This window comes from Arachis stenosperma, chromosome 1 (genome assembly GCF_014773155.1).
Source record: "Arachis stenosperma cultivar V10309 chromosome 1, arast.V10309.gnm1.PFL2, whole genome shotgun sequence".
Taxonomy (NCBI): domain Eukaryota; kingdom Viridiplantae; phylum Streptophyta; class Magnoliopsida; order Fabales; family Fabaceae; genus Arachis; species Arachis stenosperma.
The window spans coordinates 30,867,911-30,939,999 of NC_080377.1; the positions used below are offsets into that span (position 1 = coordinate 30,867,911).

Sequence of the window (72,089 nt, forward strand, 5' to 3'; positions counted from 1 at the left end):
AGATTTATATGTTATTGGTTGCATGTTCATATATTCAGTGTCAGCTGAATATTCAGGCGAAATAGTTGCTGACACTCTAGATGGAGCAGACACTGATTCAGAAGACGATTTAGATGCTATCTCCTCTGGTGGATATGACATCTCCAGGGATGTTGAGCTCAATAAGGTTCCAGAAGACAATGAAACTTTAAACACCCAACATAGAGAAGATGTTGTACGTGCTGCAAAAGGGGTTTCAATCTGAACAAGTTGCCATGGTTTGGAGATGACTTATCATATCCGTTATCACGTCACTGCAGCGGATTTCTGACAGAGTATTTCTGGCCACGTCAATTCGATGTTGATGAGAAATTTTGACTCAAAACTTGTTTGTCTACTTTAGTAATTCTGATTTTTATGCTCCATTGAACTTTGTTTTGAGTTTATGAATTCGGACGTTCACTTGATTCTTATGTTATCATTTATAGTTGAATACAAACTCAAAATAGCTGATAGTACAAGAGAAAACCTGGTTCGTTAATTTATTTTTACTTATTCATTTATAAATATTTTTTAATTAATGAATTATTTTTATGTAACACAAAAATGAAAATTTATTTAATGCATTAAGTTACAGTATTTGAAACATATTTTTTCAGTAAAAAAAATAGCGAGGACTAGAATAGTTTTAAGAAGGCAATAATGTTTATACAAAAAAAAATTCAAGTTAAAAATAATTTTGCAGCGGTTAGAAAAAACCGCTGCAAAATGAGTATCAATGTATTCAACAACTGTACATTTTGCGGCGATTATAGAAAAACCGCTGCAAAATGAGATTATTTGATAGCGTCCCTTAAAACCGCCACAAGAACCGCTGCAAAACGGGTACATTTCGCTATCTGCTGGTTTTCTTGTAGTGATAATAGATTATGTTTCGTTCACTCAGTACTATACAATTGTATTGTCTTCGGTTCACCATGAGTATTGTATTCGGTTCACCATGAGTACTGTGTTCAGTTCATTCTACACTATTCAAAATCCTTTTTCCTCACCTTCTACTGCTTCTTCAATCAGAGAGAGAATGAGGAAAAGACAAAAAAAATACAGCAGCAACAACAACAAAAGAACGACAATAGGGTTTCAGGGTTTAGGGTTTAGGGTTTATGGGTTCAGGGTTCAATGTACAGGGGTTCAGTGTGTTTCAAACTTTCGGTTCACCTCGTGTATTTATTTTGGTTCATTGTTGAGGGTTTAGGGTTTAGGGATCTAAGGTTTAGGGTTCAGGGTTCAGGATTTTAGGGGTTTAGGATTTACGGTAGGGTTCAGGGTTTAAGGTTTAGCATTCAGGGTTTAGAGTTCAGTGTTCAGGGTTCGGGTTCAGGGTTTAGGGTTTAGGGTTTAGGATTTAGCATTCAGGGTTCAGAGTTCAGAGTTCAGGGTTTGGGTTAAGGGTTTAGAGTTTAGGGTTTAGGTTTTAGGGTGTAGGGTTTAGGGTTTAGGTTTTAAGGTTTTAGGGATTTAGGGTTTATGGATTCAGGGTTCAGTGTTCAGTGTTCAGGGTTCTGGTTTTATTGTTTAGGGTTTAGGGTTTAGGGTTCAGTTTTTAGGGGTTCGGTGTTTTGAATTGAATTGAATTGATAATATGTAAATTGTAGGCAGAGTTATTTGAATTTGATTTTATATAATGGATTATGTTTCGTTCACTCAATAATATACAATTGTTTCACCATGAGTATTGTGTTCGGTTCACCATGAGTACTATGTTCGGTTCATTCTGCAGAAAACTGTTTGAATTTGATTTTATATAATGAATTATGTTTCGTTCACTCAGTACTATACAATTGTATTGTGTTCGGTTCACCATGAGTACTGTGTTCGGTTCATTCTACACTATTCAAAACTCTTCTTCCTTACCTTCTACTGCTTCTTCACCAGAGAGAAAAGGAGGAAAAGACAAAAAAATACAGCAGCAACAACAACAAAAGAATGACGATAAGGAGAAAACACGTGAAGAAGAAGGAACGCAAAAAAGGAGGAGAAGGAGGAACGCGAAGAAGAAGACGAAGAAGAAGAAGACGCTCCGTGCGTAAACGAGCGTGAAAAGAAGAAGAAGAAGAAGAAGAAGAAGAAGAAGAAGCGTGGGAGAGAAGAAGTGTTGAGTAAGAGCAATTTTGTGTGTGTTGGGCGCATGTATTTCACGTTTTATTTAATGGTATTGGATTTTTTTTGTGTTGGACCAACTTGATTACATGGTTACATAGATGTGTACCATCCCGTTAATTAATTGCTACTTCATACGGATCTGCTTTTGGTTTATGAATTATATCAAATGAAAATGGTACAAGTAGTAACAAATCTAAGTCATGATGAATATTGTTTAATATGTTAGATTTTACCAATTACCATGAGAGAGAAGAAGCAACTTTAATTTATGTAATATATATGTGTGACTAGGTATCGCAATACCTTTTTCTTTTATCTATCACTCTGTTTGTCTTTGAATATATAATACGATACCGCTATATACGTACGAGTAAAAGAGTTATCAAATCCAACCAAATTAGTTTAATTGTTTATCGGTCCAATAAAAATTGTCCATACAAAACGCACGTGAATTAGTGAATTACAATTATTTTTTGAGAAAATTTTATTTTTTTCTTTTGAGAGATGATTAAATAATATTTTTTTCTTTGTAAAATATAAATTTTTTTCTTTTAAAATTAAAAAAAATAATTTATTTTAAATTTTTTGTGTTAATTAATGTTAATTTTATCTATTTTTTTAAAAGAAAATATTCTTTAACAAAAATTTTATTCTTTTGTCATTAAATTTTATTTACTAAAATATTTTTTAATAAATTATTTTTTATTGATTAAATTGTATTTTCATCAAAATATTTTTTAAAAAAATTTAATAATTAAATTATTTTTTTAAGATACTTTTTAATAATTTTTTAATTATTAAAATTTCATTTTACCAAAATTTTTGTTAATAATTATTTTTTAATATCAATATGTATTATTTTAAAATTAAATAAAAAATTTTATCACTGTTAATATGTATAATAATTAATACATATTAATATCAAAAAATAATCATACTAAGATTTTTTTTAATGTTAAAAATTAATAATAAAATATAACTATAATTGTTAATGCAAAATTTGTTAAAATCACAATATAATAATTAAATAATTATTGAAGAGTAGTTTAGAAAAAATTTAATTATTAATTTTTTAAAATAATATTTTGATAAAAATTTAATTTAATTAATAAAAAAATAATTTATTAAAGAATATTTTAGTAAGCAAAATTTAATGACAAAAAAATAAATTTTTGTTAAAAGATACTTTTATAAAAAATAATTTATTTTTCTTAAAAAATGGATAAAGTTAACATTAATTAACACAAAAAATTTAAAATGAATTAAAGAAAAAGATTTTTAGAAATTATAAGAAAAGAGAAGGTACATTTTACAAATAAAAGAGAAGAAAATATCATTTTAGCATTTCTCAAAAAAACAGTGAAATTTTATCTTATTTTTTTCTTTTGATGTTTTTGCTACTATTTTTTTTTTACTTTTGACTTTTTAATATTTTCAATCTTTTTTCTTTCCTTATATCTTTTTCTGTAGCTTTTTCTTTTTCTTCTTCTTTATTATTTCATTTTTTTATTATTTTTTCTTAATTTTTATTTTTTTAAGAAGAAAAAACAAAAAAAAATAAGAAAAGAAAAAAATATTTTCTATGTCATTATTCATAAAGTAATATATTTTTATTCAAAAGTTTATGTATTTATTGACAAAAACGAAAAATAAAAAGTTGCAGAATATCATTAAAAATGAAAAACACAAAAATTCATGAAGGTGGACACAAAAGTTTATAAAATTGAATATAAAATAAACTACATAGACATATACATAAGAAAATAAAACAAAAAAAAAACAAAAAGTTGTACAATTTTGTTAAAGATGTAAAATACAAAAATTTATAAGGTTGGACACTAGAATTTCTGAGGTTGAATATAAAATAATTGTATAAACAAAAAAAAAGAAAAAAAAGAAGTGAAAGAGGAAAGGGAGAAGCAGAAAAAAACAGTAATCTTTTTTATGTTATCTTTTAGGGTTATGTGTTTATTATCAAAGAGAAGAAAAAAAAATGAAACAAAAGATTGCAAAATTCTATAATAAATGAATAATACGAAAATTTTAAACTACGAAATGTAGAAATTAATTTCTTATTTTATTGTTGAATTTTTTTTAGTTTTTTTTTTGTTCCTCTTGCCTTTTGTTTTTTCTATTTTGTGTTTTTGGTTTTTTCTGGTTATGCTCTTTTGTTTTGAGAGAGAGAAACACAAAAAATAGAAACATAACGCAAAAATGGAAGGAGAAAAAGAAATTACAAAAAAAAAAGAAGACGACGATGATGACACAAACAAAAAGGAAGAAGACACATAAAAAAGACACGTAAAAAAAAGAATAATATATACGTATAAGGACTTAATTGGTATGATTTGATTAAAAAATAATTGGACATCTAATATTTTTATATATAATAATGTAAAGTTAGTAAGAAAATTTAAAATCAAAAGTAATATAAAAATAAATTAAATTGAGTTGGTTCAGTAATTTGTTTATTTATTTGTTTAAATAAGTGTTGGTGATTTAAATCTCATCTTATAAATACAGCAATCTATTAATATATAACAAATTGTTAATAGAACTCTGATTCGTTATGATTTATTCTTTAACCTATCAAATTAAAAAATATTGTAAAAAAAAAGAATAGTATAAAATAATATTATATACATATAATTAATTACATATCATTACATGAGTACAAAGAACTATTTTCAAACGCATTATTTAAAAAGTATATAAACGGAACACGAGTTTGTGGAGTAATAGTAATAATAATATTTTAATCTGCAAAAGTTCGGAAGTTGACATGTCTAATCGTTTTGTTCATGAAAAACAAGGCAGTATCTGAATTTATCTTACACTTTAGACAATTCCACTTTGGTAGGTGTTTCGTTTTATAGGGTAATGATGAGTAATGACCAAAACCTTAAAACCGTGTTAGTCAATAATAATAACCATAACATGATTGATGAGGACATCATCCATAAGGATAAATGCTAGAGCAAATTATTGTTCCTCGTAATGTAAAAGAAAAAAAATGATAAACTTTTCATTTGTTTCTAGTTATATAGTAAATTATCCAAAGTACAAAAAAATTGACACAGATACTGACCAAAAATAACTTTAAAAATTATAAATAATAAAAGAATAGGTTCAAAATATTTAAGATTCAACAAAAGTAATTAATTATCACATAATAACTTTATAAAAGGAGATGTTGTGCTTGAGAGATAGAGCAAGCAGCGATCTTAAAAAAAAGCGCGTAGAGCGCGATAAGATTGATTTTTAGAGGGGGCATATGGCGCAATAAAAGTGGTCTTCAGAGGACACGTAGAGCACAATAAGAGAGGGTGTGTAGAGCGCGGTTAGAAAAGAGGGCGCGTAGAGTGCGATAAAGAAAGAGAGCGCGTAGAGCGCGATAAGAGTGCAGATGGAATTGCTAAAATAGAGTGTTGATTGAACTGCTGAAATAGAATGCAGACATAACGGTTAAACACAGAATGCAGATGGAACTGCCAGAAGAAGGCACAGATGGAATTGTTGGAAGAAGGCCACAACAGGCCATAGTGACTATTCCATAAATGATAGTTGTTTCCTTGTTAGAACAGGGGTAACCAAGACTGATGTTAGATTTTTACTTGGATGGATGTAACAGAGATTGGTTGGATTTTGAGCTAAATTTAAAGATTGATTATTCATTGTGGAAGGAGGTTGAAAAAAAAAATAGAATGATTTCTCACTAGAAAGATAATAGCTTATGTATCCTTTTTAAGGAGGATACCAAAACTCTGATACCATAATAAAACTATGAAAGAATGAGATCAGAAAAGATGAAGAATATTGTACTTTGTATTTCTTGATTGATTGAATTGAATTGAATTGTAAATTATGAAGGTATATATATATATATATATATATATATATATATATATATATATATATATATATATATATATATATATATATATATATAACATTGGCTTATGAAAGATAAAAGCAAATAAAGATAAGATAAGAACAAATAAATATAAGATAAAGATAAGATATAATAAAATAATAAAGACTAAAATTGTAACTGAATTTATATATTCTGTTAGACTAAATTTGTGGGTCACGAGACTTCTTTATTTTTGTCATGAGTTAAGGTAAAAGAGTAGTTTAATATGGTATCAGAGCTTCCGGAAATTTTCAAGGCGATTATCGCTTCATTGAAAGGATTTGACATAACTTTTGTGATGCAGAGGAAGTTAACAAAGACAGACTTGGAGCCTAATAACAATCAGTTAGCGATGCCAGAGAAGCAAATAAACGAACAGTGCAAATTCTTGAGGATTCTTGAGGCTCGGGATGGGAAGGGGCAGCTGATTGGGATGGAAGTAGGGATCATAGAACCATCGAGTAAAGTGTGCCATGATCAGGTTCTGAAGAAGTAGAATATGATCTCTGCATCAACTTATAATCTAGTGAGTTCTTCTTGGTGCGACATTGCTAGGAGGAATCATCTTAAGAAAGATAATCTTCTCAACATTTGGTGCTTCAATGATGTCGCCAATAAGTTTTATTTTCTTCTCTATCAAGTAGGCTCTGAACCTTTCGAGCCTTGCAATGAAATCAAGACTTAACGGTTAGTTTTCGGGTTTAAAAAGGAAGGGTAATATAAGTATTTTAATGAAATTAGGGATAAAAAAGGTAAATAGAGCTTGGGTAAATACTATAGTATAAGGATTGTTAGGCTATTTCGTTCTTTCATTAGGATCTTAATGGCAATGCTTAGAGGCTAACCTAGATTTAGGTTTCAAAAGCATTGTATACAAATGATCTTTGTAAGAAGTCAAGAACTTTCAACGATCTACATTGAACTTTTTATAAAATTAAATGCTAAAAAAAACAACTATGAAAGAATGAGATAAGAAAAGATGAAGAATATTGTACTTTTATTTTTTGATTGATTGAATTGAATTGAATTGTAAATTATGAAGGTAAAACTAAATTTATACAGAGCATTGGACTATGAAAGATAAAAATAAATAAAGAAAAGATAAGAACAAATAAATATAAGATAAATATCAGATAAGATAAAATAATAAAGACTAAAATTGTAACTGAAGTTATGTATTCTGTTGGACTGAATTTGTAGGTCACGAGACTTTTTTATTGTTGTCATGGATTAAGGTGAGAAAGTAGTTTAATACCCCCAATTCACATTGATAACTATATTTTTTGGACCTATATATCCAATTTCTTTTTCTTATTTTGCATGAGCTTTTATTTCTTTTTTTTTGTAATTTGACTAACTTCTTAGCTTGGATTTTCCTTTTCAGAGCTTTTTTCTCATAATATTTTTTTGACTTGTTCATACGATTAAAACTAAAACTATTAAACAAAGAAGAAGCCCATCACTAAAAACTAACTGATAGAAATATTTTTTTAACAAAACATACTAAAACATAAAAGAAGGTTTAAATTGAAATGGCCCCATGACTAAAAAATAGGACGTAAGGCCCAAAATAAAGTAGTACGTTTTTAATACCAAAAAAAGAAATTTACGTAGAAGATCCGAGAAATAAAAAAGCGTACTAAGGGCCCATTTAATACCCAAAAAAAGCCTATTAACACATTAAGAAAAATCTTTAAAGATTAAAAAGAGTTGTTAGCAATCTTCTGAAAATCGGACTAAACCAGTTAATCGGATTGGTCAAATTAAAAATCGGTCACTAATCGATTCGGTCCATAAAAAAATTAGCAGAGTGATGAACTGAAAATTGATGGTATAGAATTTCACAAATGAAATCTTGTTGCAAGTATAGTTTCTAAACCAACAATAATCCTTTCATACAAAATTTGTTTGTCACAAGTAACAAACCCCTAAAATTATAAACCGAAATATTCAAACCTCGGGTCATTTTCTCTAGGAATTGCAATAAAGTGTTCTTGTTATTGGTTATGAGTTATGTTTGGGGTTTTGATAAGAGACATGAAATATAAATGGAAAGGAAGTAAACTAATAGCTAAAAAGGTCTTGGCAAGGTTTGGTGGTTAAGGATCTCTATCCCTATCACTAACCATAGCATGAGAATTTGCAAGGATCAATCACATTAAATCATCCTGTAACTAGTAAAGGAAAGTCAAATGAACTATATCAATCCAAGTCCATAATTCCTAGCTATCCACTAAATCAATTAGTGATGGCTAGAGTCAACGGTTCCCAATTATCAATTACTTGGACATTAGTGACTCAAGAGTTCCTAAATTACCTTTCCAAACCAAGAGCACTAAAATCTACTCTAACATCCTTCCAAACATTTTATCAAACACTTGGAAGGCATAAAAGGAAAGCATAATAAGATTGCAATAAAATTAAATCTACACTACTCAATTGAAAGGAAATTAACAACAACAATTCAATTAAGCAATAAAGGAAATCAAGACATGAATTGCATTAGAAAGAAAATAGGAGAAACAAAAGTGCATCAACATAAAAGTAGAGAATTGCAAGAATTAAATGCTAAACTAGAGAGAGGAGATGTAGAAGAACAAGAATTACAAAAGGAAAAGTGAATCAAAGCATGAAATTAACCTAGATCTAAGAAATCCTAATCTAGATCTAACCTAATCCTAATTCTAGAGAGAAGAGAGAGCTTCTCTCTCTAGAAACTAACTTTCCCTCCAAAACTCAACTAAAACTAAACTAATGTGTGAAGTGATTCTAATGTGTTGACTCCCCCTTGAATTCTGCCTTAAATAACCTCAGAAGTGAGTTGGATCTGGGCCTGGGAAGCCCAGAATTCGCCCCTAGCATTTTGTCGTTAAGTGAGTCAGGTGCGAGCATCGACGCGTATGCGCCATGTACACGTCGCCATGCGACTCCACAATCCACGCGTGCGCGTCTGCTGCGCTTGCGCGTCGATCTCAGCATCCCAAATCCTTGTTTCACTTGCATGCTTTTCCTCTTCATCCCTTTGATCCATTCCTAGCCTTTTCAATCTGAATTTACTTGCAAACACATCAAGGCATCTAGTGGAATCAAAGGTGAATTAAATTTAGCTAATTAAAGCCTAAAAAGCATGTTTTCACACTTAAGCACAAATTAGGAGACAATCATAAAACCATGCTATTCCTTTGGATGAATGTGAGTAAAAGGTGATAAAACCACCTAAAATAAGCACAAGATAAATCACCAAATTGGAGTTTATCACAGAGTCAAAAATCGACGTGGAATCGAAAAACTTGCTGAAAACCAATCAATTTAAATGCGGGGGACAGGCTTGATGGCAGCAGGGCGCTATGACTCCCTCTCTCTCTCTTCTTCTTTCTCTTTTTCTCTCTTTTCTCTTAACTGTGTGGGTATTCTATGTGTGGTAGCTACTGTAAAACCCGGTTAATTAACGGCTAATTAACCCATAAATGAGAATTTATTCTAGAAAGCCTAAAATGTGATTTTTATGGCTAAATGTGATAGAGGAGACTGAGACGAGAATTTTGGTACCAATTTTATAGAATTCGGACCAAGATTGGACCGAACGGGCCAAACCGGGCCAACCGGACCCAAAGTGGGCTCTTGGCCCAACATAACTTAACCAAAACCCTAGTTTTCAGCACTCTCTCTCCTCATTTTATTACACATTCACGCTGAAATGGTGGAGAGGAAGGGAAGAACATTCTCTCAACTTCTCTCTCTCACTTGATCTTCAAACCACCATAACTTTTGATCTAGAGCTCCGATTGCCGCTCCGTTTGCGGCCACGCGTTCACTGCGGAGAGCTCTACAAAACCCATACAACTAATCTTGAGGTAAGCCACGTGTTTTTGTTCGAAATTCCAGCCCTTATTTTCGAGTTTCATGGGCAAAATGTTGAGATTTTGGGTTCTTTGATGTTATAGGACCCAACTCTCTTGAAGGAGAAGGTTAATCTTGTCTCCTTGGACCTTGGGTGTGGTGTGCACGGGCGCGCCGATGGTGCTGCACCCAATGCCCAGCCATTTTCCAGAGAGTTATGCCAGAATTGTGCCAGTGTTGTGCCTGGGGCACGAGAACACCCGCGCGTACGCGTGGTTGACGCGTGCGCGTCGATTGGCAAATTTGTAATCCACGCGTTAGCGTGCATGACGCTTGCGCGTCGATGAGTTTTTGAGGCCATCAACGCGTGCGCGTGGAGTGCGCGTACGCGTGGCCCTGTTTTCATCCCAAAGTTGATTTTTGAGTTTTAAAAGCCAAATCTCATACTTCTAAGCCTCCGATCTCACCATTTATGTCTTAAATCATTATGACATGCCTAGCTATTAAAAGGGGGCTAGTGAATGAGGTAACTTGCGAGTGAAGCAAGGGAAAAATGAATGATCAATGAGGATCAAGATGACTTTGTGAGATGCGGAGGATGGTGGTGGAAGTGCTTGTTATGCCATGGGCCGAAAGGCTGTAATTGTTAATGAAATGGCTGGTTATGGATTTAACCGTGAGCCGGAATAGCTGTGTATGCTATGAATATTGGCTGGTTATGGATTTAACCGTGAGCCGGAATAGCTGTGTATGCTATGAATATTGGCTGGTTATAGATTTAACCGTGAGCCGGAATAGCTGTGTATGCTATGAACATTGGCTGGTTCTGGACTGAACCGTGAGCCGGATGGCTGATATGGATGTTGATCCATGGATGAGAATTCATGCATGTTGATGCTGAATTATTGATAATTGTGAATTGCACTTCCACTATCAGAGATACGAGTTTCCCTGGGTAGTAGCAGTGGCTAGCCACCACGTGCTCCAGGTGGAGGCTCGAGACTCTGTTGACCCTATGTCGTAAGTGTGGCCGGGCACTGTGAAAGACCCGGATGAGCTCGCCCCCAAAATATTCACCAGTGAGGGTGATGGATATGGATCATGTTTATGATCAAGTTTATGACGAGTATAACTCGAGTTGGGGATGCGCGACAGAGGGACAGTCCAATGGTTAGCGACCAGGACTTGTCGGGTTGGCTCTATAACCGACAAGATGATATCATCGGCCACTAGGGACAGGCATTCATCATATGCATACTATGTGAATTGTTTGAGATTGCCTATTTGACTGCATATTACTTGCTAGTTGTCTAAATGTCTTAATTGCTTCTATTTGTATATTCTTTGTCTGGTATAACTGTGTTTGCTACATTATACTCCTGCTGGTGGTTGGGAGGTTTGAAGGAATTGGAAAGGGTAGTATTAGTTAGACTGAAGAATCTTTAGTCAGATGCCCTTATATGGTTTAGCTTGTTTATAAGCTTTGATATTATCTGGAGGAAGTTCTAGGATTGCCTTCGGCTTTCCTCTATTATTATGTATTATATATGTGGAAGCTGTTACCATGCTGGGGACCTCTGGTTCTCACCCATGCGGATTTTGTGGTTTTCAGATGCAGGACGTACGGTTTCCCGCTGAGGCATGCTGGAGACTTCTAGATTTGCGAAGATTCCTTGCTCTTGGGGGCTATGTTTTGGTTTATATGTTCTGCTTAGATACTTTTATCTCCATTAAATAACACAAACTGTGATGACTCCTCTTATGGGAGATTTTGGAGAATAGGTTTTATGTACTTGTGTCCCTTTGGGTTTCCTTTGGGGTTTTCCTTATTTTATCATATGTATATATTGTTATGCTCGGACCGGTTATCTTCGCAGCCGGATCTTGAGTCTTGATATTCCTGTTTTTGACACTCCTTTGTATATATATAATCTCGCGTTGGTTTATCCCTGTTCGTTACGTTAACGATCGGAGTGTTGCGCTTTTGAGTTACAGTTTTTTTTGTTTACCCCTTTTTCTACAAAGGCTCCTAGTTATAATCAATCATTCATACTACTATACGTACTAATTTTTATTTTAGAGGTCGTAATACCTTGCCATCTCTGAATTATGACTTAAGCATAAGACTCTGTATGGTAGGGTGTTACAGCTGCTGAGGGGGGAAGGAAGGGTGAGAGAGTGTCTCACTTAGATTAGAATTTGGGTTTTGATTTGGAAAAAAAAGGGGTGAGGATAGATTGGTAATTTTCAATAAAAATAAGAGTAATGTAGTAATTGAAAACCAATTTTAATCCAACAAAACTATCTTTAAAGAAAATACTATTTATTCATCAATTTACAAATGATTTTCAAATAAATACTCTAATTTTAAAGTTAGAGATAATCAAATAAATTTTTCTTTAAAATCATAAATAAATATCCTAATCTAATTTCTAAAAACACCGAGTCTTACAAGTGCATTATCGTTGGCTATGGAAAATTGAGAGTTTGGATCATAATTAACGGGAATTTAAATAGCAAAAACTTAAAGAACAAGCAATATCTAAATGGTAAAAGAAATTAAACTAAAAATAATTAGGGTAATTTACTAGAAAATAAAAGTAAATTCAAATGTAAAAAAGATCTTAGCAAGGGTTTAGGGTTAAGGATTATTATCCTTGTCATTGACTATAAACATGGCAATTATGAATAGTTAATCCCACTTTATCAACCTCTACACATTGAGAAAAGTCAAGTAGGCATAATTAATCATAATCCATACGTTTTAACTAACTTACTAATTGAACTAGTAAAATATTAGCTCAATGAAAACACGATTAGTTAACAACCCTAAATTACCAGTCAATATTGGACATCAATGAATCAAGGTCACCTAATTTCTCAACCCCAAGTAAAGAGAGAGAAAAACTATTTCATAACTAATGCAAATATTTATCAAACACTTGGTGTGCATAAATATAAAGCATCATAAATTATAAAAATTAGTAAAATCTACAACTACCAATTACAAAAAATGAGCAATAGCAATGCAAAAGAGCAAGAATAAAGCATAAAAGCATCAAATTCATTAAAGAAATAATTTAGAATTCAACAACGGTTCTTAAATTAAAATTACAAAATAAATGAAACTAATAAAAGATTCTAAAAAAAGCAAAGTAGCAAAATAAGAAATTACAGATGAAAAACTACAATTAAAAAATATTAAACCCTAAAACTAGAAAAAAATCTTAAGAAATCCTTGAATTCTAGAGAGAAATTGGTGCTTCTCTCTAAAATTCAAGGTTTTAAAACCTAAAAAAATGGGTGTGTATGTTGATGTGTGTCTTTATCTCCTTTATTCCATGCTTCAATAGCTTCAAAAATGTATTGGATTGGGTCAAGAATAAGCCTCAAATTGAGATTTATGTGCTATTTTAGGTGAGGCACACGTTAAAAATGATGCATATGCACGCATGATACGAACGCATGATTTAGGAATGATGCGTACGCACAATTAGCAATTTTACAAAATGTTCATTTCTTAATAAATTCTCCATTTTTGCATGCTTTTTCTCCATATTTCAAGCCATTCTTACCTTCTAAACCTTAAACCACTTGAACAAAAGGCATAGAATATGATACAAAAATAGAATTAGTTTGATACTTTTAAATCATAAAAAGCATGTTTTAATCAATTAAGTACAAGTAGGAGAAAATTCACAAAATTATGCATTTACAAATGAACAAATGCAAGTTAAGTTGATAAATTTTACCCATTTCAACTCAAGAATTATCATAAAATATGGGTTTGTCAATTTTTTCACACTTAAACAAAAATATGTTCTCATGCATTCATTAACAACAAGTTACCAAACACTCATTCAACTACTCTACCTAATTCTACCAAGAACATATATAAGCATAGAGGGCCAAAAGCAATATAACAATCAATTCAATTCCATCAATTTTTTGAGTCCTAAAAAATATTTTACAAAGTTACAAGGCAAGATTTTCATGAGAAAAGAGAACATAGAGTTGAGCAATCAAACCCTCATCGAATGTATTTACTCTCTTATTGCTCTAGTATAAAGGGTTGATTAACTCAATTCTCTCTTAATCTTGCTTGCTAAGACTTGTTCTTCTTCTAACAATTAACAAACATTCAATGTATACATACAAATATCATGAGGACTTTAAATGGTTGTAATGGGACTAGGATAAAGGTGGAGATGTATATAGTCAAGTGGACTAGAAATTTAAATCATTGATTAGCTTAAACCTCCACCTAACTTACAACAAGCTACTTGATCCTACTTCATGAATCTAGCTACCCATAACTCATTTTTCACACTCACTATGCATTCTTTTTTAATTTACATCACATATACACTTACTTCTAGGAATGTCATTTGGAACATCATTTATTACTTATATATATATACTAGCAAAAAATCCGTGCAATGCATGGGTAAAAGATGTCCAACATTACTGAAATTTCTATCTTCAATACACCTCTCACAAAATAATACATTATTATTTGCTTAAGAAATATTTGTAATATCTATAGACTAAAAAAATTAAACAACACATCCACACTATTACTTTAAATAAAAAACACCTTTTATCTATTAAGCAATATGAAGTGGCACATGTGAAAAATAAGGCCATAATCTCTAGATTCAAAAGCAAAATAAACATTTCATAATTCAAACATATTCCACAAAACTCTAATGAAATTAAAAGAAAGTGTCGATATAAAAAAGTTTAAAAAAACAGAATCTACTATTTTGTTACTTAGGCTGAGTTAACTAATTTGGCCAACATATATATGAGAAACCTATGTCAAAAACAAAGTGGCCAAAGAATCAGTTTCAAATTGTTCAATATAGAGAAGCTGCATAACAATTTAAGCACGCTTAAATATTCATTCATCTAAATCCTATAAAATATTTACTTGCCAAAAATAAATAGGTGAAGCAATAACCTAAACTATAGAATGAAAAATTCTAACATATCATAAAAGAGTTACTGCATTTAATTAAATTTCAAAAAAGTAACTGAACTACAAAGATAAGGGGCTACATAATTAATTTGCCTAGTGACTAATGATATTGTGTTCACACCCTAGCACTTAATCAATTACATGAGAAATAAGTCTAATAAAAAATCATAAAACATTCCATACAGAAGATCAAAATATTTTAATCCACACATTTTCTACATCACAACCCAAAATATCAAATGCTATTACATGGGTACACCAAAAAACTTAACGTTCTTCACTGAAAAAGTGCATATACTATTTGCACTTTCCATGTCTAATGTCCTATTAATCCTAATAAGTAGCTCTAGATAACACGCATGGACACCTATCTCACTTAACTCCCTGTCTAGATGCACTCATCTCCAAAGATATGAGACTTCAATCTTAAGGATCTTTTCAACCTCTTTAAAGGAGGCTTCTCCTCTTTTTCTGCCTCAACATAGCCTTGTTTAAGACCAACAACATACTCTTAATTTCAAAATTTACATAAAAATTAAAACCAAATTAGAGAGATAAATACAAATAGTTGTAATAAAAAGAATCCAAAAATTTAAAGTCAATACCATGTCAGAGAAATAATTCAACGTTACTTACTTCATTACTTTCATCAACTTCATCACATGAATTTTTAGAATTATCTATTTCATTTAATATATCTATGACAACATCAATAGATTTTCTTTTGAGAGGAGAACACTATTATAGCACAAAACAGAATAGTTTGAATTTACACGGGGTCAGAAAAAAAAGGGAAAAAAGGGAATATAATAGTGAGAGAGAAAATGAAAAACATAGAACCTTTGCATATTCATCAGCTTCCAAGTTAATAATACTGGATTACTTCTAAGTACACTGAGGTGAAACAGCAAAAAGCTCAGAATAGTTAGAAAGAGTCAACACCACATCCGGTGTTTTGGTAACTTTAGAGGGGTCCAATGATCTTTTCCCTGTTGAAACAAACTCAGCCTTAGACAATACAAAACACATTCAATATAGGATATCTAGAAAATTTTGATAGTAGGGGTGAAATATATATAATATGATAATAATTTTTATAATAAAAATATTATGTTTACATAAAAAATTAGCTATCAAATTATCTACTATAAATTTGTGTATAAATACATATATTATTTAACTTATTTTTAATGTGTATTTTGTATTTCAAAATTTGTATTTTAAAATTTATTCTATACAAGTGATTATTTTATGTATACGTAGCATAGTTATTGTTATAATTGTATTTTATTATTGTAAAATATAATTAAGTTTCAAAATATCTAATTACAAATTAAAATACTAAAATATTAATTTAAATAATAACATATAATTTTAAATTTAAGTTTTTATATTTCATATTTTTAAACCTTGACAATATAATTTCAAAAGAAGAAATACAAATATATAGATAATATTCTTTCGAGTCGATTTTTAAGAAAGAATATCAATCTTATTTAAATTTGAAAATTGATCATTATAATGGACATCTAATATGAAGTTCTCAAATTGACTATCAATAGTATTAGTATCGAAAGTTGAATAAAAAATTATTGTGGATCAAATTTAATAATTAGTGGGGACAAATAAATATTATTATTATATACTACTCAATAAAATTTCAAATTGTAGTGGGAACACTTGCCTCCACACCCATAGGAATAAATCTATCCCTGGTTAAAAGTGAACCAATAAAAAAAGAGGTAAACTAGATATCAATTTAATAAAATAAAAAATATCATAGAATTTCATTTTATACCCTTTTGGGACTCAAATATGTTCCTGAAAGCTCAAACATTCCAACTATTACATTATCTTCATAAACACAACTCACCGAGTAAGTACCTTTGAACTTCTCCATTTCAACGGGTCTATTACAAACTTTGAAAAGCATAATCTTTCCAACTATTTCTTGAAATATAAGAGGAGATTGTGTACCAAACACAATCTAAAAAAATTAAAGAAAAGTAACAAATCAAAATATATAAAGAGAAACTAAGAGATAAATAAATACCATAACCATAAACTCAGCACATATAAAGAAGATATTGTTGAGAGATCTTACATCCATATCCTTAAAATGTTGCTCAAATAGTTGGGCGCAAGACCTATTCAATAGATAACTTTTCTCACAATCAAAGAGCACAAAAATAAACACATCAGTGAAATCTTCAGCCAACATCTTCACTCTTAACCTATATTTTTTAAGGCACAAAAATACTGGTATAAGCTAACTATTATACAGAAAAAATCTAAAAATTAACAAAGTACAAAGGCAACATTGTAAAATAATTATACCCAGATGTAATATTCATAACATTGATGTTACAAAATTGACAGAAATAAATCTCAGATTTTGTCTGAATAGCTCTGTCACACACATAAGTAGAGTACCATCAAAGATCATCATCAACTATCTCAGCAATTTTTGCAAGCACAAAAAAAGTTCCATCCTAAAAATACCAAAAATAAAAAATAACCATATTATGACCAAGCACAATAGTATTTGCAAATTAAAACTAAGACAGTAAAAAGAATAATAACATAAAAAAATAGTCAAAAACTATAGAGAAAAAAAGGATGAACATAGTTCTAAAATACAGTAGTATTTGTGAAATAAAAATAAAACAGTAAAAAAAATAATAACACAAAAATTATTAAAGACTAAAGAGAAAAAAGGATTAACATAGTTCTCACTATATTGTTATCATTAAGCGACTTAACATAGTACATTTAAGTGTTAACTTTATAAAGTTCTCTTTGATTCCAACATTTTTTTCAGAACCAACAATTCCAATGAGTTGGGATGTATTAGCTCCATGGAGAATAGAATTGTTAACAGATAGAACAGCAAATTAAATATCTAAAAAATGGCTAAAAAGAAAAATGAAGACTATAAGACAAGTGAACTTATATACTTTTTCAAAAAACTACCACTTCTACGATGTCAAGATTAAATCCAAACTTTGATGCAAATATAACATTCTGAAGTCCAACTCTACCTAAAAATAATATACATTGATTACACAAATCTAACATTAAAACCTAAAACAATCAGATAATTCACCCAAAAAAAAGCAAGGTATATTACACGAACCTCTAAAAATCTTAACTTTGGCAAGCTGCAAAATGACAACTGGTTATTTAGCATATTCAAAAGATAGAAATTGATTAAGTTTATCAACATATTCACCAAATAAGGCACATCGAATCCTACAACTAAAAACAAACAAGGAAACCACCAACATTCTTAAAAACTGGACCATAAAGAAATACCAAAAAATAAAAAACATAGTCACAAGAAAAGGAGACAAAAGTTATAGAAGAATAACCACATAGGAATTTCTCACCCTATCACGGCCTTCAGCCCAATTTTCATATCCACGCCTTAATACGCAATCAAATCACAACATTTATTCAATCAGAATTTTATTGAAACTAAATCAAAATTATACTCATTTTGCAAATTCACACTTAATTTCATCAATACTCACTCATCGACCAACATATATCACAATTTTCACTAAACCAAACAATCAACCACAACAATTCAACAATAATCCTAGCTAGGTCCATTAGCCTAGGATTTCATGTCACATGGTATTTACTCGAAATTTAAACCCATACCTTAATGTCGCAAATTCAAGCTTCCAAACTTTCCTTCCAAATTTCCAAGCCTCCAAATTGACTCACACCAAAGTCCAAACTCAAATTTCACAACTCCACTAAATCAAGTTTCCAATTACTCACTCTAACACCATATTATTCAATTTGACACAATATCAAAATTATGACTCATATAAATCGATAAAATCAGAGAAAAAAGGGATCCTTATCTTTAACCACTGAATTTAATGATGAAAACCACTAAGAACACAAGCTAGAGAACTCCTATAACATCTAAATCACCAAAAATTCTCGATACCCAAACTTAAAATGCAAATTCAGATTCAAATGAGAAACTAAAGCTGGAACTTCTTATTACTTACCAAACTAATTGGATAGAATTGAAAAGGAGGAGATGTAACACCCTACCATACAGAGTCTTATGCTTAAGTCATAATTCAGAGATGGCAAGGTATTACGACCTCTAAAATAAAAATTTAGTACGTATAGTAGTATGAATGAATGATTATAACTAGGAGCCTTTGTAGAAAAAGGGGTAAACAAAAACCGCAACTCAAAAGCGCATCACTCCGATCGATAACGTAACGAACAAGGATAAACCAACGCGAGATTATATATATACAAAAGAGTGTCAAAAACAGGAATATCAAGACTCAAGATCCGGATGCGAAGATAACCGGTCCGAGCATAACAATATATACACATGATAAAATAAGGAAAACCCCAAAGGAGACCCAAAGGGACACAAATACATAAAACCTATTCTCCAAAATCTCCCATAAGAGGAGTCATCACAGTTTGTATTATTTAATGGAGATAAAAGTATCTAAGCAAAACATATAAACCAAAACATAGCCCCGAGAACAAAGGATCTTCGCAATATAGAAGTCTCCAGCATGCATCAGCGGGACGCCTCACGTCCTGCATCTGAAAACCACAAAATCCGCATGGGTGAGAACCAGAGGTCCCCAGCATGGTAACAGTTTCCACATATATAATACATAATAATGGAGGAAAGCCGAAGGCAATCCTAGAACTTCCTCCAGATAATATTAAAGCTTATAAACAAGCTAAACCGTATAAGGGCATCTGACTAAAGATTCTTCAGTCTAACTAATACTTCCCTTTCCAATTCCTTCAAACCTCCCAACCACCAGCAGGATATAATATAGCAACCACAGTTATATCAAACAAAGAATATCAAATAGGAGCAAGTAAGACATTTAGACAATTAGCAAGTTATATGCAGTCAAATAGGCAATCTCAAACAATTCACATAATATGCATATGATGAATGCCTGTCCCTAGTGGCCGATGATATCATCTTGTCGGTTATAGAGCCAACCCGACAAGTCCTGGTCGCTAACCATTGGACTGTCCCTCTGTCGTGCATCCCCAAACTCGAGTTATACTCGTTATAAACTTGATCATAAACATGATCCATATCCATCACCCTCACTGGTGAATATTTACGGGGGTTCGAGCTCATCCGGGCCTTTCACAGTGCCCGGCCACACTTACGACATAGGGTCAACAGAGTCTCGAGCCTCCACCTGGAGCACGTGGTGGCTAGCCACTGCTACTACCCAGGGAAACTCGTATCTCTGATAGTGGAAGTGCAAAATCACAATTATCAATGATTCAGCATAAACATGCATGAATCCTCATCCATGGATCAACATCCATATCAGCCATTCCGGCTCACGGTTAAATCCATAACCAGCCAATATTCATAGCATACACAGCTATTCCGGCTCATGGTTCAATCCAGAACCAGCCAATATTCATAGCATACACAGCTATTCCGGCTCATGGTTCAATCCAGAACCAGCCAATATTCATAGCATACACAGCTATTCCGGCTCACGGTTAAATCCATAACCAGCCATTTCATTAACAATTATAGCCTTTCGGCCCATGGCATAACAAGCACTTCCACCACCATCCTCCACATCTCACATAATCATCTTTGATCCTCATTGATCATTCATATTTCCCTTGCTTCACTCGCAAGTTACCTCATTCACTAGCCCCTTTTTAATAGCTAGGCATGCCATAATGATTTAAGACATAAATGGTGAGATCGGAGGCTTAGAAGTATGAGATTTGGCTTTTAAAACTCAAAAATCAACTTTGGGATGAAAACAGGGCCGCGCGTGCGCGCACTCCACGCGCACGCGTGGATGGCCTCGAAAACTCATCGACGCGCAAGCGTCATGCACGCTAACGCGTGGATTTAAAACTTGCCAATCGACGCGCACGCGTCAACCACGCGTACGCGCGGGTGTTCTCGTGCCCCAGGCACAACACCGGCACAGTTCTGGCATAACTCTCTGGAAAATGGCTGGGCATTGGGTGCAGCACAATCGGCGCGCCCGCGCACATCACGCGCACGCGTGGATGGCGCTTTCTGGAAGATCGGCGCGTACGCGCCAGGTGCGCCCACGCGCAAGGGGTTATTCTGCTAAAAATTTTCTAAGTTAAAAGCTGCAGAATTCACAGATTTTTACCCCAATCTTCCAACGGACATAACTTCCTCATTTTAAATCGTTTTTCAACCGTTCTTCAAACGGCATGGACATCCCGGATCCAATTTCATTTCTAAACAGATTTGGTACAAAACGGAGATCCGTAGTCCAAGTTATGTCCCGTCAAAGTATGCCCAAAAACCATATTTTCATACAAAACCACAATATGCCATTTTCAAAACAAACCAATTTCAACTCTTTTCAAAATCAATCAAAACATGCCAATTTCATCCCTTTTCTTTGAAATCAATCAAAATGTATCAAATTCAACATCAAGCCTCCTCAACTCACACATTGACACATTACCACAATATACAAAATCACTATTTCATCATTCTAGCCCACTTCACCCAAGTGGCTCAAACTCAAACATATTGACATATCATATACTATTCCTCATGCCAATTTTCAACAACACCAATCCCAATTAACCATCATTATACATAATCAATATCATATTCACCATCAACATGGTTCAACCCACAATTCAACCATAACCAATCATCAAGCATATATCACAACATGCATACTTCTCATACATCATACCACCAAGGCATTAATAATCATCATCACATATATGACCACATCATATATCTCAATCATTTATCAACGTCAACCATTCAATGCCTATCTTAGGGCCTCTAGCCTAAGAATTTCCTACCACATTACATATTAGATACGGGAAACCGAAACCATACCTTAGCCGAATTTCCCAAGCTCCACCGGAGCACTTCCAAACCACTTATCCACAAGCTCTCAAGGCCTCAACACCTCCAAGAACAGATTTTGCACCACCAAACCCTTTCCAAGCTTTTCAAAGTCACCAATTAAGCTCCAATATTCACATATACACAACCTAAGCCACAACCATCATACCCATACACAACATCTCAAAACCCAAACATCATAGAACAACAAAATACACTAGGGTTGAGAATCTTACCACCTCCAAGGTCCAAGGAGACAAGATTAACCTTCTCCTTCAAGAGAGTTGGGTCCTATAACATCAAAGAACCCAAAATCTCAACATTCAACCCATGAAACTCGAAAATAAGGGCTGAGATTTCGAACAGCAACACGTGGCTTACCTCAAGATTGATTATATGGGTTTTGTAGAGCTCTCCGCGGTGAACGCGTGGCCGTAAACGGGGCGGCAATCGGAGCTCTAGATCAAAAGTTATGATGGTTTGAAGATCAACCAAGGGAGAGAACTTGAGAGAGTGTTCTTCCTCCCTTTCTCTCCAATTTCAGCTTGTGTGTGTAACAAATGAGGAGAGAGAGTGCTGAAAACTAGGGTTTTGGTTAAGTTATGTTGGGCCAAGGGCCCACTTTGGGTCCGGTTGGCCCGGTTTGGCCCGTTCGGTCCAATCTTGGTCCGAATTCTATAAAATTGGTACCAAAATTCTCGTCTCAGTCTCCTCTATCACATTTAGCCATAAAAATAACATTTTAGGCTTTCTAGAATAAATTCTCATTTATGGGTTAATTAGCCGTTAATTAACCGGGTTTTACATTCTACCCACCTAATTGGGAATTTTGCCCACAAAATTCAAATGCAATTACCTGAGAATAAATGCGGATAATCCGTTCGCATCTCCGACTCAAGTTCCCAAGTGTGTTCCTCAACACCGCCTCGACTCCATGCCACTTTGACTAGTGAAACATCTTTCCCACGCAACCGTTTAATACTAGTATCATCAATTCTGACCGGAGCCACTGGAAGCGTCAAATCTTCCCTTAACTGAACCGACTCAGGTTCTAACACATGGCTAGCATCAGGAGTGTACTTCCGAAGCTGCGACACGTGAAGCACGTCGTGCAGGTTCGAAAGATGAGGTGGTAGAGCCATCCGATACGCCACCGGTCCAATCCTCTCCAGGATTTGAAATGGACCAATGTATCGAGGATTCAACTTCTTTGCCTTAATCGCCCTACCTACTCCCGTGGTCGGAGTAACCTTAAGGAAAACATGGTCTCCTTCCTCAAATTCTAAGGGATTTCGCCTCTGATCGGCGTAACTCTTTTGACGACTCTGCGCCGTGAGCATCCTATCACGGATTTTCTTGACTTGTTCAGTAGTCTCAGCTATCATTTCTGGCCCCAACAAGCTTTTCTCTCCAGCTTCATACCAACATAGCGGAGATTGACATTTTCTCCCATACAAGGCCTCATACGGAGCCATTCCGATGCTCGCATGATAACTATTATTGTATGCAAACTCCACCAATGGCATATACCGATCCCAACTCGCCGGTTGGTCCAAAACACAAGCTCTCAACATATCCTCTAGTGTTTGGATTGTCCTCTCAGATTGACCATCTGTTTGAGGATGGTAAGCCGTGCTCAAGCTTAATCGGGTTCCAAAAGCTTTTTGAAATGCACCCCAAAACCTTGAAGTGAAACGAGGATCTCTATCAGAGATTATAGTAGCAGGTACACCATGAAGTCTCACAATCTCCTTTATGTATAACCGTGCTAGCTCCTCAAGGGTGTAAGTCATACGAATGGGCAAAAAGTGAGCTGACTTCGTCAATCGGTCCACAATCACCCAGATAGCATCAAAGCCAGCCCTAGTCCTTGGCAATCCTGACACAAAGTCCATTGCAATACTTTCCCACTTCCATTGTGGAATCTCTAGAGGTTGCAACATACCGGCGGGCTTTTGATGTTCAATCTTTACCTTTTGACAAGTTAAGCACTTTGAAACATACTCCGCCACATCATTCTTCATACCCGGCCACCAAAACATCACCTTTAAATCATGGTACATCTTAGTACTTCCCGGGTGAATGGAGAATCCGCTTTTGTGTGCCTCCTTCAAAATATCTTGCCTCAAAGTGCCAACATCCGGCACAATAATCCTACCCTTGAATCTCCATAACCCATCTTTTTCTTCCGACACTCTCCACTGTTTTCCTTGCTCAATGGCCGGTAACACTTTCCATAACGCTTCATCATTTTGATGAGCCTTCAGGAGTTCGGACTTAAAGTCACTTGAGATTTCTAATCGGCTCAAACACAAGGTTCCGGATACTTCTTGAGTACCAATTTTCAGACTCTCGAATCCCTTGAGCAACTTCTCCTCTTGGAGCATCATCCAAGCTGCACATAACGACTTCCGACTTAATGCATCCGCCACTACATTTGCCTTTCCCGGATGGTAATGCAATTCAAAGTCGTAGTCCTTCAACAATTCCATCCACCTTCTCTGCCTCATATTAAGCTCTTTCTGATCAAAGAGGTACTTCAAGCTCTTATGATCAGAGAAAACTTGGAACTTAACCCCATAGAGATAATGCCTCCACACCTTCAAGGCAAACACAACCGCAGCGAGTTCCAAATCGTGCGTAGGGTAACTAACTTCATGAGGTCTCAACTGTCGTGAGGCATACGCCACCACATTATGATGCTGCATCAGCACGCTCCCTAAACCCTTTAATGAGGCATCACAGTACACCTCAAATGGCTCATTCAGCTCGGGTAACACTAACACAGGTGCAGTAGTCAACTTTTTCTTCAATGTCTGAAAGCTCTCCTCGCATTCAGGAGTCCAAACAAACGGAGTGTCTTTGCGGGTTAACTTTGTCATTGGCAAAGCTATCTGTGAAAAGCCCTTGATAAACCTTCGGTAATAGCCAGCTAAACCCAGAAAACTCCTTATCTCTGTTATGGTGGTTGGTTGTTTCCAATCCATCACCGCCTCCACCTTAGTTGGGTCTACGGCTATTCCCTTCTTACTCACCACATGGCCCAAAAACTTCACCTCACTCTTCCAAAACTCACACTTAGACAGTTTTGCATAAAGTTTCTTCTCCTTTAGAATCTGCAACACGGTCCTCAAGTGTTCCGCATGCTCTTCTTCAGTCTTGGAATAAATCAGTATATCATCAATGAAGACAACAACGAATTTATCCAGAAACGGACGGAAGACTCTATTCATGTAATCCATGAATATCGCAGGAGCGTTCGTCAACCCAAAGGACATCACAGTGTACTCGTAATGACCATAACGAGTTCTGAAAGCGGTCTTAGGGATATCCTCACCCCTCACCCTTATCTGGTGATAACCAGATCGCAAATCAATCTTAGAGAAAACTCCAGCTCCTTGTAACTGGTCCATGAGATCATCAATTCTCGGCAATGGGTACTTATTCTTTATTGTAACCTTGTTCAGCTGCCTGTAATCCACACAGAGCCGCATACTCCCATCCTTTTTCTTCACCAGTAACACTGGAGCACCCCACGGAGAGACACTTGGTCGTATAAAATTCTTTCCCAACAAATCCTCTAACTGAGACTTTAACTCGTTCATCTCTAACGGTGACATCCTATAAGGAGCACTTGAGATTGGTCCCGCCCCGGGCACCAACTCAATAGCAAACTCAACCTCTCGGTTAGGTGGAAACTCATCAATATCATCAGGAAACACTTCCGGAAACTCACACACAACCGGAATTTGCTCCAACCTTTGATCATCACCCGAAACACCCGCGGCTAACAACAAGATACCCTGACATTCGGTTCCGGAACAATTCACCATCATCGAATTCAAGTAATAATTATTCACCACGACCGGTCCTTCAGTATCCTCCGGCATAAAGTACACCGATTTTGTAGAACAATCAAGCAGAACATGGTTCTTAGATAACCAGTCCAATCCCAAGATAAGATCAAGACCAATCATCGGCAAGCAGACTAAATTATGAACAAAATCACGCTGCTTGAACCTAAAGGAAACTTCCGGACATCCTAGCCTAGTTACCATGGCTTCATGGGTAGCATTATATACCTTTAGGTCATAACCTAAGGTTACAATCTTCAATCCTAACTCATGAGCTTTCTCAAATGCAATGAATGAATGCGATGCTCCCGAATCAAATAAAGCATTTAAAGTTTGACCAGCTATTTCACAGTTACCTCGAATGAGTGTCTCAGATCCCTCAGCTCCTACAGCTGAAGTGGTGAACACCCGACCAGTCTGTTGTGCCTTCCCAGCACCTTGTTTTTGCCTTTCCAGACAATTGGCGGCTTTATGCCCCGCTTTTCCACAATTGTAGCACAAACCCCATCCGGCCTTGCATGGTGCTCCCGGATGGTGACTCCCACACCTAGTGCAAGCTTGATCATTCTGATGCTGCTTCCCAAACTTCTTTCCTTGGGAGCCGTTGTTGTTGTTGGGCCTCCTAAAAGAGCCTCCCCTCTTGAAGGACGGACCTCTAGGTGCAAATCTCTTCCCTCGGTTCTGTAGGAATGGTCCCTTATGATTTCCTCTTTCAGCGGCTGCCTTCTTCACACACTCTTCAGCAACCTTACACTTGTTTACCATCACAGAGAAAGTTCTGACTTCTATTGGTCCCTGAGCTCTCTCTCTGTTGTTGCCATGATCGTTTATCCGTTGTCCAAGAGCTCCAGCAGTGGCTTGCATCGCAGCAGCCATGTTGTTCAACGTAGTCATATGTAACGACCCAATTTCTTGTACGTCATGATCATACTAGAAACTGAGCGCTACCAACTTGTCTTTCTAATTATTATCTATTATTTATCATATGAGCCTGATTCGTTGTTAAAAACGTAGTTAATTTGCGAGGTACTTTTTTTTTTAAACATTTGGGTTAATAAACAGAATCATTCATAAGCAATTCACAAATAATAATAGATAAAACAGTTATAAACAACCACACATAAATACATCTCAAGCAGTTGATAACATTCCGTGATCCAGCTTTATTCGAACATAGACTGTTAGTTAAAACACCCCTAGATATAGCTAAATAATAACTATATACATATATATACATACAACATCCTAGGCCCTGACCTGTTCAAGAAGTCCCTAAGCTGGCGCCTAGGCTAGCCTAGACTCTATACTCACCTAGTCCCTCTAAACTACTAAAGCGAGGGAAAGTACGTTCTAGGTCTTCAAAACTCAAGTCAGGTGGATCGTCATCATAAGGTGGAAGGTCATCTACTAGTCCTCTGCACGATCATATGTCTTCAAAGAGCGTCTCTCAAATACTTCATCGAGTGGTCACATAACACCAACATCGTACGGAGGACTTAGGTTAAAGTTTGTAGATAAGCAGGGTGCGGACGTTGGCTGACCTCACAGTATATACATATAAACAGAGAATGGGATTCACCCTAGACTCAGAAGACTACCTAGAGCGGAATCCTTTTTGCAACCGGTCGTCAGCGAACTACGGAAAGAAACTCTTGCTTCCATCTGAAGGGGGGAGGGAGAGAGAAGGGGTAAGAACTGGGGAGTCCTTAGTAGGGCCGGGGTTATTAGTTACGTTCATTAATTTTGTGTTGTTTAGCAGACTAATACCAGAATATAGAGAAGTAGTAAATAGAAGACAGAAAAATAGAGAAAATAGAGAAAACAGAAAAAGATCACAAACACAGAGAAAGAATACAAACAAAGAAAGCATACATTCATGCAACGATCATAATAGAGAAAATGCACAACCAAGTATGATGCATGTCTAGTCCTAGCGCAGGTAATGAGCTCATCTGTCGGTTACATACCCGCTCCCGACGTTACCCAGCAACCTCTGTCTGGATAAGGCTTTCCTGTTGGCAATACCCATTGCAAGCAACCTTTGTCTTGCAGGGTATCCACTGCAAGCAACCTTTGTCTTGCAGGGTGGCACTTATTAGCCGATATATGCCCAACAGACTCACTGTAAGCAACCTCTGTCTTACAGGAGCAACAACACACTCACTGTAAGCAACCTCTGTCTTACAGGAGCAACAACACACTCACTGTAAGCAACCTCTGTCTTACAGGAGCACATTCATCTTGATACCTCTGTAAGCAACCTCTGTCTTACAGCAAAGCATTATAGCAAGGTATCCCAGGAAAGCATTCTTAGTGGTCGTACCACCATCTATCTGACTGCCTTCATGCAGTAGATCATCACATAATCATTATCATTACCATCATTCATTATTAATCTCGTTATTCATCATCACTTTCACATTCTTATACATTACCTCTTTCTTTCTCTGTTCAATCACAACATAACAACTTCTATAGGTGAACTTCGGCCTATAGAAATGGCACCTCTGTAAGTGAACTTCGGCTTACAGAAAAGGCGCCCCTGTAAGTGAACTTCGGGTTACAGGTATCATAACTCTCTGTAGGTGAACTTCGGCCTACAGGAGCAACACCCTGAGATGCACAATTGATATTCACTGTAGGTGAACTTCGGCCTACAGGAATAACAACTCACTGTAGGTGAACTTGGGCCTACAGGACCTCTAGGGCCAATGGAAAAGCAGCAGATGAACATACAACAGAACATCGTGCCACAAGGCTTAACTCTTTATTCTTATACTCTTCTCCTCTATTCTTTTTGTTATATTACTCTTTTCTCATTATCTCTTTACTCTGTTCTCTGTATCTTTTTACTCTGCTCTAGTTACTCTTTTCTCTGCTTAACGTATGTATTTAAAGCTTATGTAAATTTCGGTATGAATAGTTAGCCTGTCCCAAGTATAGGTTCATTAAGTCTATACTGAAACAGTTTAACTTTTCATATAATACTTAACCCTAGTCGCAACTCAAGGACTAACTATGTTGCCCTAGTTCGTTCACTAATCTCTGTCTATTTTTCTGCCATTAAAACATTACAGACCTTTTCTTCGACTTTTATCTTTTCTTCAACTTTTTATCTTTCTTTTATCTTTGCCTCACTAACATGTTATTACCACTCACTAAGTGTTTTATGAAGGTAATTATGAGATTCTGCACTTAAAGTTGTCTTTCTAAAGCTTTTACAGAAAACTGCCTTTTCTGCATTATTTTATTATTTTTTATTAAAATATTATTTTTAATTAAATATTATTATTTAATATTTTATTATTATTTATTATTTTATTATTAAATTTTCGAAAATTAACTTTACTTTAACCTTTAACCTTTAAAATTCACTTTTTACCCCGGTAACTTTTAATATTTCTACTTTAACCACCCTAACTTTCAGAAATTACCAAATAACCCCTTAAACACCAAAATAATTACTTCCTTGCCCTTTCTAAGATCTAAAAGGTGTTCTTCAATGTTCTTCACCACATTCAAAGTGTTCTTCATGTTCTTCATATATTCTTCAAATTCTTTCTCTGTTTTTACCCGTTTTTCAATCTTTTCAGCAACCGATTTTTACCGAAATTCATAATAAATTCCTAGCCACTAAAACCCCATCTTTTCTACATGATTTTAACACAAATTGAACCCCAATTTAAGGCCTAGGGTTTCGTTTTCCAGCAGCCCTCAAGAACAACATTCATAGCTTAAATATCATCAAATTTCATCAAATTTTCAACAAACTTCCAACAAGAATCACTCATATAAACAATCAATTTCAAGCACAGCCAAACCATATCATAATTACACAACTCAAACACAATCAATCAAGATTAAATTCATCAAACCCTACCTGGTTTTGCTGCTCCTAATTCGGTTAAACTTTCAGGTGGTCCTTAAGCACTTTTTCCTCCTAAATCACATCAAGAACAACTTTAAATCCAAAAACTCCCAACTGACCAAATCTCACTCAGCATGTTAGGAAGGTATTTCTCACCTTAGAGTTGCTGGAAATTAACGTTTCTTGGCCCTCAAGTCAAGTTAAGCATGATTCCTAAGGAAAAAATCAAGAAAACACATGTTTACATGGTTTTCCTTGAAAACCGAATTGAAGAGGGAGGGAGACAGCCATCTCACCTTATTTCCAGCCTTGATATGTTATATGGTTATGTAGAGGAAGAAGAGAGGATCATTTTGGTGAAATCGGAATTTTGATTTGAGTTTTAGTTCAGAAGAAATCAAGCTTTGAAGATTTATGAACCAAGAACTTTCTCTCCTTTTTCTCTTGGTGATTTTCGGCCACAATGAGCAAATGAGGCAGCCTTGGGGGTTTTGGGGGTGTAGGGTGAGTTGTGATTGGTTGGCTTGGAGGTGGATTAAAATAATATTAAAATATCTCAGGTGTATAACTACTAAAACTAGATGTATCGGAACACTTGTAAAAACATCTCTAAAAATTATTTTCTGAGATACTAGCATAAATGACACTAGTAACATATTTATTATGAGAATAAAACATGTATGATGAGCCCTTAGCATTGCTAAATTCATCAGAGAGTGCTGGTGCTAAGCTGCACCAGTAAACTGTAAACCCGGTTAAACCGATTTTCTGATTTTAACTAAAACAGACCAGGTAACCTTATAATATATTTCAAGCAACTTCTAATACTAATATAATGATAATATTATACTATTATCTTTCTTCTCTCATGAATCGAGTCTGGTTCATCAAACTGAGCCTATTTACGAAAACTAGAATCAAAACTCCTAACCGATACGGTTCAAAAACTAGGTTCTCCGTGGCCGCGTTGTCGAGCTTGCCTCAAAAGAGGTTTTGGCTTAAAGATGACATAATGACAATGAGGATTGAGATACTTGATGATATATCAAAGGTTCTCCTTTTACCGATCCTCCGGAGTTCTCTGTATCTTTAGAAAAGATCTCACGTACTCGAAAATTAGGGTTGTTACATTCTACCCTCCTAAAAGAAAATTTTGCCCTCAAAATTTCAGCCGCATGCAAGAATCCATCTTCAAGCAGTCTATTTCCTTCAAGCCATCCTGACGAAGATATCAGTTCGTTCCTTACAGCATCTAAATATCACATAGCCATGGCCATGGAGATCATAACAGCTATAAGAATAGTTGTGCCTGACACGAATTTGTCGTTCGGAACTCGATTAAACCATGCCTATTCACAGTCATTGAGGTCTTATCCATACTAAACAATCAATATTAAGGTGATCAGTCTTAATATCTCAAGTTAAGTACGAACATTCCCAAAATGAGCACTCATAGACATTCATGCCAAATGTATCTTAAAGATACCCTAACGGCATGAGACACATAAGCAGAGTATGCAATGAAGCATAGTCAGTCCACTCCCCAGGCTCTACTGGGAACGAACTGCTCTGATACCAAATTGTAACGACCCAATTTCTTGTACGTCATGATCATACTAGAAACTGAGCGCTACCAACTTGTCTTTCTAATTATTATCTATTATTTATCATATGAGCCTGATTCGTTGTTAAAAACGTAGTTAATTTGCGAGGTACTTTTTTTTTCTTCTGAAAATATTTGGATTAATAAACATAATCATTCATAAGCAATTCACAAATAATAATAGATAAAACAGTTATAAACAACCACACATAAATACATCTCAAGCAGTTGATAACATTCCGTGATCCAGCTTTATTCGAACATAGACTGTTAGTTAAAACACCCCTAGATATAGCTAAATAATAACTATATACATATATATACATACAACATCCTAGGCCCTGACCTGTTCAAGAAGTCCCTAAGCTGGCGCCTAGGCTAGCCTAGACTCTATACTCACCTAGTCCCTCTAAACTACTAAAGCGAGGGAAAGTACGTTCTAGGTCTTCAAAACTCAAGTCAGGTGGATCGTCATCATAAGGTGGAAGGTCGTCTACTAGTCCTCTGCACGATCATATGTCTTCAAAGAGCGTCTCTCAAATACTTCATCGAGTGGTCACATAACACCAACATCGTACGGAGGACTTAGGTTAAAGTTTGTAGATAAGCAGGGTGCGGACGTTGGCTGACCTCACAGTATATACATATAAACAGAGAATGGGATTCACCCTAGACTCAGAAGACTACCTAGAGCGGAATCCTTTTTGCAACCGGTCGTCAGCGAACTATGGAAAGAAACTCTTGCTTCCATCTGAAGGGGGGAGGGAGAGAGAAGGGGTAAGAACTGGGGAGTCCTTAGTAGGGCCGGGGTTATTAGTTACGTTCATTAATTTTGTGTTGTTTAGCAGACTAATACCAGAATATAGAGAAGTAGTAAATAGAAGACAGAACAAGGATAAACCAACGCGAGATTATATATATACAAAGGAGTGTCAAAAACAGGAATATCAAGACTCAAGATCCGGATGCGAAGATAACCGGTCCGAACATAACAATATATACACATGATAAAATAAGGAAAACCCCAAAGGAGACCCAAAGGGACACAAATACATAAAACCTATTCTCCAAAATCTCCCATAAGAGGAGTCATCACAGTTTGTATTATTTAATGGAGATAAAAGTATCTAAGCAAAACATATAAACCAAAACATAGCCCCGAGAACAAAGGATCTTCGCAATATAGAAGTCTCCAGCATGCATCAGCGGGACGCCTCACGTCCTGCATCTGAAAACCACAAAATCCGCATGGGTGAGAACCAGAGGTCCCCAGCATGGTAACAGTTTCCACATATATAATACATAATAATGGAGGAAAGCCGAAGGCAATCCTAGAACTTCCTCCAGATAATATTAAAGCTTATAAACAAGCTAAACCGTATAAGGGCATCTGACTAAAGATTCTTCAGTCTAACTAATACTTCCCTTTCCAATTCCTTCAAACCTCCCAACCACCAGCAGGATATAATATAGCAACCACAGTTATATCAAACAAAGAATATCAAATAGGAGCAAGTAAGACATTTAGACAATTAGCAAGTTATATGCAGTCAAATAGGCAATCTCAAACAATTCACATAATATGCATATGATGAATGCCTGTCCCTAGTGGCCGATGATATCATCTTGTCGGTTATAGAGCCAACCCGACAAGTCCTGGTCGCTAACCATTGGACTGTCCCTCTGTCGTGCATCCCCAAACTCGAGTTATACTCGTTATAAACTTGATCATAAACATGATCCATATCCATCACCCTCACTGGTGAATATTTACGGGGGTTCGAGCTCATCCGGGCCTTTCACAGTGCCCGGCCACACTTACGACATAGGGTCAACAGAGTCTCGAGCCTCCATCTGGAGCACGTGGTGGCTAGCCACTGCTACTACCCAGGGAAACTCGTATCTCTGATAGTGGAAGTGCAAAATCACAATTATCAATGATTCAGCATAAACATGCATGAATCCTCATCCATGGATCAACATCCATATCAGCCATTCCGGCTCACGGTTAAATCCATAACCAGCCAATATTCATAGCATACACAGCTATTCCGGCTCATGGTTCAATCCAGAACCAGCCAGCTATTCCGGCTCATGGTTCAATCCAGAACCAGCCAATATTCATAGCATACACAGCTATTCCGGCTCACGGTTAAATCCATAACCAGCCATTTCATTAACAATTATAGCCTTTCGGCCCATGGCATAACAAGCACTTCCACCACCATCCTCCACATCTCACATAATCATCTTTGATCCTCATTGATCATTCATATTTCCCTTGCTTCACTCGCAAGTTACCTCATTCACTAGCCCCTTTTTAATAGCTAGGCATGCCATAATGATTTAAGACATAAATGGTGAGATCGGAGGCTTAGAAGTATGAGATTTGGCTTTTAAAACTCAAAAATCAACTTTGGGATGAAAACAGGGCCGCGCGTGCGCGCACTCCATGCGCACGCGTGGATGGCCTCGAAAACTCATCGACGCGCAAGCGTCATGCACGCTAACGCGTGGATTTAAAACTTGCCAATCGACGCGCACGCGTCAACCACGCGTACGCGCGGGTGTTCTCGTGCCCCAGGCACAACACCGGCACAGTTCTGGCATAACTCTCTGGAAAATGGCTGGGCATTGGGTGCAGCACAATCGGCGCGCCCGCGCACATCACGCGCACGCGTGGATGGCGCTTTCTGGAAGATCGGCGCGTACGCGCCAGGTGCGCCCACGCGCAAGGGGTTATTCTGCTAAAAATTTTCTAAGTTAAAAGCTGCAGAATTCACAGATTTTTACCCCAATCTTCCAACGGACATAACTTCCTCATTTTAAATCGTTTTCAACCGTTCTTCGAACGGCATGGACATCCCGGATCCAATTTCATTTCTAAACAGATTTGGTACAAAACGGAGATCCGTAGTCCAAGTTATGTCCCGTCAAAGTATGCCCAAAAACCATATTTTCATACAAAACCACAATATGCCATTTTCAAAACAAACCAATTTCAACTCTTTTCAAAATCAATCAAAACATGCCAATTTCATCCCTTTTCTTTGAAATCAATCAAAATGTATCAAATTCAACATCAAGCCTCCTCAACTCACACATTGACACATTACCACAATATACAAAATCACTATTTCATCATTCTAGCCCACTTCACCCAAGTGGCTCAAACTCAAACATATTGACATATCATATACTATTCCTCATGCCAATTTTCAACAACACCAATCCCAATTAACCATCATTATACATAATCAATATCATATTCACCATCAACATGGTTCAACCCACAATTCAACCATAACCAATCATCAAGCATATATCACAACATGCATACTTCTCATACATCATACCACCAAGGCATTAATAATCATCATCACATATATGACCACATCATATATCTCAATCATTTATCAACGTCAACCATTCAATGCCTATCTTAGGGCCTCTAGCCTAAGAATTTCCTACCACATTACATATTAGATACGGGAAACCGAAACCATACCTTAGCCGAATTTCCCAAGCTCCACCGGAGCACTTCCAAACCACTTATCCACAAGCTCTCAAGGCCTCAACACCTCCAAGAACAGATTTTGCACCACCAAACCCTTTCCAAGCTTTTCAAAGTCACCAATTAAGCTCCAATATTCACATATACACAACCTAAGCCACAACCATCATACCCATACACAACATCTCAAAACCCAAATATCATAGAACAACAAAATACACTAGGGTTGAGAATCTTACCACCTCCAAGGTCCAAGGAGACAAGATTAACCTTCTCCTTCAAGAGAGTTGGGTCCTATAACATCAAAGAACCCAAAATCTCAACATTCAACCCATGAAACTCGAAAATAAGGGCTGAGATTTCGAACAGCAACACGTGGCTTACCTCAAGATTGATTATATGGGTTTTGTAGAGCTCTCCGCGGTGAACGCGTGGCCGCAAACGGGGCGGCAATCGGAGCTCTAGATCAAAAGTTATGATGGTTTGAAGATCAACCAAGGGAGAGAACTTGAGAGAGTGTTCTTCCTCCCTTTCTCTCTAATTTCAGCTTGTGTGTGTAACAAATGAGGAGAGAGAGTGCTGAAAACTAGGGTTTTGGTTAAGTTATGTTGGGCCAAGGGCCCACTTTGGGTCCGGTTGGCCCGGTTTGGCCCGTTCGGTCTAATCTTGGTCCGAATTCTATAAAATTGGTACCAAAATTCTCGTCTCAGTCTCCTCTATCACATTTAGCCATAAAAATCACATTTTAGGCTTTCTAGAATAAATTCTCATTTATGGGTTAATTAGCCGTTAATTAACCGGGTTTTACAGGAGACAAGTTTCACATGGTCGCAAACGGTGCGACAATCGAAGCTCTATAACAAAAGTTATGGTGATTTGAAAATGATAGAAGTTAGGGTTTATTCTTCTCCTTTCTCTCTTCTTGTTAAGTTATCAACTTATATATGTGTGGGTTTGGGCTTTGGGCCCAACATAAACCTGTTTAATGTTTGGTGATTTTTAACTCATTTAGTCTAACCTTGGGTTAAAATCTTTAAAATAAATGTCCGAATTTCTATTCCAAATATTTTTTCATCATTTCTACATTCTCAATTTTCTTCACTCGTAGTACTAGACAAATTTAAACCGCTATAAAAAAACTTTAACATCGGTACTTGTTTTTTCCCAAAATAACTATCAATTCGCGCTCAATTTAATATTTTTAATTCAGTTTTTTTCATTAAATTTCTAAATTACAGATTCTAATATATTTTACATATTCCGAACGTTTTAATTCCAATTAACGCAGTTTTAATTAATCAATTTTTCTTAATTTAATTTTTTTATTTTACATTAAAAACCAAGATAAGATTCATTTGAGACCAAAACAATACTTTACCCTTCTTTAAATTCATCTTTTTATCTCCTTAATTTTTTTTCATCCACTACTTTATTAGTTCCCTAACAAAACAAAACCTCTTTTGTAATAAGTGAACATATTTATGACTAAAGGACCTTTAAAGTTTGATACGCGGCGATATATAAACAAGTATTAGAATACTAATTTACACAAACCACGATGACAGAGATATGCATGAAGATTACCTACATTTGTATACTATGCTAATGACAACAGTCCACTACTTTTAAGAGAGGATGAAGATTACATAAGGATTACATAGGATTGGGGATTTTACTTGACGTGCAAATATTCAAGGCTAGAACCATGTAAAAAGAGAGGGAAAACAGAAAATTCCGCATTGTGTGCTCCAATGGTTCTCAGATTTTACATTGTTTTACTTACTCGTCGCCCATGGCCAACTCCAAGGCATAGTCATCTCTCTCCTGTAACGCATTAGAAGTCACACAACCAAATAAATGAAAAAGTAGAGGGGAAGCTATCTAGTTTCCCTTTTTTTCTCTAATAGTTTCCAAAAAGATTAAGGGTGCATTTGGTTTGCATTTTCATCTTATGTTTTTGTTTTCAATGTTTTCTGTTTTAAAGATTTGGTAAAGGAAAGAAAAATTAGAAGTGAAAATAGAAAACAAGATTTTATTGTTTTCATGTTATTCTCTTTTTTCTTCAAAAAATCCTGAAAACACAAAACATTAAAAATAAAAATAGAAAATGTAAACGCAAACCAAATACACTCTAAGAATTCAAGAGCCAACAGAACATACCACTGGTCCTCGGGCGAAATACCGTCCGAACTGAAGCCAATATACCTGTATATGCCATGGATTTTATCGTCGTATTCATGATTCAATGACAAATAATAAGAACGATGATAATGATTTGATTAGGCCTCCAATTCAATTTACAAGAGAAAAATATGTTTAGTTGGGGTTAAAAAATGGAATGGGAATTTTTTAGATGGGTTTGATTTTCCAACCCTCAACCAAACATACCCTAAAAGATCGAAATGGAAATCACAAAGCAGTCATGACAAAGTGAAATCTGTGATTGGTGTTCCTTCTCATTACCTCATCTTCATCTTGCGTTTCTACTTCAACGTCCGTGGATGGGAACCCCACACAAAGAAGTGCATAGCCCTGAAGAAAAATTCCATACACTTGCCTAGCTCAGCAATAAAAGGCAGTGGAATTTGCAAAAACATGCATGGCATGTTGTTCAAAGTTGTTAACGAATGAAGGAAAGAATGATAAAGAAAAATAAAGGAAAGCAAACCATAAACTGGACTATATCTTTATTCAGTTGTACATACAGAATAGTAACCAAAAAAAACAAACTGTTAAACATGCATGTAATAGTAACAAAAATATACATAAACCCCTTCAGACTATGTTTCAGTTTCATTATTGGAATAGACCCCAAAATAAAAATAAAAACACAATGAAGAATACAAATCTTCAGTCTAGAACAATGTGTGAGAAACAGAACCGAGAAATTGAATGTTCTGTAGAAGTATGGAAGTAATAGGCTCATAATTACTCTTACAAATTTTGATTCTCTAATATTATAATTGAAGTTACTAAAATAACTAAAGGAACATATTAATTACAACTTCAGTGCAATGTGAGCACTATGGCATAAACACAACACCTTCGATCCTCTTAGGTGCCAAAAGAATAAGGTAAAATTTAACAGGGTTAGACACATGGCACATGCTAATACTAAGGTCTTATTTATTAGATTATCTGGTAGTTCTACACTGAATCAACTGCAACTTCTTCCTCCTCTCATCTCCTCTATTCACAGTTAATATAAAGAGCAAGGTAGACAGTGAGATTCAGCACTAATGAAGTTGCTGTTTTCTGACTTGGAGCTCACAAGTTAAAATCCAGTAAGCTATTTCTCTGTTACTGCTTAAACTTTCTCTTCTTTTTTCCTTTTTTTTTTTCCGCATCATGCTTGATATGACCTTTTACCTTTCAAAATTTAATAATGACAATAAAAGACTCTCATTCTACTCTTTGGAACCATCCAATATATTTCGGGGGGGGGGGGGGGGGGGGGGGGAAGCATCAAAGTATGCCACAATAAAATCATGATAGCATCCGTCACAGTTCACAAATTCAAGGAAAATAGTGGGATATAGTACAGCATCCAAGTCTTGTTTGACTACAACTACATGCATTAAGGGATCTCATAATATCGAGTCTAAATCATACTACATCTAAGTCATTAGCAATTGAATCTACTTTGATAGTTTCCCTAATGATTTTCTGTCACCCTCTACCTCTAACTATGGACTACCAGTCTACCCTCCATACTCTACACTATCATAACTAAGGTCTCTAAGGGTCTTCTCCAAACATGTTCAAATCAACTAAAGTAAGATATACCATCTCTCTACCCCAACTTTTTTTCTATAGTAAACTCATTCATAAGTCTCTGGATCCATCTGGAGTGTTCACTTGCGAATCATGTATCATGTGCCTCACTCAACTGTTTCCACATATACATAGTCATGGTAATTGGCGATTTTTAATTGTGCGTACATCACCTTGCAGATATTTAGCATGGAATGGAGTACCTAGGCGTCAGGGGAGAGATGCTGATTAAGAATCACCCGTCAAGTATTATCATATCAATACTTCATGAATATGCAGTTCCAAACTGCCACTTTTCCTCCTCTCTTTTGCTCTAGAGTATTTTATCATTTTTCAATATTAGACTACAAGAAAATGATTTATGCGGAAGACCTGTTCTCTTCTTTTGGCATCATCCAGTAGTTCATGAGAATTGCATAAAAGAATCTAATAATAAAATCACAACTACAAGAGATTAAGTCAAAATTACTGGTTCATCCGTGTAATGAAAAATAGATTAGAATAAAGAAGTCAAGCATGCCTTTTCTTTCAATTCAGCAGATATCCCAAGTGCCTCTGGCTGTCTAATCTGTCCGTTCTTTATACGTACAGCACAGCTAGTACAACAACCTGCCAGCACAAAGTTTCAACAAAGAGTATCGGGAAGCTAGTAGTAGCATCAAATGAGTTGACTTCAACCTAGATGGTCATAGAAGCAGCAAAAAGGACAAGTATGAAGTATCACAGATGAACTGCGCCATATATACAATCTTGACTATGGTAATTTAGTAATAAATATAAAGAATCAAACGAAACCCTAAAACTACATAGAATAGTCATAATTGTCTTTGTTCTTACAGGAGATAAAAGTTTCTAATCTTTTACCTGTTTGAAGAAATGGAATCTACCAACAGCAAAAGTCATTTTAATAGAATGAAAAACCAAGTGCGACGGGTTAATTATAAACCACAACAAACTTTGCGTTACTTTCAAAAACATAATAAAGTAAGTAATAATGTTAAGAAATGTTGGAGCCTCAAAATTTAAATAATAAAAACTGAAGAGCATAGTCCCTTGAAAGGCTAAAAGGGTAAAGATATCAAATTTGGAAATATAGCATCCATGCATACTAGTTATGAATGATGATAACTGCAGATTTAAATTAATTGATTTATGGATATATAAGGGAATCATGATACAACTAAAAACTCAAAGGAAGTAGGTGCATAGATCAAAGGAGCCTGAAGCAGGGCCAGTGAAGGACTTTATTAGATGATTTATATAGTTTGTATGAGAAATAGTTACAGGATATTCAAAATGTAGCAGCCAATGCTAGTTATATCAGCAGTAAGGAACCTTGTAAATAATGTAACAGAACATTAGATAAGTAGCAAGGGAGTCAGTAGAGTCATAGGTTCATCAACGACGAAGCATGTATACTGACACGGATACTCAATACGGACATGTAGACAAACCAAACTTTTAAAATGCATGATATGGAAACAGTATGTGTATAAATTTTGAAGATTTATTCGGTATTCAAGTATTTATAAATGTCAAACTACCAATATAGATGTTTCTAGACCTTATTATCATTTTGTGCAATTCACGTTTGAAGTATAATTGATTAACAATAGATATTGTTACCTAGATTATTTTTTTTATTTGTATTTTTTTTATATAGTAGGAGTACATAACGAGTACATAGTATATAAGGGGTTATAACTCAAATATTTTAAAATTTGGAACAAATTTTAAAAGAATAAAAAATCCCTCTAAAAAATATTTGAGTTATAACCCCTTATATACTATATACTCCTTATGTACTCCTACTATATAAAAAAAATACAAATAAAAAAAATAATCTAGGTAACAGATATAGTTATGTCTCATGTTGTAGGAGTGTCTTTGAATGTCAGACATTCACACATGACATCTTGCTTAGTTGGTGTGTCTTGTTCTATATAGCTTATAAATGATCTTTAATGCAGACATTATGATTTTTGTATGATCAATAAACTTTAGGTAGGTTCTTCCTGTCATCAAACCCCAAATAATAATAAAATTCTAGTGAGTATTCTCCAATGCCAATGGCAGTGGCCCCAAAATGGATAAATGGTGAAATCTTTGGATTAAGATCTAGACAAATAGAAGGCACAAAAAGATTCAATTCTATCCAAGGTATTATCCTCACTTCAGTTAAGACCATACCAATCCAAAACAAGGTAACACAAATTAATATACATATATTTCATCAAATTTAGTTTTGAAGCACAAAGCAGTTCAACACGACCATCCAGTCACATAACGCAGCCAATATACCTGCCTTTACATTCACCGTGTGAATGGTCATCCTAAAGAAAAGATGCGATTGGACACTGTTTTAAAAACGTTTAAGGCTGTCATTACATCAACATTAAGCTCATACGATCAGTAAGAATTAAGAAAGGAGGGAACAGTACCATGCCTGCAGGCAAACGGAAGGGTAATGTTCTGAGATTCAGCAGTGTGTAAATATACTGATCCTGCATTTCACAATAATCAACCAACCACATATGAATTTGTTTCTAAAATATTCAGCAAAGTTGAGAATTATGCTGGAGGCGGAGGAAGGAAGAGAAAAAAAACCTCAGGAACCACGAACTCGTGAACAATTCCTCTTTGTGTATCATGGACGGTGACCTTGTGAGTAGGAACCTCACCGGACGGTGACGAGTAAGCAGTTGGGGCGGTCACATCCACCTGCGTCCGGAGCTCCGCCCTCGCCACCGAGGTGGACTTGCGGCGGTTTGTGAAAGCAGCGGTGTAGAAAGCGTTAGAAGCGGAAGATTGGTGGTTTGAGAATGGAATGCAGCAGTTACAGGGAATTCGAAGAGCCATGTTGTGGCTGCTGGTTATCGTTCTCTAACACAAACAAACACACTCAGCGATGGATAAGGAAGCCACTTCAGGAACCGTTGGTTCTGTTTCCTTCCAATTGATGTTGGACATGTGTGCACTCTCGCATTCTTCTCTATCTTTTTATTTTTTTTTTCCCTTATACTACTTAAGTACTTATTAATGAAGGTGAAAACTCAAGTCACATTAGACAAAAATTCAATTAAATTAGTTAAATTATTTAATAATTTTTAACTATCAATTTTACGTAAAATTAACTATACTTAAGTTTTCAGCTATCAATCAAACATCTCACTACAAATCATACTTACGGTTAAGTTAATACTAAACTTTTATTAGTTTTGTCACTAAAAAAAACTTTTATTAGTTTAATTTTTTTTTCATTGCTATTTTTGTTATTATTTTATAACGTGTCAAAAATTTGAAAAAATTTTTTTAATTCAATGCTATACTTAATATATCACTTCAATTAAACATGAAATTATTTGATTTGAATAATATATAGAATTTTGAAAGTAAAATGAATGAATACTAAATAACTAATTTAACTATGACAACAATAATTTATTGTACAACGGAGTACTAAAATTATTTATAAAAAAAATTATATTTTTCTGAATTTATTTATAAAAAAATAAATTTATTTTATTATATTATATTTGATCTAATCATTATAACTCGGTTAAATTTAAGATTTGTCTCAAAAAATAATTATTTTTTTATTTAATTAACAACATGATTGAATGTTTCAAAAAAAAATCTCAACAAACTATTTTAAAAAAAGAGGTGTTTATAGTATCAACATAAAAACATAAAAAATACAAAAAGACGTATTAAAATGATCATGACAACAAAATTATAAATTACAGCGAAAATGAATTATCCCATGAAGATAAGAATTAGCTTCTCTAAATTGGTGGTTAATCTTCTAACTGCTTAATCTGCTACATCTTTTTCTAATAACCGAAACAAGAGCTCTTAACGAGTGCAAATCAATATCATAATGAAGACAGAATTTAGCCGCTGCAATCAAGTCCAGTATTTCAATAGATAAATTAACATAACCAAGACTCATGACAAAGTTAATACCTAACAAAATACCCATAGCTCGGATAAAGTCACAATACCACAAGCTAAATTCACACTAAAATAGGCTAAGAATCTTTCCTCATTATCTCTAATAATAGCCTCACAAGCGGCATTTTCATTGTTTGAAACTGATCTATGAATAGTCAACTTAACAAAAAATAAATTTGGCATATGCCATCTTATTTTCTTCTTGGTAAAATTACCCACTGTTTCGAATGTTACTTGAAACATTGATTTAGGTCTGAGTGTGAGGTCCAGACTCTTTGTGGGGCAGCGTCCGACTTATTTCAGTACCAAGGTGTGATGAATCCATATTTGATGATGATTTTTTGTTGAAATTGAATGGATTTCATCATATAAACTTGCACTGATTCCTTTAAATAGCATGCTTTTGAACTTTCCTCCTAATTTATGCTTGATTATGAAAACATTCTCTTTTGTGCCTAATTTGATCAATTTTATTCCATTTGCCTTCCATTCGATGCCTTGATGTTGTTTGTGAGTGATTTCAGATGTATAAGGTAGGAATGGCTTGGAGAGAATGGAAGAAGAGCATGCCAAGAGGAGGAAGCATGAAGAATCAAAGGAGAAGAGCACAGCGATGTGTGCGTACGCACAGACCTGCATGCGTACGCACAGGCATCAAAACAGATCCACACGTGCGCGTGAGCCGCATCGTGTGCGTCGCGCATACATTTAAAGCATCGCCTAGTGTGCGTGAGCATAGCTACTTGTGCATACGCACAAAAAGAGATTTTGGTAGAGTGTGCTTGCGCACACGTCTGTGTGTACGCACAGGTGCTCGCACATGCCTTCATTAAAATTGCACGTGACTCGCGATTTTGGTGGATTGGAGGCCCATTTCTAAAGCCATTTAGTTCAAATTGAAGGGAAAAGGAAGGAGAAAAGAGAGGATAACATTAGGGTAGCTTAGGAGTAGTATTAGGAAGATTTAGTATAGTTTTTCTCTAAATTTTTCATCATCTCTATTAGGGTTTATACTAGGATTTTGCATTCAAGTTCTATTTCCAATTTTGATCTTGGATTTTGCTAGCTTCCATTGTAAGTATCTCTTTGTTACTACTCTTTATAGCTACATTATTCTTACTCTTTTTTATAATTCAAGTTATAGTTCAATTTTACTTCTCTCTTGCAATTGCAACTTTTGTTGATGAATTTGATGATTGATAATTGTTATATGTTTTCTTGAATTGTTATTGTTGATTGAGATCATTTGTTACTTTTAGTTTCAAGCATTTTCTCATTTTTTCAATGTTTAATGTTTTTGCCCACCAAGTGTTTGACAAAATGTCAATTATGATTTTGGGCTAGTTTTCTATCTCTTGCCTTGGGGAAAGTGAGCAATCGGGTTCCTAGAGTTGAAATGTCCAAGATTTAGTGTCAATTCTTGGATTGTTAATTGTTCTTGTTCCCACTAATGCTAATTTGTTGCTAAGGCAATTAGCAAGCAATTTAGGATTTGTGGGTTAAAAACACTTATGCTCATTTAACTTACTCTCCGATGTGAGGGTTAACCAAGTGAGATTAATCCATTCTAATTGTCATAGTTATGGTTCTAATAAGGAAATGACCCTTAGCTCATTCCAAGCCAAAATACCTTTTATGCTTTCAATCTTTCACGTACATTTACATTAGTCCTTTTTACACCTTACTTGTCTATATTACATAGTTAGTTCTTTAATTCCTTTATTAGTTCATTTATTGAAATTTTGAAAGTTCTTTTATTTCTTCATATGTTTATCTCTTCATTGCAAACCCCTTGATCACCAACCGGAATTGTACACTCATTGATCTCAAGTGTCGTTGGGAGACGACCCGGGAACTAAACACTCCCGAAATTGAATTAGTTTTGAATTGTGACATTCTTTTGAATTCAAACTTTGATTACGAGTTGATAGTGGGTTTGGGACTATACTTGCAATGCCAATTCTTCTTTGAGGAAAATTCCTAAACCCACTTCGGCCTCTCACTAAGGTGCTGCCGTCCGAGATTCTTATGAGGAGGTGAGGATGGTACCTGCAAGAGACTCTGATACTTAAGTTAGCAAGGGCTTTAGGCAGGTTTTTAGTAAATTAGAACGTGAATATACTTGAGGAGTGTCAGTGTATTTATAGTAGAGCTGTTAACTATCTTTATTGGAGTAGTTCCACCTTTATTGGTGGATATCCGTTCCCTTTATCTTGGGGGTTTATTAGGATCTATCTTTTAGGAAGATAGAGATAGTAGGGGAGATTCAAGAAGGCAGTTATTTGTAAGCGCGTATCCGATCTCTTTCACCATGCCCGACTTAAGAGGTCAGGTATGTGGTGAAGGCCATCCTTTTTGGGTGGGCCTTTCTTCCTTATTGGGCCTAGCTTTATGTTTTGGGTCAGGGTATGAACAGTGTCCCTAGTTGAGTCCGAGCTTTCAAGAGGTCGGGCTCAAGTAATTTGAGATCTCAGCTTCGACGTCGGGTACCCCTGCATTCACGAGGTCAGGTACTCAACGTGTTTCAAATTTTTGAACGTTACTGCATTAAATGGGAGGCGAGCTTTGCACGACAGTTTTCTTGGAATCCGCGCATAGCTTTAAAGAGGGGTACGGAAATTACCTTTTTTGCCTCTTCTCCTTTATAAAGTGTTTGCGCGCTCCTGTTCTTCTCCTTTTTCTCATTTCTGAAAGTACTTCATTTGTTCCATTCTTCACAAAGAATCCCTCTTGTTCGTCTCACAACCGTTTCCCATTTTTCAAGATTTTTTTTATCTTGATTTGTTTGGAAAAGTTCTTTAACGAAGAGGATTGTCTGTGATTTGCTGCTTGGCGTGCCCCTCCTTTTTTCGAATTTTATCAAGGTTGGTGTCTTATTTACTTTTGCTAATAATCTTGTACTCTGTAGTCAAGAAATGGTTCTGAATGGCCCCTGAATAGTAGCATTGACACTAAGGTTTTACTTTTTGTTGTCGATACTTGTGCTTTGGGATTTCTTTAATGACTTGTTTAACTGTTGTTGCCTTGTTTATTGCTAAAAAAACCCTTTTCCTTTTGAACTATTTTTGTCATTGGAAACTATTTTTGTCGCTGGATATTACTTATTATGAACGTTTGATTGTGATTTTAAAATTTGGAGGAACTTGTTATCGTTTGTGACTTGTTGAATGTATTTATGTTACCCCCAATGGTGTTGCTGCCGGTAGTGTAGGAGGAACACCATTTTTATGCTTTCTGTTCTAAAAAGATCTTTTTGAAATCGGTTATGTATTTTGTTGCTTTGTATGACTTTTTTTTACTGTGGGTGAGCTCTTTAGTGATGACTTGGTTATTTTTGTATTTGTAGGGGTAGTTTTTTTGTCTCGGTCTATAATTGTCAACATATCATCAAAGGTCCCGCCTTCTTTGTCATCTTGGGTAGATAGTATTTTGTATCATCCTGTTTCTGTATTTGACAAAGAGTACGTAGATGTATTTTGTAGACACTATAGAATATGTGAAAGTCAGGAGAATAAGCGAAATTATGAGTTAGTAGTGCTAGATCCTGAGGAGAGAGTGTGTTTCCCTCCTTTAGACAACTTGGAACGCTCCTTTTCCTATGCATATGATTGCTTCTTTTCCAAATTAGGCATTAAACTTCCTTTTTCTGACTTTGAGACAAACATCCTCTGGACTTGTAATGTTGCTCCTACCTAACTTCACTTGAATTCTTGGGCTTTTCTCAAAATGTACCAATTTTTGTGCCAGGAGCTCGATGTTCGACCTCCTCTCAAGGTCTTTTTTTACCTTTTTTTCTTGACCAAACCTGGGTCTTCGAAAGGAAAGTTGTCTTGGCTTTCTTTTCGTGCTGTTCAGGGTAGAAATTTTTTTTCTATTTTTGATGAATCCTTTAATGACTTCAAAAATTATTTCTTCAAAGTCTGAGTTGTAAAGGGTATCCGACCTTTCTATCTGGATAAGAATGATGAACTTTCTTTTCTATTGTACTGACAAGAAAAGCAGGTGATAGCCAAGTATAATGTAGATACCCTAAACGAGCTTGAGAAGTGTATGGTAGACGTGTTGAAAGAGTGTTGGGGTCGGGCTCCTCACTTGGATACTAAAAAGTTCTAGCGACCTAATTCTGCTTCGATTCGAAATAAGCAGCTTTTCGACCTTTAGCTTTAGGATTCTTGGTTGTAATTTGTTTAACTAAGGTGCCCTTTTTATTTTTGTTTTGCAGAACAAATGGCTCCCAAATCTATAGTGATGAAATAATTCCGCCAAATCATGGAAACTGTTGTAGCACGTGGTATTCAGAAAAAAGAAGCCGGGGGTGCTTCCACCCGACCTTCGCCGAAGAAGTCCGATTCGGGTCCTTCATCTCAAAAGAAGATTATTTCCACTCCTTCTATTCAGGTGATTTCTCCTTGACTCCCCGCCAGAGACTGTCGCTGTCCCCCCTCTTTTCCTTCATCTTCAGAGTTACCTCTTAAAAGGAAAAAAACTGTCGAAGAGATGAGCATTTATGATAAAGGATTTGGCAGGATTTCCTGAAGTGACAAGAATATTCTTCCTCATAGTCGCATTAGCATGGATGATGTGGCTATAAATATACTCTAGCTTTATGTAATATGAGTGCTATAAATATTTTTAAAAATTCTATTTCTCACTCAAAAACAAAACACGTTGAAGTGAGATATCACTCTATTAGAGAACATATTCAAAAATGTAATATTGACATTCAATTTATAAAATAGAAAAAATAACTTGCTGATATATTCTCTAAGCCATTAGTTGAGGATTGATTTTGTAAACTAAAAACTACTTTGAAAATTATTAACCGTGAATCTTTGAATTAATTTTACTAATGTTCTTTTTTGAGAATTTTGTCTCCTGGGTCGTTAGGAGACATTTTTGGACAGATGATAAATTTTTGAAAGTTTGTTAAAGTTGTTATCTAATTTTTTCGAAATGAGATATGATGTGGCCAAGTTGTTTTTTTTATTCCTTGTGGTCTCTTGTGTTTCCTTAAAACACTTTATTGGGCCAAAGGTATCTTGTATTTTCTTATTTTATATTTTCTTAAAAATAAAATAGTTTTTTGTGATTCTATTAGTACTATCTTTTCAGACTTTATTCATACATTTTTTTAAACATATTTTAATTATTTGCTAATCAGTTTTCTTTTGTTTTTCAAGTTTTTCAACAAGATGCAACATTTAATTCTTACAAATCTCTAACACATTATTTTGCAGGTTCAATTTTGTTTTTTCTACGTACCTTAATGATAAAGGGGAGAAATGTAAGACCCAGAATCCTTGAAAAGTCTTTTTATGATCAAGTCTCAAATCATATAGTTATTTATAGCTTTAATTTCAAAGATTATTTTATTAAGGATAATTAAGGCAAGTTTTGATTTATTGGATTTGAGATAAGTTATGATTATTATCCAATTTCACAATTATTGGATTATTTTCTATATTTAAAGTATAAAGTTGATAGTTGTGAAATAATAAGGATTTTCATATGGTTTGGATTAAATAATTAATATTTTAAAATAGTAATACTGCTATTTTGGAAAAATAAAGGATTTAATTATATCATTTTTAATTATTTAATTTGGGCATTTTATTGAAAATAATTTGTAAAATTGATGAGCAAATTGTATTTTCTATATACAATTAGTGTTGGATTTAATTTGGGTTTCAATTACTATATTATTCCCAATTTTATGTGAAATTACTAAAATGCCCCTAATCCTTATTTTCAAAAATAAAACCCTAATCCCTAACCTTCAGCCGTCACTACCCCTTCCCTCCTATCACCCAAATCACGGTGGAAAACCAAAAAGAAAAACAAGCAGAAATCAGGGAAGGAATGGATCGAGGAAGAAGGGGGAAGCTGAGAAGGGAGATCTGAGAGGGGAGGAGGGCGACGCAGCCGCCGAGCCATCACTGTGCCGGTCGTCTTCCTCGCCGCCAGTGCCGTCATTACTCTCGTTGGAGGAGAGAGGGGAGAGCGCTCGCGAGGAGCTACTGCAGAAGCCACCGCGCGTTGCTGCTGCGGCCTAACCGCGTCGCCGCCGACCGTGAAGCTGCCGCCGATTTGTCGCACGAGGAGCCTGTGCTGTTGCCGATCATCCATGCGCCGCGTCGGAGGCAGACCTGCGAACTGAAGGGAGCGTGACCCATAGCCACAGACGAAGAAGAAAGGACGCGCGCGGGAGGGTGGAGCCGCTGCTGTCGTCGCCGCTGCTGCCACGGTTGTGGGAGAGGGTACCCCCGTCGCCATGGGTGGTTCCACCGCCCTTGCTGCCATGCCGTTAGAGTCTGCCGCCATGGCCGCCGGTCTCCTAGTTGCTGCCGTGGTTGGGGGTCTACTGTGTATGGTCGCCGGAGAAGACCACCGGAGCTCTTGGCCGAGCCTCAACCGCCGGGAACGCCGCTGCCACCATCGAGCTCCATTGCCGGTAAGGCTTTTAAGTTGAGTTTCCCTTCTGTTGAGTTTCCTGGAACTTCATCGTCACTGCATGTGGTTCAGATCGCCGCTGCTGCTTGGGGCTGACTGCCGGGTTGCCGCCGAACCGGTTCGGAGACCGCCGCTGTTTCGGTTCAGCCGCTCCTTCTTTGGTTCGGTAAGCATTTCGATTTGAAAGCCCTTTTGTTACCGTTCTGTTATCATACGCTGAGGTTGTGGCGTTAATTGCTATAAGATTGAGTTCGGTTGTTGTATGTTGCGATTAGAGTTGTTGAGACTGTTGCGAAAGTGGCTTGGAACCGATGTTTTGGCTGCCGGGATTTTGATTGTTGATTTTGGGTCGAGGCGGAAAGGATTTTGTGACGCGTTTGGGCTATGGTTTTGCGTTTTGAGGTAGGGGCGCTTTCCAAAAACTATGTTTTATGTATTGGAATTATTACATATGGATACTGATGTGAGATATTGTGTATTTGGTGATTGTATCCGCCTTATGTATTATTTGATTGACTCGAATGATTATGGATGTTGTTTTGGCTGAATTATTGTGAGGCTTTGTGAAATGTAATGTTTTGAAGTTGATTCTTTAAAGATTTGAAATATGAGTTTAATCCGTTGAGGATTGGTTTGAATTGAGTCAATTATTTTGATGATGTGAAAGATAGAATACTCTTGAAATTCAGCCTGGGTTGCTTTAATTAATTTTGGTTTTGATAAATGATTTATTACTGAACCGATTCTTTAAAGCTGTGGTGATGAGTTAAATCGATTGATATTGAGTTGATTTTGAAATGGTATCCTTGAGGTACGCCACTGAGGCGATTGTTGGATTTAGCTTATTTTGAATTGATTTTCTGGTATTGTGTTGTTGAAAAGGAATGAGGAACGTTTTAGTTGGGACCCGAACCGGGTGGCAAAAGTCCAAGTTTTAGGGGAGGTGCTGCCGAAATTTCTATAAACTCTTAGTCTTGTTTGAAAGGTTATTTAAAAAGGGTTGGATTTGAGAAATTGTATTATTTGATTTATTAAGAGAATATTTATGTTTTCAAGCTTAATTCATTTAGTGAACTTATGCGTTGAGTTCGACTTATTTAGAAATGAACTATTTGTACAGTTTGAATCACTGAAGGAAAGAATGATGCTCTAATATTGATTTTTATATAAAAAAGAGCTTCTAGTGGTTTTAAAAGAAATCAGACTTTTGATTGAGTAATTAAGTTTGAGGCATTTTGGAAGAGCTAGAAAAATGACTTCCAAAAAGAAACCTGAAAGTGGTTTGATTCAAATGAACCGGTTCCGTTCAAATGAGTTGATTTTTGGACCGGGTTGGAACTTGTGATTTATGTATGGTCGGTTTCATAATAAATTCCGTTTTATTTACTTGAACCGAGAATCTATGACTTTAAGGGTTACGATGAATTTTAAGGAATTGATATAGGTTGACCTTCCCTAAAGACTTGGGACTCTGCCGAGAAACTTTTGTTATAAAATCCCATTGTTGGATGGGTGATTTTGAATGCTTTGAAATAAATTCTTAATTTGCCATGGTTTTGGAAGTTTTGGAAAGAGAATGCCGAGAGTGGCTTTGTTTTAAAAAAGGGAACTCACTTTGAGTAAAATTTGGCTTATGAGCCTGAGATGATTTGAGAAATGAGATCCTTTAAAGCCAAGGCTGAAAAGAGTTGAAATTTGATTTCAAAGTGAAATGGCTTGAGAAAAGTGATTTATGGCTTAAATGCCGGTTTTATGAATCTGATGATGTTGAATATGGAAGTGCTGTTTTGTTATGGGCCGGAAAGGCTGTGTATGATTATGAATATTGACTGGTTCTGGATTGAACCGTGAGCCGGAATAGTTGTGCATGGTATTGTTTTATGGCTGATTGCCGAATAAGTTGTGGGCCGTATGGCTGACTATGAATTATGAATTTAAGCCGGATGGCTGAGATGGATGTTGATCCATGGTTAGAACTGAATGAATATATGCTTGAGATACCTGGGTAGTAGCAAGGGTTGTGGTTTGTCCCACTTGCTCCGGGTCAGAGACTGTGATACCTGGGTAGTAGCAAAGGTTGTGGTTCGTCCCACTTGCTCCAGGTTAGAGACTGTGACGCCTGGGTAGTAGCAGTAGTAGTGGTGATTCCACTCGCTCCAGGTTGAGCTGTTAAACACTCGCCTGGGTAGTAGCCGCAGTAGTGGTTATTCCACTGGCTCTGGGTTGAGCGGGTAGTAGCAAGGGGGTTGTAGCTCAAACTTACTTGCTCCGCGATGGGTGTTTCTGTCCATGGTTCGCTACCAGGACGTGTCGGGTTGGCTATATAACCGACAGATGATATCATCAGCCACTAGGGACAGGCATGCATCATATGCATCTATGTGACATTGTTTGGGTGTGCATATTGTACTTGTTTTGCCTATGTGATTAATTGCTAATTGTTCTATTTGCAATAACTGTTTGTTTGTGCTTGCATCTTCCTATCTGTGTTTGCAACTGGAACTCTGTTGGATTGTGGTGATTTGGTTGAAGGTTGGATTGTTTGGGCCTAGGGCCGTGGTTGGATTGTTTGGGCCTAGGGCCGTGGTTGGAATGAGATGAACTGATGGTTGATTTCGATTTTGTGTTTCTGGTTTGGAATAAAATATGAAAGGCTATTTTGGTTTCGCATAGATAAACCATTTTGAAAGGCTTTTGATGTTTGAGAATTGAACGGTTCCTCTTTCAGAAAAGATTTCTGACTTTACTTTTATTGTAAACTGTTGTTTTTGAAAAGAGGCATAAGATGGTTATTAATCACTGGTACGGCTTATCTTCATGTATCCTATTACAGTAATTCCCAAAAACCCTCTACTGAGAACCCTTTCAAGGATGATGTTCTCACCCCTTACATTTTTTCCCCTTTCAGGATATGGGCGCAGAAGTTACGAAGAATTTATTTAGTTATTGTTATGATGCTTTGTATAGCCTTAGTTATTATTTTTGTACCCTCGCCTTTATCTTGATATATTCTGTGAGAGGGATAGGAATTGTACTGGATAATGTTTGTAATATTATTTATATATATGTATGTATATATATATGGATGTACTCTTTATGAGTTTCTATAAGTTGTATGGTATGTATGGACGTACGTTGTATGGCGAAAGTATTTTTGGGAATGGTATTGCGGTTTAAAGTTTTTAAACAGGCTCATATTTTAGTATTAAATAGTATAAGTGTCGTCGTAATGTCCGAGCTATCAGAGTTGCGCAGCCGGAAGCGCGAGCTTTGGTAGTTAGGGTGTTACAAGAAAAATGTATATACGAGGCTTGCTTAAGTTATTGGTTATTAGTTTTTATTATTCTTATAATTATGAACTGAACTCATTTGATTTTAAGTTATTTGAACTTTATAAAATTTTATGTGCTTATATTTATGCTGTGGTTATATCTGTGTTGCTAAAATTTTGCATACCATGCTGCTATACATGTAAATTTTTACTGTGGTTATATATCTTATTTCAGAACTTTCACTGTTAGCGATTTGTTATAATTTATTGAGGATTTTGCGACGTTAATGTCTCAGGTTGAGTTACTATTCTGTACAGTACTTCTATGGCTGTCACTGCTACAGAAAATGGTCGGATACGATGTGGTTGAATTTGGGCCAAGAGAAAAGGATTTTTAGACGCTTTTTGGCTTTGTGGGTTTCGACTAACTGATGCAGGGGATTTTATTTTAAAACTAACTGTTTTAATTTATGAATACCATGAAAGTCTAGTGGGTATTTGCAAATAATTTATAATTATTTGAAATGACTGAATGATGAGTTTGAGTTGTATTTGTGACTGAATTTGATGGATATGTGTTTGATTTTTTGATTATTTAGGAATATTAAAAATTCTGATTATTAGCTAGTTATAATGAATATTTGTTGAGTTGTGGTTGTGAATGGTGATAGATTTGGTATTGCTTATTGAATTGAAAATATGAATTGAGTTTTATGAATTGAGGCTGTGATTGAGTTGAAAACTCTGATTATGTCAATGTCTTAGTTGGGTTGTTGATTTAAGAAATTATAAAAGTGAGGGAGCCCGTAAAGGTGGTGAAGACAAATTTTAAGAGGAGGCTCTATCCGAGTTCTTAATAAAATATATGAAAAAGTGATCTTGTTTTGAAAATCCGATTTATAAGCTTATTTTGAGAAAATATCGGTTTGATTCATTAGTAATTATTGATTTTATTCAAGAGCAAATGATTTGAAAGGGAGCTAAATTTTATTGAAATAGAACGTGACTTAGTTTCAAAGGAAACAATTTGGTTATTGAGAATTATTTGATATTTGAAAATGGTTTGATTATTGAAAAGGGTTTGATTTTTGGAATCGTTGAGAGATTGTTTGGTTGGGACCCTAGAAGGGTGGCATAGTCTAAGCTTTAGAGGAAATACTGCCAAAATTTTTATAAAATCCTAAGACTTTGTTTAAAGCGTTATTTAAAAGCAAATCTAATTTATGAATATTATTTGATTTCGATTTATTAAGAAAAGTATAATTTAAATTCAATCTTTTGAGAAGAGATTTTGTTTTAAGTTATGATATGAGTTCAGTTTGTTAAGAAAGGGAAAGAAAGAGAAAAGAAAACACGGAGCGTGTGTTTATGAAATGATTAAGAGGTCACAAGTGGGTGACGGAACGTAACTAGTTGTGGTGTCGGTGTGAAAATGTTAAGCCGTAGGCTTTATATGTGAATGATTGTGCAGGGATGCCCGTGTATATGGAATGGCTTCCAGGAACATGGGTCACATGCTTCAGCTGGAGAATTAGCGCCTGCAAGTACTTGCAGATGTCATGTTCGGCATACTTCAGCTGGAGAATCAACGCTTGCAAGAAGTAGAAACTTGCAGAGGTTATGCCGCTGGAATGCCTTATTTGACTTGCGAGTCGGATTGCATCGGGTGCGGGTCGAAACCGACAAATGAGCTCATTACCTGCGTTAGGGATAGACATGCATCATGTTGTTTGCACATTTACATTTGGTTGTGTTTGCTTGTATTACTTCTCTATGATTGTGCTGTTTGACTTGTTTGTATGTTGGGTTGGATCTCTTACTTGTACTATTAGTTCACGGATAGATTGAGGTGAAATGATTATGTGGTTATGTGACTGAGAGATGGTTAATATGACTAATTTTGTGATTAAAATATATTTTAAGTTTAGAAATTTAAGAAAAAGTAATTAATTATCTAAAGTAAAACTAAAAGTATTTTCAGGGATTTAAGAAAAATAGTTTTATTGAGTAAAGTTAATTATTTACATTTTATTTCATTACTTTTATGGCATTCTTATCCCCTACTGAGAACGTGTGGTTTGTTCTCACCCCAAAATCTTCCACCCTTTTAGTGACACAGGTTCGAAGACTCTGTATGAAGCCGCAGACGAATAGTTGGAATTGTTTATAAGTTAAGTTATTTTCATAGAGTTCCCTCACCTTTATTGATTAGGATTTTATTTTATCCAAAGGGATAGGTATTGTATTTGAGTTTTATATTGAATTTATTTGTATAACATTTATTATTAGTAGTAATTATGTGATTACTATTACTTGGTGATCTTTGATATATGATTTTAATTAATAAAAACAAAATTTTTAGGCATTTTCTTAAAAATTGAAACGCGATATCGAACTAAAAACTCAATATTAGATAGTTAATAAAGAAAACGAGTTAGTAACGCCTTACTTTTGGTACGATCATGACGTACTGGAAGTTAGGTCGTTACACAATGTTGTCCTTGTGCTTAGACCTTGTTCCAAGGACCACTTCAAGTTTTGGAAGTATTATTCCTATAAAAAAAGGAGAAATCGGCTAAGAATTGAAGCCAAAGAGTGAGAGTTAAAAATTTGAGTTTTTCATATCTTTCAAGTTATTCACACATTCTCCTTCATGTAGTTACATTGAATATTTTCTTTTCTCAGTGAGTCTTTCTTTAATTTCTCATGGTAAAAGATATCAAGTGAAATATTTGAAAAAATCATATGAGAAAAAAGATAAAGAGAGTTGAACTTGAAAAAAGAAACTATTCAATATGGCCATCTCTTTTGATGTAATTTTTGTCTTGTGTCATTATCCTTAGAGGTTCTCCTTGCAAAGTTGGGTTAACACTTAGTATTGAGAGTTTAGGTTGAGAGTCTAACCGAAACATGTTTGGTTAGAAGCTTGTGTGTTTTTAGATAGGATTAAGAAAATTCTAAAAAATTGGTGTTTATAATCTTAAAAAGAATAGTGAAAATTCTACTATAATTATAATAGAGACTAGATGTAGGTCACATTGTATAAGATAGTTAAATCAAAATGTACGATAGTGCAAATTTTTGTTTTATTCTATTCGTATGAGTTAAAATAATTTTACCTCTTGCATTATCGCTAACACATACACAATAATAACAAAATTTTAATTTGTTATGGTGTTCAAGAATTAAAGGATAAAAAACAACTCTAGATTCAATCTTTTCTTTGTTCTAGATTATAAAAATCCTTCAAGTCTCACCATTCTATAAGTGATATGGTATAAAATATACTCTTGTTATCTTATAGTTTTTTCTTTTAAGTTTACTCATTTCATACATCTCAATAATAATGCTTTTTTTCATGAACTTTTATTTTTCTGTAATAATAACTGCACCATACTATTCATTATTCAATTATACTAATATTATTTACTTTGAATCATTGCAGAACATGAGACACGAGACATACATAATGTAAGACCCGGTTAATTAATGGCTAATTAACCTATAAATGAGAATTTATTCTAGAAATCCAAAAATGTGATTTTTATGGCTTAATATGATAGAGGAGATTGAGACGAGAATTTTGGTACAAATTTTGTGGAATTCGGACCAAGATTGGACTGAACGGGCCAAACCGGGCCAACCAGACCCAAAGTAGGCCCTTGGCCCAACTAAACTAAACCAAAACCCTAGTTTTCAGCACTCTCTCTCCTCACAACACTCTCTTTCACGCTGAAATGGAGGCCATGGAGGGAAGAACACTTTCTCAAGTTCTTTCTCTCATTTGATCTTCAAACCACCATAACTTTTGATCTAGAGCTCCGATTGCCGCACCGTTTGCGGCCGTGGAGAGCTCTACAAAATCCATACAATTAATCTTGAGGTAAGCCACGTTTTGCTCTTCGAATTTCCAGCTTTGATTTCGAGTTTTATGAGCAAAAATGTTGAGATTTTGGGCTCTTTGATGTTATAGTACCCAACTCTCTTGAAGGAGAAGATTAATCTTGCCTCCTTGGATCTTGGGTGTGGTAAGATTCTCAACCCTAGTGTAATTTGTTGTTCTATGATATTTGGGTATTGAGATGTTGTGTATGGGTATGATGATTGTGGCTTATGTTGTGTGTATGTGAATATTAGAGTGATGAGCGGATAATTTGTATGCTTTTTGGCATTGTTTTTAGTATGTTTTTAGTATTTTTGAGTTAGTTTTTAATATATTTTTATTAGTTTTTAATTAAAATTCACTTTTCTGGACTTTACTATGAGTTTGTGTGTTTTTCTGTGATTTCAGGTATTTTCTGACTAAAATTGAGGGTCCTGAGCAAAAATCTGATCCAGAGACTGAAAAGGACTGCAGATGCTGTTGGATTCTGACCTCCCTGCACTCGAAGTGGATTTTCTGGAGCTACAGAAGCCCAATTGGCGCGCTCTCAACGGCATTGGAAAGTAGACATCCTGGGCTTTCCAGCAATATATAATAGTCCATACTTTGCCCAAGATTTGATGGCCCAAACCGGCGCTCAAAGTCACCTACAGAAATTCCAGCGTTAAACGCCGGAACTGGCATAAAATTTGGAGTTAAACGCCCAAACTGGCATGAAAGCTGGCGTTTAACTCCAGAAAAGGTCTCTACACGAAATTCCTTCATTGCTCAGCCCAAGCACACACCAAGTGGGCCCGGAAGTGGATTTTTCTGTCATTTACTCATTTCTGTAAACCTTAGGACACTAGTTTACTACTTATAGGATCTTTTGACATTGTATCCGCACCTTATGACCTCATAACATTTTGTACACGTTTCTTTCCACAGTATGAGCCTCTAAACCCCATGGTTGGGGGTGAGGAGCTCTGCTGTGTCTTGATGGATTAATGCAATTACTACTGTTTCTTATTCAATCATGCTTGCTTCCATTCTAAGATAACACTTGTTCTTAATCCGGATGAATGTGATGATCCGTGACAATCATCATCATTCTCAACTATGAACACGTGCCTGACAACCACCTCTGTTCTATCTTAGATTGAGTAGTTATCTCTTGGGTTCTTTAATCGGAATCTTCGTGGTATAGGCAGGACCTGATGGCAGCATTCAAGAGAATCCGGAAGGTCTAAACCTTGTCTGTGGTATTCTGAGTAGGATTCAATGATTGAATGACTGTGACGTGCTTCAAACCTGTAACCTACTGGGCGTTAGTGACAGACGCAAAAGAGGGATTCTATTCCGGTAGGGGAGGGAACCAAACCGGTGATTGGCAGTACTGTGACAGAGTGCGTGCATTAGCTTTCACTGCGAGGATGGGAGGTAGCCATTGACAACGGTGAGACCCTACACGAGCTTGCCATGGAAGGAGACTTGCGTGTTTGATGAAGAAGACAGTAAGAAAGCAGAGATTCAGAAGATGGAGCATCTCCAAAACCCCAACCTATTCTCCATTACTGCAAAAACAAGTAACCATTTCATGTTCTTTTGCTTTTCACAATCAATCCTGATAATTTCTGATATCCTGACTAAGATTTACAAGATAACCATAGCTTGCTTCAAGCCGACAATCTCCGTGGGATCGACCCTTGCTCACGCAAGGTATTACTTGGACGACCCAGTGCACTTGCTGGTTAGTTGTGCGGGATTGCAAAAGTGTTATTGCAATTTCGTGCACCAAGTTTTTGGCGCCGTTGCCGGGGATTGTTCGAGTTTGGACAACTGACGGCTTGTCTTGTTGCTTAGATTAGGACTGTTTTATTTTTGTTGGTTTAGAGTCTTTTAGTTGAGTCTAGTTTCATATTTTAAGTTTGGTGTCGTTTGCATGCTTTTGTTTTTCTTTTGATTTTCGAATTTTGCATGTTCTTAGTCCCTTTTTGATTCATAAAAGTTCTAAGTTTGGTGTCCTCTTTGTGTTTTTCCTTTCAAAATTTTCGAAAAAATTGGTGTTAGATTTTCTAAAGTTTTAAGTTTGGTGTCATTTTGTGTTTTTCTCTTTCCTCTTTTCAAAAATCAAATCTTTTTCATAAAAATTTTTCAATCATATCTTTTTAATTGCTGTTTTCAAATCTTTTTAATTAACTAATTGATTCAGTTCTCAATTTACTTTGATCTCATTTTCCCTTTGATTTTCGAATTTTTTTATTTTATTTTCCTTTTGTTTTAGTTTATTTTATTTTAATTTTTTTCGGTTATTTCGAAAAAAATAATAAAAAAATAAATAAACAAAATTTATCTCCTTGCAATTATCATCATTTCCCTTTTGTCCATAATGGACTCAAGTGGAATTAATCAGTCCAAGAGGACTCTGGGGTCTTATGCTAACCCCATTACAGCTGCATATGGGAGTAGCATCTGTATACCTCCCATCAAAGCAAGCAGCTTTGAGCTAAATCCTCAACTCATTATCATAGTGCAGCAAAATTGCCAGTATTCCGGTCTTCCACAGGAAGAACCTACTGAGTTTCTGGCACAGTTTTTACAAATTGCTGACACAGTACATGATAAAGAGGTGGATCAGGATGTCTACAGACTATTACTGTTTCCATTTGCTGTAAAAGATCAAGCTAAAAGGTGGTTGAATAACCAACCTACAGCAAGCATAAAGACATGGAAACAGTTGTCAGACAAATTCCTGAATCATTTTTACCCTCCAAAGAGGATGACACAGCTAAGGCTGGACATCCAAGGCTTTAAACAAGAGGATAATGAATCCCTTTACAATGCCTGGGAGAGGTATAGAGGTATGCTAAGAAAATGTCCCTCTGAAATGTTTTCAGAGTGGGTACAGTTAGACATTTTCTACTATGGGCTTACAGAAAAAGCTCAGATGTCTTTAGACCACTCAGCTGGTGGATCTATACACATGAGGAAGACAATTGAAGAAGCTCAAGAGCTTATAGACACTGTTGCTAGAAACCAATATCTGTACTCTAGCAATGAGTTCTCTCCAGAAGAGGGAGTCATGACAGTAGTCACTGACTCTAATCCTCAAGAACAGATGATGGAGCTTAATCAACAACTACTCCTGATGACTGAACAGCTAGCAGAATTTAAAGAGATGCTCCATGAAACTAAAGTTGCTAATAAAAGCATAGAACTACAGTTGAATCAAGCAAAACAGCAAATATCTAAACAGATAACAGACGAGTGTCAAGCAGTTCAATTGAGGAGTGAGAAGACCTTGAATAACACTGCTCAAAAGTGCAAAAAGCCAAACAAGGAACAATTGACAGAGGACAACCAAACCACTGTTCAAAATCCCTCTGAGGACAGTAAGAGCCCAGAGAGGAATATTGGCATTCAAACGCCAGAAAGGGAAGGAAAGCTGGCGTTAAACGCCCATTCCTTGCCCAGTTCTGGCGTTCAAACGCCAGAAAAGGGGGAAAAGTTGGCGTTAAACGCCCATTTTCCACCCAATTCTGGCGTCCAAACGCCAAGGGAGGATCAGACACCTGAGAGTGCTGACAGCAATCCCTCTAACAAGGCTTCTTCAACCACTTCTGTACGGAATAAACCTGCAGCATCTAAGGTTGAAGAATATCAAGCCAAGATGCCTTATCCTCAGAAACTCCGCAAAGCGGAACAGGATAAGCAATTTGCCCGCTTTGCAGACTATTTAAGGACTCTTGAAATAAAGATTCCTTTTGCAGAGGCACTTGAGCAAATACCTTCTTATGCTAAGTTCATGAAAGAGATCTTAAGTCATAAGAAGGACTGGAGAGAAACTGAAAAAGTGTTTCTCACTGAAGAATGCAGTGCAGTCATTCTAAAAAGCTTACCAGAAAAGCTTCAAGATCCTGGAAGCTTTCTGATACCATGCACATTAGAAGGCACTTGCACCAAGATAGCTTTATGTGATCTTGGAGCAAGCATCAATCTAATACCTGCATCCACTATCAAAAAGCTTGGGTTGATTGGAGAAGTCAAACCAACCAGGATATGCCTCCAACTTGCTGATGGCTCCATTAAACACCCATCAGGCATAATAGAGGACATGATTGTCAAGGTTGGGCCATTTGCCTTTCCAACTGACTTTGTGGTGCTGGAAATGGAGGAACACAAAAGTGCAACTCTCATTCTAGGAAGACCCTTCCTAGCAACTGGACGAACTCTCATTGATGTACAAAAGGGGGAAGTAACCTTGAGAGTCAATGAGGATGAGTTCAAGTTGAATGCTGTAAAAGCTATGCAGCATCCAGACACACCAGAGGACTGTATGGACGCTGACATTATTGACTCTCTGGTAGAAGAGATCAATATGGCTGAAAGCCTAGAATCAGAGCTTGAGGACATCTTCAAAGATGCTCAAACTGATCAGGAAGAGCCAGAGGAGGCAAAGGAATTTTCAAAAATTCCTCAGGAGGAGGATAAGCCTCCTAAGCCTGAACTCAAACCACTACCATCATCCCTGAAATATGCATTTCTGGGAGAGGGTGACACTTTTCCAGTGATTATAAGCTCAGCTTTAAATCCACAGGAAGAGGAAGCACTGATTAAAGTGCTAAGGACATACAAGACAGCTCTTGGGTGGTCCATCAGTGATCTCAAGGGCATTAGCCCAGCTAGATGCATGCACAAGATCCTATTGGAGGATAATGCCAAACCAGTGGTTCAACCACAGAGGAGGCTAAATCCTGCCATGAAGGAGGTGGTGCAGAAAGAGGTCACTAAATTACTAGAGGCTGGGATTATTTATCCTATTTCTGATAGCCCCTGGGTGAGCCCTGTCCAAGTTGTTCCCAAAAAGGGAGGCATGACAGTGGTTCATAATGAAAAAAATGAACTGGTTCCTACAAGAACAGTCACAGGGTGGCGCATGTGTATTGACTACAGAAGACTCAATACAGCCACCAGAAAGGATCATTTTCCTTTACCATTCATAGACCAAATGCTAGAAAGACTAGCTGGTCATGATTATTACTGCTTTTTGGATGGCTATTCAGGCTACAACCAAATTGCAGTAGATCCTCAGGACCAAGAGAAAACAGCATTTACTTGCCCTTCTGGCGTGTTTGCCTACAGAAGGATGCCTTTTGGCCTGTGCAATGCACCTGCAACCTTTCAAAGGTGCATGCTCTCTATCTTCTCAGATATGGTAGAGAAATTTCTGGAAGTCTTCATGGATGACTTTTCAGTGTATGGAGACTCATTTAGCTCCTGTCTTAACCACCTATCACTTGTCCTGAAAAGATGCCAAGAGACTAACCTGGTTTTAAACTGGGAGAAATGTCACTTTATGGTGACTGAAGGAATTGTCCTTGGGCACAAAATTTCAAGCAGGGGAATAGAGGTGGATAAGGCAAAGGTAGAGGTAATTGAAAAATTACCACCACCTGCCAATGTTAAGGCAATCAGAAGCTTTCTGGGGCATGCAGGATTCTACAGAAGGTTTATTAAGGATTTTTCGAAAATTGCTAAACCTCTGAGTAACCTGTTAGCTGCTGACACACCATTTGTGTTTAACACACAGTGTTTGCAGGCATTTGAGACCCTGAAAGCTAAACTGGTCACAGCACCAGTCATCTCTGCACCAGATTGGGCATTACCATTTGAATTAATGTGTGATGCCAGTGATCATGCCATTGGTGCAGTGTTGGGACAGAGGCATAACAAACTTCTGCATGTCATTTATTATGCTAGCCGTGTTCTAAATGATGCACAGAAGAATTACACAACCACAGAAAAAGAGTTGCTTGCAGTGGTCTATGCCATTGACAAGTTTAGATCCTACTTAGTGGGATCAAAGGTGATTGTGTACACGGACCATGCTGCTCTTAAATACTTACTCACAAAGCAGGATTCAAAACCCAGGCTTATAAGATGGGTGTTGCTTCTGCAAGAGTTTGATATAGAAATAAGAGACAGAAAAGGGACAGAGAACCAAGTGGCTGATCATCTGTCCCGGATAGAACCAGTAGCTGGGACGTCCCTCCCTTCTACTGAGATCTCTGAGACTTTCCCAGATGAGCAACTCTTTGCCATCCAGGAAGCTCCATGGTTTGCAGACATTGCAAATTATAAAGCTGTAAGGTTCATACCCAAGGAGTACAGCAGTGTGCAAAGAAAGAAATTAATTTCAGATGCCAAGTACTACCTTTGGGATGAACCATATCTCTTTAAGAGATGTGCTGACGGAGTGATCCGCAGGTGTATACCCAGAGAGGAAGCACGAAGGATCCTATGGCACTGCCATGGATCACAGTATGGAGGGCATTTTGGAAGTGAGCGAACAGCCACTAAAGTTCTCCAGTGCGGCTTCTACTGGCCTACTCTCTATAAAGATTCCCGAGAGTTTGTGCATAACTGTGACAGTTGCCAAAGAGCTGGTAACCTGCCTCACGGATATGCCATGCCTCAACAAGGAATATTAGAGATAGAATTGTTTGATGTATGGGGAATTGATTTCATGGGACCATTCCCACCATCATACTCAAACACTTACATTCTGGTGGCAGTGGACTATGTATCTAAGTGGGTAGAAGCAATTGCTACACCCACTAATGATACCAAGACCGTGCTGAAATTCCTCCAGAAAAACATTTTCAACAGGTTTGGCGTCCCCAGAGTGCTAATCAGTGATGGGGGCACTCATTTCTGCAATAAACAGCTATACTCTGCTATGGTTAGATATGGAATCAGCCATAAAGTGGCTACTCCATATCATCCACAGACAAATGGGCAAGCTGAAGTCTCTAACAGAGAGCTAAAAAGAATCCTAGAACGGACTGTGATAGCCCGAAGAAAGGATTGGGCAAAGAGCTTGGATGATGCTCTGTGGGCATACAGAACAGCATTCAAGACTCCTATAGGCACCTCTCCATACCAACTGGTGTATGGGAAGGCCTGTCATTTGCCTGTGGAACTGGAACATAAAGCCTACTGGGCAACCAGATTCCTAAACATGGATGCACAGTTAGCTGGTGAGAAAAGACTGCTCCAGCTAAATGAGCTAGAGGAGTTCAGACTCAATGCCTTTGAAAATGCAAAAAATTTATAAGGAAAAGGCAAAGAAGTGGCATGACAAGAGATTGTCAACCAGAGTCTTTGAGCCAGGACAAAAAGTTCTGCTCTTCAACTCCAGGCTCAAATTGTTTCCAGGAAAACTCAAATCCCGGTGGAGGGGTCCGTATGTGATTACAGGAGTATCACCATATGGATATGTTGAGCTTCAGGATAGTGATTCTGACAAGAAGTTCATTGTTAATGGACAGAGAATCAAGCACTATCTTGAAGGAAATTTTGAGCAGGAATGCTCAAAACTGAGACTTGAGTGATTCTCAGTGAAAGTCCAGCTAAAGACAGTAAAGAAGCGCTTGCTGGGAGGCAACCCAGTCATTAGAAAGTTGTATGAATTGTTCCTACAGAGGCAAGTATCAAAAATGAAGGAATTCACAGAGTTACAGAAGGATTTAGCTCAAAAAGCAGAGAAAATGAGCTTACTGGCGAAAAAACGCCAGTAAGGGGCATTTTGGGCGTTAAACGCCAGAATGGGTACCATTCTGGGCGTTTAACGCCAGTAATGGTACCATTTTGGGCGTTAAACGCCAGAATGGGCACCATTCTGGGCGTTTAACGCCAGGTGTGCAGCATCCTGGGCGTTTTAGAAAACGCCCAGTGAGGAAGAATTTCTGCGTTTAACGCCAGCCAGGGTACCTGGCTGGGCGTTAAACGCCCAAATGGGGCAACAAATGGGCGTTAAACGCCAGAATGGGTGCCATTCTGGGCGTTTAACGCCAGCTTGGTGGGGGGACCACAATTTTGTTTTCAAATCAGATTTTTTCAAACTTTCCTTTTCTCACTCATACTTTTCTACAAAATCACACTTCAATCATTCATCATTCACTTTCAAATCTTCAAAAATCAAAAACTTTTTTTCAAATTTATTTCAAATCAATTACAAACATTGTTCAAAAATTTCACCCTTTTCTCAATTTCTTCTCATATCTTCTCAAATCTCCTATCAAATTCTTTTTTTTCGAAAACTCCCCTCCCCACCTTATAAATACACGGTTGTTCCCCTCTTCCAACCACACCATTCGAATTTTCTCTTCCTCCCCCTCTTCTCTCTTCTCTTTTGCTGAGGACAAGCAAACCTCTAAGTTTGGTGTGCTTTTCCGTGATCACTAAGCCAAGATTCATCAATATCATGGCTCCTAAGGGAAAACAAACCAATTTAAGAGGCAAGAAAGAGAATAATCAAAGAATCTTTGGAATGAAGAGAAGTTCTTAACCAAAGAACATGAAGACCACTATCATAAAATAAGGGTTGAGGTCAGTGATCCCGGAAGTTAAATTGATCTGAAGAAGATGATATCCGGGGATCCAAGAGCAAATTCGAAACAGAGGATGGGAAGTTCTAACCAATCCTGAAACAAAGGTTGGAAGGAACATGGTTCAGGAATTCTACTCAAATCTGTGGCTAACAGATAAGCAGAGAATGACTGGAACTGCTTACCATACCTATAGAACCATGGTCAGAGGGAAAGTTATATACTTCCATCTGGACAAAATAAGAGAAATCTTCAAGTTGCCTCAACTGCAAGATGATCCTGATTCCTTTAATAGGAGGATGGTGAGAGTAGATAAGGGGTTGGATCAAGTTCTAGAGGACATATGCCTCCCTGGAACTAAGTGGATAACCAATTCTAAGGGTGTCCCAAACCAACTCAAGAGGGGAGACCTCAAACCAATTGCAAGAGGTTGGCTAGACTTCATTGGGCGTTCCATATTGCCCACTAGCAACCGTTCTGAGGTCACCATCAAGAGGGCAGTGATGATTCATTGCATTATGCTTGGAAAAGAAGTGGAGGTTCATCATATGATTGCCTGTGAGATCTACACAATTGCAAATAGGAATTCCACTGTAACCAAATTGGCTTACCCAAGCTTGATCTCCTTGCTCTGTAAAGAGGCTGGGGTGAAGATAGAAGAAGATGAATTCATACCCATTGAACATCCAATCACCAAGAATACAATGGAAGGAGCAAGAGAAGCAGGGGCGTGAAATCCAAGAGATGAAGCGCCAAAAGTTCTCCTCTCAAGCTGAGGGAGCATCCACTTCTCAAAATCAAGGTTGTTGAGTTCTAACTCTGTGAAAACCTCTATCATTAGGAGCTTATGTTTGCGTTTTTCTTTTTTTATTTTCTATTTATTTTTTTTGTTTCATCTTATATCTATATTTGAGTCTTGTTCTTAGTTCATAATTAATAAAATTTAAGTTTATGCCTTAAAGCTATGAATGTCTTATGAATCCATCACCTCTCTTAAAAGAAAAATGCTTTAATCACAAAAGAACAAGAAATACAGGGTTTCGAAATTTATCTCTGAACTTAGTTGAATTAGTTTGATGTGGTGACAATGCTTTTTGTTTTCTGAATGAATGCTTGAACAGTGCATATGTCTTTTGAATTTGTTGTTTTGAGAATGTTAAAATTGTTGGCTCTTGAAAGAATGAGGAGAAAGAGAATTGTTATTGAGGATCTGAAAAATCATCAAAATGATTCTTGAAGCAAGAGAAGGCAGTAAAAAAAAAAATTCGAAAAAAAAAGAAAAAAAAAAGAAAAAGAAGGAAATAAAGTGGTGATCCAAGGCAAAAAGAGTGTGCTTAAGAACCCTGGACACCTCTAATTGGGGACTTTAGCAAAGCTGAGTCACAATCTAAAAAGGTTCACCCAATTATGTGTCTGTGGCATGTATGTATCCGGTGGTAATACTGGAAGACAGATTGCTTTGGGCCACAGCCAAGACTCATACACTAGCTATGTTCAAGAATCAATGTACTTAACTAGGAGAATCAATAACACTATCGAATTCTGAGTTCTTATAGATGCCAATCATTGAACTTCAAAGGATAGAGTGAGATGCCAAAATGTTCGGAGGCAAAAAGCTACTAGTCCGCTCATCTAATTGGAGCTATGTTTCTTTGATATTTTGGAGTCTATAGTATATTCTCTTCTTTTTATCCTATTTTGATTTTCAGTTGCTTGGGGACAAGCAACAATTAAGTTTGGTGTTGTGATGAGGGATAATTTTGCTTTTTGGCAGGTATTTTCTGACTAAAATTGAGGGTCTTGAGCAAAAATCTGATCCAGAGACTGAAAAGGACTGCAGATGCTGTTGGATTCTGACCTCCCTGCACTCGAAGTGGATTTTCTGGAGCTACAGAAGCCCAATTGGCGCGCTCTCAACGGCATTGGAAAGTAGACATCCTGGGCTTTCCAGCAATATATAATAGTCCATACTTTGCCCAAGATTTGATGGCCCAAACCGGCGCTCAAAGTCACCTACAGAAATTCCAGCGTTAAACGCCGGAACTGGCATAAAATTTGGAGTTAAACGCCCAAACTGGCATGAAAGCTGGCGTTTAACTCCAGAAAAGGTCTCTACACGAAATTCCTTCATTGCTCAGCCCAAGCACACACCAAGTGGGCCCGGAAGTGGTCATTTACTCATTTCTGTAAACCTTAGGACACTTACTACTTATAGGATCTTTTGACATTGTATCCGCACCTTATGACCTCATAACATTTTGTACACGTTTCTTTCCACAGTATGAGCCTCTAAACCCCATGGTTGGGGGTGAGGAGCTCTGCTGTGTCTTGATGGATTAATGCAATTACTACTGTTTCTTATTCAATCATGCTTGCTTCCATTCTAAGATAACACTTGTTCTTAATCCGGATGAATGTGATGATCCGTGACAATCATCATCATTCTCAACTATGAACACGTGCCTGACAACCACCTCTGTTCTATCTTAGATTGAGTAGTTATCTCTTGGGTTCTTTAATCGGAATCTTCGTGGTATAGGCAGGACCTGATGGCACCATTCAAGAGAATCCGGAAGGTCTAAACCTTGTCTGTGGTATTCTGAGTAGGATTCAATGATTGAATGACTGTGACGTGCTTCAAACCTGTAACCTACTGGGCGTTAGTGACAGACGCAAAAGAGGGATTCTATTCCGGTAGGGGAGGGAACCAAACCGGTGATTGGCAGTACTGTGACAGAGTGCGTGCATTAGCTTTCACTGCGAGGATGGGAGGTAGCCATTGACAACGGTGAGACCCTACACGAGCTTGCCATGGAAGGAGACTTGCGTGTTTGATGAAGAAGACAGTAAGAAAGCAGAGATTCAGAAGATGGAGCATCTCCAAAACCCCAACCTATTCTCCATTACTGCAAAAACAAGTAACCATTTCATGTTCTTTTGCTTTTCACAATCAATCCTGATAATTTCTGATATCCTGACTAAGATTTACAAGATAACCATAGCTTGCTTCAAGCCGACAATCTCCGTGGGATCGACCCTTGCTCATGCAAGGTATTACTTGGACGACCCAGTGCACTTGCTGGTTAGTTGTGCGGGATTGCAAAAGTGTTATTGCAATTTCGTGCACCATAGAGCATGATTGGTGACTTTGAAAAGCTTGAAAAGGGATTTGGTGGTGAAAAATCTGTTCTTGAAAGTGTTGAGGCCTTGAGAGCTTGAGGAAAAGTGGTTTGGAAGTGCTCCGGTTGAGCTTGGAAAATCGGCTAAGATATGGTCTCAGTTTCTCGTATCTAATATGTAATGTGGTAGGAAATACTTAGGCTAGAGGCCCTAAGATAGGCATTGAATTGTTGATGTTGTTGAATGGTTGAGATATATGATGTGGTCATATATATGATGATGATTATTAATGCCTTGATGGTATGATGTATGAGAATTATGCATGTTGTGATATATGCTTGATGAGTAATTGAGGTTGAATTGTGGGTGACACCATATTGATGGTGAGTATGATATTGAGTATGTGTAATAATGGTTAATTGGAAATGGTATTATTGGAAATTGGGATGAGAAAGTATGTATGGCATGTTTATGTGTTGTCTCTTAGCCATTTGATTGGGAATTGTTAAATTAGTGGGGTGAATTGTGGTGAAGTATTGATGTGTGAGTTGAGGAGGCTTGATGTTGATTTTGGTACATTTTGATTGATTTCAAAAAGGGTTGAAATTGGCATGTTTTGGTTGATTTTGAAAAGAGTTAAAAATGGCTTGTTTTGAAAATGGCACATTGTGGTTTTGTATGAAAACATGGTTTTGGGGCATAATTTGACGGGACATAACTTGGACTACGGATCCCCGTTTTGTACCAAACTTGTTTAGAAATGAAATTGGATTCGGGATGTCCATGCCGTTCGAAGAACGGGTGAAAAACGATTTAAAATGAGAAAGTTATGTCCATCGAAAGATTGGAGGTTGAATTTGTGAATTCTGCAGCTTTTAACTTAGAAACTTTTTAGCAGAATGACTCCCCATGCGTAGGCGCACTTGGCGCGTGCGCGTCGTTCTTCGAGAAGGCACCATCCACGCATGTGCGTGGTGTACGCGGGCGCGTCGATGCGCTGCACCAAATGCCAAGCCTTTTTCCCGAGAGTTGTGCCAGTTTTGTGCCTAGGGCACAAATGTAACCGCGCGTATGCGTGGCTAACGCGTGCGCATCATTTGTCTATTTTTCAATCCGCGCGTCTGCGTGTATGACACTTGCGCGTCGATGAGTCTTGTGGCCATCCACGCGTGCACGTGGAGTGCGCGTACGCGTGGCCCTGTTTTCATCCCAAAGTTAATTTTTGAGTTTTAAAAGCCAAATTTCATACTTCAAAGCCTCCGATCTCACCACTTGTGTTTTAAATCATTATGATATGCCTAGCAATGAGAAAAGAAGCTAGGGGATGTGATAACTTGCGAGTGAAGCAAGGGAAAAAAATGAATGATCAATGAGGATCAAAGATGATTATGTGAGAGGCGGAGGATGGCGTTGGAAGTGCTTGTTATGCCATGGGCTGAAAGGCCATAATTGTTAATGAAATGGCTGGTTATGGATTTAACTGTGATCCGGATGGCTGGTTATAGATTTAACCGTGAGCCGGATGGCTGGTTATGGATTTGACCGTGACTCGGATGGCTGGATTATTGCCGTGTTACGGCGGAGCCATGATTATGGCTAAGAATAAATGCATATATGCTGTTGAATGTATTGTGAATGTGGCGCTTCCACTATCGGAGATGAGAGTTTCCCTGGGAGAAAGCAGTGGCTAGCCACCACGTACTCCAGGTTGAGACTCAAAGCTCTTTTGACCCTATGTCGTCAGGGTGGCCGGGCACTGTGAAAGCCTCGGATGAGCTCACCCCCATAAATATTCACCAGTGAAGGTGATGGATATGGATCATGATTATGATCAAATTTATATTGAGTATAACTCGAGTTGGGGAGACACGACAGAGGGACAGTCCAATGGTTAGCTACCAGGACTTGTCAGGTTGGCTCTATAACCGACAGATGATATCATCAGCCATTAGGGACAGGCATTCATCATATGCATACTATGTAGATTAATTGAGATTGCCTATTTGAGTGTATATTACTTGCTATTTGTCTAAATACCTTACTTTTTCCTATTTGTATATCTCTTGTCTGATATAACTGTGTTTGCTATATTATACTCCTGCTGGTGGTTGGGAGGTCTGAAGGAATTAAAAAAGGAAGTATTAGTTAGACTGAAGGATCTTTAGTCAGATGTCCTTTATGGTTTAGCTTGTTTATAAGCTTTGAATTATCTGGAGGAAGTTCTAGGATTGCCTTCGGCTTTCCTCTGTTATTATATATTATATATGTGGAAGCTGTTACCATGCTGGGGACCTCTGGTTCTCACCCATGCGGATTTTGTGGTTTTCAGATGCAGGACGTGAGGTTTCTCGCTGAGGCATGCTGGAGACTTCTGGATTAGCGAAGATCCTTTATTCTCGGGACTCTGTTTTGATTCATATGTTTTGTTTAGATACTTTTATCTCCATTAAATAATACAAACTGTGATGATTCCTCTTATAGAAGATTTTGGAGAATAGATTTTCTGTATTTGTGTCCCTTTGGGTTTCCTTGGGGTATCTTATTCTATTTATATGTATATATTGCTATGCTCGGACCGGTTATCTTTGCAACCGGATTTTGAGTCTTGATATTCCTGTTTTTGGCACTTATCTGTATATATATAATCTTGCGTTGGCTTATCCTTCATACGTTATGTTATCGATCAGAGTGTTGCGCGTTTTGAGTTACGGTTTTTGTTTACCTCTTTTTCTTAAAAAGGCTCCTAGTTATAATCATTCTTGACAATACTATTCGTACTAAATTTTTATTTTAGAGGTCGTAATACCTTGTCATCTCTGAATTATGACTTAAGCATAAGGCTCTGTATGGTAGAGTGTTACATTATGGTATCAGAGCAGTTCGTTCCTGTAGAGCCTGAGGGACGGACTGACTATGCTTCTGTGCATTCTCTGTATGTGTGTTTTGTGCTATTAGTATATCTACTTGATATAATTGGCATAAACATTCCTGAGCATGCATTTGGAACTTAAAGCACTAAACTTCCGATATTGAGACTGATCAACTTAATATCGATTGTTTGGTGTGTATAGGAACCAGATGGCACCTTATGGACGCGGTAGAGGCCATGGTAGAGGCCGTGGTAGAGGTCGTACTAATGCTCGTGCACCAGAGGTTAACCCTAATGACCCGGTAAACCTTATTACTGCGTTGGAGAACATGGCTACTGCGATGTAAGCCACTGCTGAAGCTCTTGGGCAATGGATGAACAATTGTGGCAACGACGGAAATAGAGCTCAGGGACCAATAGAGGTCAAAAGTTTCTCTGTGATGGTAAACAAGTGTAGGGTTGCTGAGGAGTCTGTGAAGAAGGCAGCCGCTGAGAGAGAAAGTCACAAGGGACCATTCCCACAGAACCGAGGGAAGAGCTTTGCACCTAGAGGTTCGCCTTTCAAGTGGAGAAGTTCTTTTAGGAGGCCCAACAACAACAACTCTCAAGGAAAAAGGTTTGGGAAGCAGCCACAGAATGAGCAAGCTTGTGCTAGGTGTGAAAGTCACCACCCGGGAGCCCCGTGCATGGCCGGATGGGGTTTGTGCTATTACTGTGGTAAGGCGGGACATAAGGTCCCAAACTGTCCAGAAAAGCAGAAATAAGGTGCTGGGAAAGCACAACAGAATGGTCAGGTGTTCACCACCTCAGCTATAGGTGCCGAGGGATCCGAAACACTCATTCGAGGTAACTATGAGATGATTGGTCAAACTTTAAATGCTTTATTTGATTCGGGAGCATCGCATTCATTCATTGCATTTGAGAAAGCCCATGAGTTAGGATTGAAGATCGTAACCTTAGGTTATGGCCTAAAAGTGTATAATGCTACCCATGAAGCCATGGTACCTAGGCTAGGATGCCCAAAAGTTTCGTTTAGGTTCAAGCAGTGTGATTTTGTCCATAATTTGATCTGCTTGTCGATGATCGGTCTTGATCTTACCTTGGGATTGGACTGGTTATCTGAGAACCATGTCCTGCTTGATTGTTCTACAAAGTCGGTGTACTTTATGCCGGAAGATACAAAAGGGCCGGTCGTAGTGAATAATTATTACTTGAATTCGATGATGGTGAACTGTCCCGGAATTGAATGTCAGGGTATCTTGTTGTTAACTGCGGGTGTTTCGGGTGATGATCAAAGGTTGGATCAGATCCGGGTAGTGTGTGAGTTTTCGGAAGTGTTTTCCGATGACATTAATAAATTTCTACCTAACCGAGAGGTTGAGTTTGCTATTGAATTGGTGCCTGGGGCGGGACCAATCTCAAGTGCTCCTTATAGAATGTCACCATTAGAGATGGCCGAGCTAAAGTCTCAGCTAGAGGATTTATTGGGTAAGAATTTTATACGACCAAGTGTCTCTCAGTGGGGTGCGGCAGTGCTACTAGTAAAGAAGAGAGATGGGAGTATGCGGCTTTGTGTGGATTATAGGCAGCTGAACAAGGTCACAATAAAGAATAAGTACCCATTGCCGAGAATTGATGATCTCATGGATCAGTTATAAGGAGCTGGGGTTTTCTCTAAGATCGATTTACGATCCAGTTATCACCAGATAAGGGTGAGGGGTGAGGATATCCCTAAGATCGCTTTCAGGACTCGTTATGGTCATTACGAGTACACTGTAATGTC

The 72,089-nt window shown here is 36.8% G+C and overlaps 1 protein-coding gene and 1 pseudogene across 1 annotated transcript in view; one reads left to right on the forward strand and one right to left on the reverse strand.

The window, feature by feature from the left end:
* The window catches only part of LOC130976966 (uric acid degradation bifunctional protein TTL-like), a 1,528-nt gene extending 1,284 nt beyond the window's left edge, over positions 1-244 (forward strand). Inside the window, exon 6 of the mRNA XM_057901941.1 lies at positions 39-244. Coding sequence (XP_057757924.1) covers positions 39-244 — 206 coding nt within the window. The remainder of the gene's footprint in view (positions 1-38) is intronic.
* Positions 245-36,111: 35,867 nt separating this feature from the next.
* Positions 36,112-41,363, reverse strand: LOC130965798 (ferredoxin C 2, chloroplastic-like; annotated as a pseudogene).
* Between the last annotated feature and the right edge of the window lie 30,726 nt (positions 41,364-72,089).